Below are 72,089 nucleotides of genomic sequence, written 5' to 3'. Positions count from 1 at the left end.
TGTTCCAGGCCACTATTCAGCATACGGAGCTGTTCTAATTCTGCCCCACTGCGGGTCCTTCCATCAGCTGATCAGCAGGAGTGCTCATTCACATGACCGTACGGCTGTTGTGCCCGTGTTGCGGGCCGCAAACAGGGGGTCCACAATAAACAGGCACCAGCCAAGTGAACCTTGACTTGAATGGGTTGGCGACATGTCCTATCTTTTGCGAGCAGAGGCACGGATCAGAAGCCCACAAAAACACTCAGAAGCGCATCCGTGGACTTTCAGGTCCATGCCTCTGCACTGCAAAAGATCTTTTGCCGTATCTTGTGGACCCATTCTAGTCAATGGGTTGCACCACAGTATGGAGTTCACACAGCCAGCGCCCATGTTTTGCGGACCGCTATTTGCAGTCCACAACAGGGGCACGGCATCGGTGACCATACGATCCTGTGAATGAACCAATATCTGTCCAGGGAATGCGCCATGTTTAAGTGTATGGGTATCTTAAGCAATAACCTAATAACAAGCATTCTTATGTTGTTTTAGGTGTTTCTTCATCCCCTTCAATGCAAGCGTGGCCGTACTTGCACACTATAGCAAAAAGCACCAGCCTAATGTGCGGTCCCACTGTCCTAGCCACCAGAGAGGCATACACTTTTTCCTATAGAGTGCAAGCACGGCCACCACTGCTGGGTTACAGGGTGGTCGAACTTTCTCTGCATGGTAAATGCCACTTGCCGAAGTGACAGAACCCCTTTAATGTGTAACCATACTAATGGCAAATGCACATGAGCTTGTGTGTCCCCTGCCTGTACAGGCAAAAGCCATGTGCACTCCATATCATGGATGCGGACCCATTGACTTGAAGGGGTCTGCAATCTGCAAGATATGCAACAGCGTGGAGGCACGGATCGGAAGCCCACAGAAGCAATACGAAGCGCTTCCCTGGGATTTTGGTCCATGCCTCCGCACCACAAAAATATAAACCATGCTCTATTTAAATTTTTTGGGTGTGGAACATATCTTGCAGATCGCAAACCCATTTCAAGTGAATGTGTCCGCATCCGCCGTGCACGCGGACGGGGCCCGTGCATTGCAGACCGCTCTTTGTGGTCCGCAGCATATGCACGGGGCACACATGCTCGGGCATGGGCCCTAAGGCTGTGTTCACATGGCTAAATCCACAGTAGGGAAGAAAAAGGAAAAAAAAACACAAAAAAACTTAGTCTTGCCGGTAATTCCGTTTCCTTGAATCCACCATGACGGCCACAATGAGAGATGACCCTTGACCTCTGTAGGGGCAGGAATACACAGAGAGAGTTTAAAATGCCCCCACCCCTCCTCCCCTCAGTGCTTTTACAAATTACCCAAGTAGGTGAGCAATTTTGTGTGTGTCCCCATTGAGTATTACTTCATATAAATAAAGACCTATATTAGTTTAATGTATAATAAAAAAATATATATAATATATAAATATATATTTTTTATTTTGTATTTTTTTTTTGTAAGGGAAGGGAAATATATGGGCAGTCATGGTGGAATCAAGGAAACGGAATTACTGTTAAGACTAATTACGGTTTTCCATTCCATCCACCATGACGGCCACAATGAGAACTAACAAATATTTAAATAGGGTGGGAAGCCGCCTGCAGAATCTTTTGGCCAAAAGCTAAATCTGCGGAGGCGGAAAGATTAAGGCGATAGTGTTTTACAAAAGTGTTGAGACTTGACCAGGTACCAGCTTTGCAAATTTGGTCTAATAAAACACCAGCTCTTTCTGCCCAAGAAGAGGCTGTAGCCCTGGAAGAATGGGCTTTTATACCCTCCGGACAAGGTTTGTACTGAAGGGAGTAGCAGCATTCTATAATGGATCTGATCCACCTAGCTATCGAAGTTTCGGAAAGCTTTTTTCCCTTATTTCGGCCGCCAAACTGAATTAGGAGGTTGTCGTCTTTCCTGAAATTATTAGCTGCATCTAGATACTGTAGTATGGTGTTTCTAACATCCAGGAGTTGCATCTTCTCTTCTACCTCCTTTTCTGGGTAGCTGGTGACAGATGGTAATACTATCTCTTGTTCACAATGAAAATTTGAAACCACTTTGGGGAGAAACCCAGGATCTAGTCTTAGCACAATTCGATCCTCAAAAACCCTAAGATATGGGTCTCTATAGGAGAGGGCCTGGATCTCATTTAGTCTTCTGAAGTAATGGCTATCAGAAAAGCAGTCTTGAAGGACAAATGTTTAATAGACATCTCAGATAAGGGAGAAAAGGGGGTCTAGTTAACTATCTAATACTGTATTAAGGTCCCACTGAGGAATCCTAGATCTTAAGGTTGGTCTTAACCTAGAGGCCGCCCTAATAAATCTCCTTATCCATCTGTGTTCTGCGAGACTAGTATCGTAAAAGGTGCTTAAGGCCGATATATGGACCTTAAGAGTACTAGGCCTCGGGCCCAATTCTAGTCCATTTTGCAAGAAGTGTAGTATTTTATTAACCGGCAGAGAAGAAGTGTTTGGATGATCTTCTCCCAGCCAACTGCAAAATCTTTTCCAGGCTTTAAGATAAATGGCTGATGCGATTCTCTTCCTGCTTGCCTTAGGCTACATTCACACCTGCGTTCGGTGCGGATCCGTCTTGTATCTGCATAGATGGATCTGCACCAATAATGCAAAGGCTTGTATCTGTTCAGAACGGATCAGTTTGCATTATTCTTTAAAAAAAAAGTCTAAGTCAAAACGGATACGTCTTGACTTACAATATGGTGCAATTGAAAACAGATCTGTCCCCCATTGACTTTCAATGTGTCAGTGAAAACGGATCCGTCCCCATTGACTTACATTGTAAGTCAGGACGGATCCGTTTGGCTCCGCATCGTCAGGCGGACACCAAAACGCTGTAAGCAGCGTTTTGTTGTCCGCCTTCAGAGCGGAATGGAGGCTGAACGGAGCCAAACTGATGCATTCTGAACGGATCCTTATCCATTCAGAATGCATTGGGGCTGAACTTTTCCGATTTGGGCCGCTTGTGAGAGCCCTGAAACAGATCTCACAAGCGGACCCAGAAACGCCAGTGTGAAAGTAGCCTTAAGGGTAAGGATTACTCTGTCTGAAAGACCTTGTCTTCTGAGTGATTCACTCTCAGGATCCAGACTGCCAAATTGTAGATCTGGGGGATAGGTGGTTTATTGGGCCCTTAGAAAGCATGTTCTCCCGGAAGGGTATTTTCCAAGGCTCTTCTAGTGCCAACTGTCTAAGGATTGAGAACCAGCTTTGGCCAGTGGGGAGCTACTAAGATTACTGTTGTTGTTTCCTTCTGTAATTTCTGAAGTAAGCGAGGAATCAGCGGAAAGGGTAGAAAAGCATAGACTAGGTCCCACTCCCATCTTATTGATAGGGCATCTATTGCCCATTGTCTGTCTCTTGGATTTATTGAACAGAACTGTCAGACCTGGGCATTTTTCCTGGAGGCAAACAGGTCTATCTCTGGTAGTCCCCACCTGGAGGTGTTCTTGTGAAATATGTTGCGGTTTAATGTCCATTCTCCTGGATCTATTTTTCTTCGGCTTAGGAAGTCCGCCTCCAGGTTCTCTGACCCTTTTAGGCGGACCGCTGTTAAGGAGAGAACAATTGCTTCTACCCAGGAAAATATTCTTTTTGCTACTTCCGCCAGCGCATGGGACTTCGTGCCCCCCTGGGGTTTCAGGTACGCCACTGATATTGTCAGAGAGGACCTTCAGGAGGCCTGTTTTTAATAGGTCTTCTGCTTCTGTGAGCATCATAAGAACTGTATTTAGCTCTCTGAAATTTGAGGATCTTTCTTTTATACCATTTGGCCAGTCTCCCTGGAAAAACTGGATGCCTACCTTTGTATCCCAACCTGAAGTGCTGGCATCGGTTATGACCTGGGCTTCTGAGCTATTCTATACCCTAGAGCAGATTTTCCTCTTCCTTCCACCAGTCTAGGTCTATTTTGACTGTTGAAGGCACCTGTATCATCCTGTCTAAGGATGACTGTTTCCTGTCCCATTTCTTCAAGATCCATGACTGCATGATTCTTGTGTGGGCCTGACTCCATGGAACTGAGTTTATGCATGAGGTTAAGTTCCCTAACAGGCTCATTGCCCTCCGAATAGAACACCTGTGGGATTTTTGAAAGCGACTTATCTTGTCTCTGAGAGTTCTTACTTTTTCCCAGGTAGATAGGTTCTCTGGGAAACAGAATCTAACTCTATGCCCGGCAACCTTATTTTTGTAGATGGGGCGAGTATTGATTTCTTTTAGATTCATCACCCATCCTAAACCTGAAAGGGTACTTATAACTTCTTCTGTAGTCCTGGAGGTTTCTTCTTTTGAATTGGTAATTATTAAGAAGGTAAGGGATGATATTGGATCCCTTCCTGCGTAGAAAGGCGATAATTTCCACCACCAGCTTGGTTAATGTTCTTGGGGCTGATGCGATACCAAAGGGGAGGGCTACATACTGGAAATGATGGCGGAGTCCCCCAGGATCTCTTATTGCAAACCTTAAATATTTCTGGGAGGCCTAATTAATTGGTATGTGATAGTAGGCGTTTTTTTTAGATCCACTGACGACATAAAGGCACCTTTTGGAATCAGCGGAACCGTAGATGCAATTGACTCCATCTTGAACCTCCTGTATACTATAGATCTGTTCAAAGGTTTTAGATTTATTATTGTGTTGTCAGGGTTTTTGACTAGAAAGAGGCCTGAGTAGAACCCCTTCCCCTTTTTCGGAGTCTGGTACCTCTAGAACTACCCCAATCTGATTAAGTCCTGAATTCCCTGCCAAATTTTTCCCGTATACCTCTGTTATGGGTGGTAACTGAGAATTTTTCTGGAGACGTTGAAGAAAATTCTATTCTGTATCCCTGGGCTATGATGTTTAGTGCCCATGGATTTGACGTAACCAGATTCCACTGGTTTAGAAAATTCTTCAACCTGCCTCCCACTCTGGCATCATTGTTTGTTGCTCTGTTTATTTTGGGGATTAAGGATAAAACCTCTACCCCTTCCACCTTTTGGTAGCTCCAGGGCCTGTTTTACCCTTACCTCTGTAGGGCTTAGATTGTGAAGGGAAATGACGAAAGGGCCTTTTTTTTTTGTTTCTTTCTCCTCCGGAAACCCTTTCTTTTTGTCAGCCGCTTTCTCCAATATCTTATCCAACACTGGGCCAAAAACAAACTCCCCTGAGAAGGCAATAGAGCATAGTTTAGATTTGGAGGTTTTATCCCCAGACCATGCTTTCATCCATAAAGCTCTTTTGGCTGCATTGGAAAGGGCTGCATCTTTCGCTGCAAAACATACAGACTCTGCCGAGGCATCTGCCAAAAAAGCAGTTGCTGATTTTAATAGCGGTATGGATTTTATGATATCCTCCCTGGGAGTTTTGTTCTTAAGGTGATCCTCTAACTGACAACCAGAAGTACATAGCTCATGTCACGGATGTAGCCGCAATGTTGGTTTTTACACCAAACATAGATGCTTCCCACGCTTTCCTTAATAAAGAATCTGCTTTGTGATCCATTGGATCGCTTAGTTGTGACGAATCCTCAAATGGTAAGGCCGTCTTTTTGACTACCTTTGCCACCTGAATATCATTTTGGGTCTCATCAAAAATTTTACATTCAGCCTGATCAAATACTAATCTGTTCCTGAACTCTTTGGACACCCCTATTTTTTTTTTCAGGTTCAATCCACTAATCCAATATCATATATCTTTGATATTCTCATTAATGGGGAAAACTTTGGTTCTTTTAGTACGTAAACCCATGAACATCTCATCCTGTACCGTACGAGGTTTGGGAGTATCCTCTATGCCCATGGTAGATCTAACTGCTTTCAGTAACTCTTCCATTTCATCCGAGGAAAAAAAGTACTTTTTATCATCCTCTACAATTTCACCCTCTGAGAAAAGTTCTTCCTCAAGCACTCGTCTAGAGGTAGAGGTATCCTCATCAATGTCCTCAGCATCAGAGGAAGATTGAACGGAGGTCTCGGTTTTTTGGCAGGCGGGATAGGCATACTAGTAGTCAGAGATGCTACTGAAGACTTAATCTCATCTTGGATAAAAGACTTCATTTCGGACAGGATAGATGGTTGCTCCTCTTTTAAGACATCAGAAATGCAACCATATATCAGCTTTTAAGCATTATATCTAAACAAAAAGATAACCATACTCCCCTTAGGGGAACTCACAGTAGGTGCAGCCGGAGAGGAGTCAGAACCATACTGACGGGATGCAGGAGCCTCAGGAGTAGACATAGTGACGGTGATGCACAGCTCCATGCTGCATGAGCGCCACTTTTTAAACACTTCCTGGCGTCTAAGGTTATGCAGGAGCACTTCCCAGTACTATGCGTCCTGGTTCCGCCTCCTCCCACCTGCCATAAGATCAAAGTGGCGCCACGCTCCTAGCTCATGTGTCCCACATGGATCCGGCATCAGAGATCTGCTTCCAACACGCAGTGGAAGGGAGACCGTGATATAAGTGGGAGCGCAGGTCCCAGCATGAGCCGGGGCGAGCGTCCATGTTGCCCACCAGTGATGGCCAGTTCGCATTACTCGCCCGGGAACACATGCAGGCTGCCATCTTTTCTCACAAGTCCAGCAAGGCACAGGTAAGCCCTTACCTGTGCCGTGAGCCGGTCTGAAAACAAATGCGGTCACCGGGAGCAGGCAGTTCCGAGAACAGCCCGATGAAGGCCCCCGGTGGCTGTTCTCGGAACTGCCTGCTCCCGCTGACCGCACTTGTTTTCAGACCGGCTATCGCACAGGTAAGGGCTTACCTGTGCCTCGCCGGACTTGTGAAAAAAAGATGGCAGCCCGCATATGTTCGCGGGTGAACAATGCGAACTGGCCATCACTGTTGCCCACCCTTAGACCCTGCCGCGGAAAGACAGCAGGGGATGAAGGTAACTTCTTTGCCGATCTTCACCTCCCCACAGGGAGGACTCTCCCTGCGTGCTAAAACCGTAGGGGCAGGAAAAACAGGGGGAGGGGCAATTTAAACTGTGTATTCCTGCCCCTACAGAGGTCAAGGGTCATCTCTCATTGTGGCAGTCATGGTGGATGGAATGGAAAAACTGTGGCAGATAAATAGCAGAATCAGGTGGTCTTTGGTTGTAGTTTTGTAATTTGTTGCCATTTTTACCAGTGAGTTTAGAAGAGTTATTGGGGGTCATTTGGTATCCCCCTGCGCTGCTAGAAGATGCTCTGGCAATCTGTGTACCTGAAGTAAAAACTGCTCCAGCCCCTGACTGAAGTAGTTATAAGCCAACATTTAAGCCTGTTTCCAGGCATAAATGTTGGTAAATTTGCCGGGGCCAATGTCCCAACCCCCGCCACTCAAATGACAGTGACGAGCAGAGTGTAGAAACAACTGTGCAACAAAACATTGTCACAAGGACATTTAAAAAAATAAAAAAAAAATCGCATAAAAGCTGGCATAATGTTGAAATGTTGCTCCCCATTAAATCAGGATTCTCTGCTTCCCCCATTGACTTAAATACTCATAATAATAAATCTGCTTCAAAGAATCAATGTCAGATTGGTAGGGAACACCCTGCACCCCTGCTGATCAGCTGTTTAGGACTAGCTCTGGCGCGGAAACAGCACAGCTCTATCAACTGTATAGTGGACGGAGGTTCACCTGAACAGATGCAGTGCTACATCCACGAAACAGATGGTGAAGTAATCAATACAAAAATTTTACAAAAACCGTAATGAAGGGAGAATGCAAGAACCAGGCCAGCTGCAAAAAAAAAAAAAAAACTACATCTGTCCCGAGTTTAGTATTTCCCAAACTGGTGCTGACTCCCACGCGCCCAACCCCCCCCAATAAAACACAGCAAAAACAACCATTTTTGGGGGGGTTGGAGAAAGCCATAATTTCTGTAGAGCCAAAGCCAGTAGTGGATTCAAAAGCAATGGGAAATATAAATTAAGGACTTGGGGCTTATGCACATGTCAATGAAACACAGAAGTTGTTAAAATGTGTAATGCCCGTATAAAGGTCTGTGGTGGCGACCAAGCCACTGAAGTCTATGGGTCAGTGAAAACAGACATGGCATCCATCTCCTGTCAGTAGATTTTTCTGGTCATTGGTAGGTAGTACCCTTTTCTGCCTAGCAGTGCACGTGGGACACAGACGACACATGGACCCTTCACAGATGAAGAGACCTCCCGGACCACAATGTCTGTTTCTCTTTCCTTCTGGCTTTAACTCCTAAGCTTGCTTCAAAGCCTGCCAAAAAAAGCTGCATGTGAAATTACCCTAATGGAAAAAATTTTGCCTCTTCCATGTTTTGGACCCACCCCTGGTTTTGACCATGTGAAATTGGCCTTATGACCCTGACTTTATGACAGCCCCAACCATCTAATTTTCCAAGGCCCATGACAAACGATCCATTAAAATAGACGACTGGCAATACAGGTAATATTTAATTACTTTATTAAGCTTTTTGGAACAGTAGATACCCTTTAAGTTATTTAAAGTGCTCCTTACAGTGACTTTATAAAAGGTGACTCATTCTCCCAAATCTTTTCCTTTCTACCTCACATCTGCAGAGCAGCCCTTTATTGGCTTACTACCCACCATAATCTGTAGAAATAAAATCTGTACATTAAAAGCAGGATAGGGGTTATTTGTAGGCTGTAGGGAAATTATCATCTTTAGGCTGGTTTCACACGAGTGAGTTCAATGTGTTGCACTCGCTGCGTGTGTCTGTGAGAGCTCCCGTCCTGACCTAAGTAGCAATGATATATGCATAGCATTATATTAATTTATGATACTATGTTAGGCTACTTTCACACTAGCGTTATTCTTTTCCGGCATTGAGTTCCGTCTTAGGGGCTCAATACCGGAAAAGAACTGATCAGAACTAAAGCATTCTGAATGGAGAGCAATCCGATCAGGATGCATCAGGATGTCTTCAGTTCATTCTTTTTGCCTTTTCAGGACAGAGATGATACCGCAGAATGCCGGATCCAGCATTTTTTCCCATTTAAATGCATTAAATGCCGAATCCGGCCCCCAGTGTTTCGGCAAAACGGATCCGGCATTGCGGTCTGTGCATGCTGAGACCTTAAAAAATGCCAGATCCGTTTTTCCGGCTGTTTTTTGACGGAACTGCCTATCCTCTGCCGCGAGTGTGAAAGTACCCTTAGGCACTTTTCACACGGGCAAGAATTCCACGCGGGTGCAATGCGTGAGGTGAATGCATTGCACCCGCACTGAATCCGCACCCATTCACTTCAATGGGGCTGTTCACATGAGCGGTGATTTTCACGCATCACTTGTGCGTTGCGTGAAAATCGCAGCAACCTCTATATTGTGCGTTTTTCACACAGCGCAGGCCCCATAGAAGTGAATAGGGCTGCGTGAAAATCGCAAGCATCCACAAGCAAATGTGGATGCGGTGCGATTTTCACGCATGGTTGCTAGGAGACAATCGGGATGGGGACCCGATCATTATTATTTTCCCTTATAACATGGTTATAGGGGAAAATACTAGCATTCTTAATACAGAATGCTTAGTAAAATGTCCATTCAGGGGTTAAAAATAATAAACAAATTTAACTCCTCCTATCCACTTGGTCGCGTGATGGACCATGTGATGAGCGCAGTTAAGTCATGAAAAGGTCCTTTAGCCAGGTCCTGAAGAAAAGTAGAAAAAAAAAGGGGAGATCCGCTACGCGACCAAGTGGATGGGATGAGTTAAATTTGTTTATTATTTTTAACCCCTCAATGGACATTTTACTAAGCATTCTGTATTAAGAATGCTATTATTTTCCCTTATAACCATGTTATAATGAAAATAATAAAATCTACACAACACCTAACCCAAACCCAAACTTCTGTGAAGAAGTCTGGGTTCGGGTCTGGGTACCAAACATGCAGATTTTTTTCACACGCGTGCAAAACGCATTAAAACGGTTTGCACTCACGCGGAAAAATCGCGCATTTTCCCGCAACGCACCTGCATCTTGTCCGGCCCTCACACGCGACGCCCATGTGAAAGAAGCCTTAGAGTTCTGGAATGTACTAAATAGAACGGACAGCATTATGTCAGTGTTATACAATACATTCCAGAACTCTAAGGATTACATAGTATCATAAATCAATATAATGCTATGCAATCCTATGTAGGTCAGGACAGGAGCTCTCACAGACACGCTGCAAGTTCAACACACTGAACTCACTCGTGTGAAACCAGCCTTAGTGTTCATGCACACAGCTGTTGTTCGGCCGTGCCTGTATTGGCACCGGCCGTGTTCAGCCCGCATTACGGACACTGATCCTTTCACTTGAATGGGTCCGCAATCCGGAAGGTTGGTGCGGAACGGAAGATTGGAACTCCATGGAAGCACTATGGAGTGTTCTATTCTTTTGCTGTGTGGACGGATCACGGACCCATCAGAGTTGAATGGACCTGGATCCGTCGTGGCAGCCGCACGGATGATGCCTGTGCATTGGGGACCGCAAATTGTGGCCCACAATGCACGGAACAGCCGACCAACTGCCGTGTGAATGAGCCCTTACAGTGGGAAGATTTTTAACAAAATGCCAATTTCCTGCTGAAGCACCCTAATGCTGGGGGCCCACTGACTCCCTAGCATGGCCTATATGTGCAGAGTTATTCTTCCCTACAAATAAGGCTCCATTGACACGTCAGTAATAATGGGTCCGCATCTTACGGAACGGGTGCGGACTAGAGTTGTTGCGATACCAAATTTTTGATTCGGTTTCGATACCATGAAAAAGTATTGCGATACTCGATACCATTCGATACCACGCGAAAAAAATAAACAAAAAAAGCCACGTGCATTCCTCATTTTTAAAAATGGCGAATTGCGCAGTTTTTATTTTATTTTTTCTGTTCCGGCATTCACCACCTAGATTTTTTTTTTATATTTTAATAGTTTGGACTTTTCTGACGTGGCGATGTAATATGTTTATATATTTTATATGTGAAATTGGGAAAAGGGGGGTGATTTATACTTCATATTTTAGTGTTTTTTTTTTTTTCACTTTTTATTTAATAACTATTTCCCCCCTTAGGGGCTAGAACCTGGGATCTTTCATCCCTTTTCCTATTCACCCTGATAGATCTCTATCAGGGTGAATAGGACTCCACACTGTCCCTGCTGCTCTGTGCTTTGTGCACACAGCATCAGGGATGTTACCATGGCAACCAGGGCTTCTGTAGCGTCCTGGCTGCCATGGTAACCGATCGGAGCCCCAGGCTTACACAGCTGGGGCTCCGATCAGAAGCTGCCACTGCACCACCAATGAGGGGGAGTGGAGAGGTCCCTGTGGCCACTGCCACCAATGATTTTAATACTGGAGGGTTGAGAGGGGCCGGCGCACTGTGCCACCAATGATTTTAATGGGATGGGGGGATTGAGGGGGGGGGCACACTGCACCACCAATGATTTTACCCCTTTATACAGGAGGCGGGTACTAGCAGATCAGCGGCAGTTAACTGCCGCTGATCGCAGCTCCCTGTCAGGGGCAGGGTGCCGGCAATGCGATTCTGCTGCCGGCACCCGCCTCCTGTATGTGTTAAAGACTGACTACTGTATATGAGTCCAGACTTTCACTATTAGGCCACACAGAGCGGCGCCCAGCGATGTCTCAGCACTCACCATTTAGTCCTGGGCGCCGCTCCGTTCGCCTGCAGTGCTCCATTACTGTCTCCTCTCCTGCTCCACATGCTGCTGATTACTATCGGAGCGATGGGAGGAGACATCAGCTTCACTAGTGGGCGTTCCTTCTCCCTGGCTGTAGCGCTGTCCAATCGCAGCGCAGGGAAAAGGAACGCCCACTAGTGAAGCTGATGTCTCCTCCCATCGCTCCGATAGTAATCCTATCATTGGGGGCGCAGTGCGCCCGCCCCTCCTCCGCCCCTCTCTTCTCATTGCCGCCCCTCCTCCACCCCCTCTCTTCTCATTGCCGCCCCTCCTCCACCCCCTCTCTTCTCATTGCCGCCCCTCCTCCACCCCCTCTCTTCTCATTGCCGCCCCTCCTCCGCCCCTCTCTTCTCATTGCCGCCCCTCCTCCGCCCCTCTCTTCTCATTGGTGGCAGCGGCAGCAGCACAGGGGGAGGGAGGACAGCTTCCTTCTCCCCGTGCTGCTGAGAGAGAACATGAGCGCGCCGATAGCAGCGCGCTCATGTTCAGAGATACTAGACTGCGCAGAAGCGCAGCCCAGTATCGAAAAAACGGAAATCCCGGTATCGTATCGATACCGGGACAAAAGTATCGATTGGGTATCGAAATTTCGATACCCGCAACAACCCTAGTGCGGACCCATTCATTCTCTATGGGGACGGAATGGATGCGGACAGCACACAGTGTGCTGTCCACATCCGCATTTCCGGAGCGCGCCGTCGATCTTTCGGTCCGCAGCTCCGGAAAAAAATTGAATATGTCCTATTCTTGTCTGCAATTGTGGACAAGAATATGCAGTTCTATAAGGGTGCCGGCCGGGTGTATTTCGGATCCGCAACTTGCAGATCCGCAATGCACTACGGACGTGTGAAAGGACCCTAATACAAGTGTGCATGAGGCCTTACACTGGTCTACAAACCAGTCAGTCAGTGATTACAGGAGCCAATGTTTGTCTGACGAATTATTCAGAAGCACAAATTCTAAATAGTAACAGAGGTCACATCCAGTAAAATTACATAAGAATAACCAACATAAATTCTGGGTATGAACTTGCAACATAAAAGGTGCAGTAAAAGTAAAATACTGAAATACCAGGGACATTAGATTTCCAATGCTGTTGCACCAGGGGCTGGAGGAGCAGCATTGTGGTACATAACAGTGCACTTTAAAATACTGAACTGGTCACAAAACACAACACGTATTACAGCTCTGACAAATATCTCCCAGCAGACACTTAGGTTGCCCTCCAAATTAGTCGGTGCGGTTAATTTCAGAATTAGGATTTAATGAAGTAGTGACGGGTCCCAACGTAGCAGCCTGATCGTGTGTTGTGTTATATGGCATCTGCTCCAAATCGGCCATAGTCCGGGGAGCTTTCCCCACTGCACTGACAATTACAGAGGAAATGGCGACTGAACGATAACTTGCTGCACAACGTTGCGGTTATCAACTCCTCTCTTGTTCAGTTGTTGCACCCGAGAAGCTCCGTCCGCAGCGTGATCCGCTCGTGCCAGGACTGGGGAAGAATACGCACGTAGCGGGCAGAGAAGGGGGGACTGAAGAGGTTCCTTTTGTGAGAGTAGTTGTCAGTGTTCCCAAGAAACACCTGTTAAAAGCCAAACAATAAAATCAGGAACTTGTGTTATTATATGAAAGGGGGTCATAGATTACACCAGAAACATTCAGGTACTCCTAAAATGGCCACCAGCAACCTGTCCTAGAGGGGCTTGAGAAGGACTTGATTGCTCCACTTTCAGAGCTGACGAGGAGAGGAATGAGGGTACTTGGTGAACTATCCTATCAGGCTGCTGATCCATGGTGGCATATCATAGGCAGGATCACATCATTACCTGTGTAGTGTGCCCCCCACACTCCCCAGGCAAGTCGGTGAATCCAGTCCTGTTCACATTCTAGGGCAGGTTGCTGGGCGCCATTTTAAATCACTCAGAGAACCCCTTTAAGAACCACTCTGGGTACTTGCTTAGTCCATTTGTCTGTCCATATGCTTGTGAAGATATTACTGCATTACAGAATTGCTTAAAGCGGTATTTGAAAAAAATGGTGGGGTTCTTCCCAAAACAGCACCCCCTGTCTACAGGTTGTGTGCAGTACTGCAACTCTGACCCATTAACATTGAAGGAGCTCAGCTGCAATACCAAACACAACCCACAGACAGGAGTTGTGCTTTTGGAAGATTGTATAAATGTAGCCATGTACAGTTGTGTTCAAAATAATAGCAGTGTGTTTAATAAAGTGAATAAAGCTCAAAATCCTTCTAATCGCTGTTATTTCCATACACACAAATGCATTGGGAACACTACACATTCTATTCCAAATCAAAACATGAAGAAAAATATCAAATTTTTTTTTTTTTTTTTAGAAAAGTGAATAAATAGCAGTGTTTGTATTCTTCTTTACAAGCTCAAACATTCACTATATAAACTGATTTTTTTTTGAAGATTTTGCTTTCCCTTGAATCACTTAACTAATATTTAGTTGTATAACCGCTGTTTCTGAGAACTGCTGTACATCTGTGTTGCATGGAGACAACCAACTTCTGGCCCCTGTGACAGGTATTCCAGCCCAGGATGATTGGACTACATTCCACAGTTCTTCTCTATTTCTTGGTTTTGTCTCAAACTGCGTTTTTGATGTCACCTCACAAATTTTCTATTGGATTAAGATCCAAGGATTGGGATGGCGACTCCATAACGTCAATCTTGTTGGTCTGGAACCAAGATGTTGCACGTTTACTGGTGTGTTTGGGGTCGTTGTCTTGTTGGAACACCCATTTCCAGGGCATTTCCTCTTCAGCATAAGGCAGCATGACCTCTTTAAGTATTCTGATGTATTCAAACTGATCCATGATCCCTGGTATGCGATAAATAGGCCCAACACCGTAGTATGAGAAACATCCCCATATCATGATGCTTGCGCCACCATGCTTCACTGTCTTCACAGTGTACTGTGAATTCAGTGTTTGGGGGTCATCTGACAAACTGTCTCCAGCCACTAGACCCAAAAAGAACAATCTTACTTTCATCAGTGCACAAAATGTTGAGCCATTTCTCTTTAGGCCGGTCAATGTGCTCTTTGGCAAATTGTAACCTCTTCAGCACATGTCTTTTTTTCAACAGTGGGACTTTGCTGGGGCTTCTTGCAGATAGCTTGGCTTCACATAGGCGTCTTCTAATTGTAACAGTACTCACAGGTAACTTTAGACCTTCTTTGATCTTTCTGGAGCTGATTGTTGGTCGAGTCCTTGCCATTTTGGCTATTCTTCTATCCATTCGAATGGTAGTTTTTCAGGTTTACTCACCCTGTATTCCGCCCCGCTCATCTCCTCTAGATTGCCAGCCACCATCTCATCAATCGGCCAAATTCTCGCGCCTGCGCCGTGCGAGTCTGTATTCGGCGCAGTCACTGTCTGACCGGCGTCTGTTCCTCTGAGCACTCTGACGCAATCGGCGCAGTCGAGATGCCGGCGCAGGGAGCGGTCAGACAGTCACTGCACCTGCGCCGAATACAGACGCACACGGTGCAGGCGCGAGAATTCGGCCGATGGATGAGATGGAGGCTGGCAATCTAGAGGAGATGGGCGGGCTTGACGGGTGAGCGGGATGGAATACAGAGCGAGTAGACGGAGCCTCTAGGTGCTGAAAAGATGCCCCCATAGCACCTAGAGGCTCATTTGCATAGCAATAAAAGTTGTTTTTTTAGTGTAACGGCTGTGTCACAGTCGTTACCTCTGGCTGTGACCTTCTGTCTATGCTCTTGCTGCAGCTCAGTTTCTGTGTGCTATTTGTGGTTCTGTATGGGTTAACTCCCCTGTGTTCATATTAGGAGTTAATCCTCTGTCTGCTTCATGGGTGTGGTCTCTCTGCTGCACCCATGGAACCTGTATATAAGGCCTCTTTCACACTACCGTTTTGTTTTTCCGTTTTGCGGTCCGTTTTTTGCGTTCCGTATACGGAACCATTCATTTCAATGGTTCCGCAAAAAAACGGAATGTGTTCCATATTCATAACGGTTCCGTATTTCCGTTCCGTTGAAAGATAGAACATGTCCTATTATTGCCCGCAAATCACGGTCCGTAGCTCCATTCAAGTCAATGGGTCCGCAAAAAAAACGGAACACATAAGGAAATGCATCCGTATGTCTTCCGTTTCGTTCCGTTTTTTCTGAACCATCTATTGAAAATGTTATGGCCAGCCCAATTTTTCCAATGTAATTACTGTATACTGTATATGCCATACGGAAAAACGGAACGGAACGACGGAACGGAAACGGAAACACAACGGAACAAAAAAAAACGGAAGAACGGATCCGTTAAAAACGGAACGCAAAACACTGAAATGGACATACTGTAGTGTGAAAGAGGCCTAAGGCTGAGGTTTCCTCAGTTCTGTGTCAGCTCTCCTGGTGTGTGTTGTCTTGTCCTGCTCCTGGTTTGTACTCTCTCTCCCATGCTGCTGACCCATGGGATCCGTGTCTGTCTGTCTGTGCTCTGTGGGTTTCCCTACTTGTTCATTAACGTCGTCTGTCTGTTATCTGTTCTGCCTGTTATGTTTTAGTTACTTTGTGTTTATTCTGATGTCTGTGTTCAGCAAGCCTTTGTAGCAGAGTGGCATGACAAGGCCATGCAGTTTACCACTGGTGGAGCAAGTCCTTCTCTGCTCATTGCCACTCCTGCTCCCTTGCGTGAACTCCTGCTCGTATTATTAGTTCCCCTGTTTTGTATTCATATGTCTGTGTTCAGCAAGCCTTTGCAGCAGAGTGGCATGACAAGGCCATGCAGTTTACTACTGGTGGAGCAAGTCCTTCTCTGCTCATTGCCACTCCTGCTCCCTTGCGTGAACTCCTGCTCGTATTATTAGTTCCCCTGTTTTGTATTCATATGTCTGTGTTCAGCAAGCCTTTGCAGCAGAGTGGCATGACAAGGCCATGCAGTTTACTACTGGTGGAGCAAGTCCTTCTCTGCTCATTGCCACTCCTGCTCCCTTGCATGAACTCCTGCTTGTGTTATTATTTGCCCTGTTTTGTATTTACCTGTCTGTTATGTTTGCCTATGTGCCGTCGGTACCTTCTGGTACCTGTTGTCCTTTCGCTCCTGCTGTCACTGTCTAGTTCACGCTCCAGAGTGGACCCTGGCAACTTCCTGCGGCAAAGTCTAACCCTCACCATCTAGGGCTCTAGTGAATACCAGGAGTTGCTTAGTCACGCCCCTCTGGAGTATTACTAGACAGTGGCGCAGTGGGGGTTTTCTCCCACTGTGCTGACGGTACATAGAGCTCTTGTTTTGTCTGTGCTGCCTTCCCATATTTTTGTTTGTGCAATAAACTCTTATGTGTCTGTACCTGATTTCCGTTTATTGCTTGACGACGCGGTGGTCTCTCCTGGGACCTCCAACTCGTGACAGGCTGCACACACAGGTCTGAGAATAGCATGGTTAGGTAGAGCAGACACTATCAGATCGCTAGTGTCTGACAGCTAATTAGGTCCAAATGAGGTGGTAGAAACCCTTTAAAGCATTTGCGATCATTTTAGCTGAGAAGCCTATCATTTTCTGCACTTCTTTATATGTTTTCCCCGCTCCAATCAACTAGTTAATCAAGATACGCTGTTCTTTTGAACAATGTCTGGAACGACCCATTTTCCTCAGAATTTCAGAGAGAAATGCACTGTAACCAGCATGTACAACATTTGCTGCCATCCTTCCTTAAATAAGGGCAATACTGATGACTCCCTCAGCTAATCTAACTATGTAATTACTTGCAACTTGTATAAAAGACATCTCCACCACAGCGGCGTGTAAAGTGGGTTAACGTAAGGGACTGCAAGAAGAAAATACCTTGTCTGTTTTGGTCCTGCTGTCCTGATATACAATCCATGTCGAGCCATTGTTACTGTAGGCTATTTTATATGCTTCCACATACTGAATATTTCCAAAGTCTTTTGCGCCCTGTGTGATAATTCCAGTGATCTTCTTAGGAACTCCAAGGTCAATCTAGTTAGGGGTAGCAAACAGAGATATCAGGAGACATACGTATTAAGTGCTCATTATCATGATAATGATAATCCAAAAACAGAAAAATAGAGGCGGCATTCCAAAGTTAAAGGGGTTATCCCACGAAAAATATTCGACAGTTTTCAATAAAATGCATCTGTATAGCGCCACTTAATTTCTTTGACCTGTTCATTAACCCCTTAACGCTGTTCATGCATGGCAGGGGATGCATTGCCAGAATCCATTCCGCCGTACATGCACGTAGGGCTGATCGGGCAGGAGCTGAGCCCGCCTGATCACTGCAGCGGTCCGGCAGTCCCTGGTAGCCGGGCCCCTGCTGTATCCGCCGACATCGCCGTTTACAGCGATGCCGGCGGATTAACCCCTTCTATGCCGCGGTCAGCGCTGTCCGCGACATAGAAGTGGTTTGCGGCGTGTGAAGGAGCGCATTGGTTCCCCGCGCTGCTGTGGCGGGGACCCAATGTGTGACAAGACAGCCCGATGGACCTGCCTTCTACGGGTGCCCAGGAGATCCAGCCTCAGGCTGCGTCTCCTAGGCAACCTGTTAGTGTATTACACAGAGTAATACACTAACAAGCAATGCATTACAATACAGATGTATTGGAATGCATTGCAGAGGGGATCAGACCCACGAAAGTTGAAGTGAAGTGGGACAGAAATAAAGTTTAAAGTAAAAAAAAAATTTAAGGTTAAAGTGTCAAAAAAAGCCATTTTTGTCACCTCACATCACTAAAAGTGCAACACCAAGCGATCAAAAAAAGGTGTATGTCCCCCAAAATAGTACCAATCTAACAGTCACCTGATCCAACAAAAAATGAGCCCCTAAGACAATTGCCCAAAAATAAAAATAAACTATGGCTCTCAAAATATGGAAACACAAAAAAAAAATTTTTTTCTCAAAAATGCTTTATGTAAAACTGAAAAAAAAAAAAAAAAAAAAAAAAAAAAAGTAGTCATATTTGGTATTGTCGCGTCCGTAACAACCTGCTCTATAGAAATAGCTCATGATCTAACCTGTCAGATGAATGTTGTAAATAACAGAAATTAAAAAATAGTGCAAAAACAGCTATTTTTTTGTTACCTTGCCTCACAAAGAGTGTAATATAGAGCAACCAAAAATCATCTGTACCCTAAAATAGTACCAACAAAACTGCCACCTTATCCCGTAGTTTCCAAAATGGGGTAACTTTTTTGGCGTTTCTACTCTAGGGGTGCATCAGGGGGGTCTTCAAATGTGACATGGCAAGTTAAAATTATCCCAGTGAAATCTGCCCTCCAAAAACCATATGGTGTTCCTTTCCTTCTGCGCCCTGCCGTGTGCCCGTACAGCAGTTTACGACCACATATGGGGCGTTTCTCTAAAATACAGAATAATGGCAATAAATATTAAGTTTAGTTTGGCTGTTAATCCTGGCCATGTTAGCGGAAAAAAAATGATTAAAATAGAAAATCTGCCAAAAAAGTGAAATTCTGAAATGTAATATCCATTGTCAATTATTTTTTGTGGAACACCTAAAAGGTTAACAAAGTTAGTAAAATCAGTTTTGAATACCTTGAGGGGTGTAGTTTCTAAAATAGTCCTTAAAAAGTGGGTTTTGGAAATTTTCTAAAAAATATCAAGATTTGCTTCTAAAGTTCTAAGCCTTCTAGCGTCCCCAAAAAATAAAATGGCATTCCCAAAATGATCCAAACATGAAGTAGATATATGGGAAATGTAAAGTAATAACCATTATATGAGGTATCACTATCTGTTTTAAAAGCAGAGAAATTGAAATTTGGAAAGTTGCGAATTTTTCAAAATGTTTGGTAAATTTGGTATTTTTTTATAAATAAAAATGAAATAATATTTTGATTAAAATTTACCACTGTCATGAAGTACAATATGTGACAAGAAAACAATCTCAGAGTGGCCTGGATAAGTAAAAGCCTTTTAAAGTTATCACCACATAAAGTGACATGCCAGATTTGCAAAAATCAGTCTGTCCTTAAGGTGAAAAATGACCCGGTCCTTAAGGGGTTAAGGCGGCCGCACATGCTCAGTTTCATCCTTCCACTGCCTCCTGAGCTGTGATAGGGAGAGCCGAGACACGCCCCTTTAGCTGCAGCAGAAAAGACACTCCCCTGAGCTGTCAGCTTAATATAAATCTAGCAGAGCAATGAATGTGGAGATCTCTGGATCCATGTGAGGTCCAGGGCTGGTTCTGGCTTTGTTAGAAAGTTATTGTCATGAACTATATGATGTCTGATTTTCATTTTCTACATTATTCATGGGATAGCCCCTTTAAAGGGGTTTTCCGAGACTTAAATACTGATGACCTATCCTCAGGATAGGTCATCAGTACCTAATCGATGGGGGTCTGACACCCGGGAACCCTGCTGATCAGCTGTTTGACAAGATAGCGGTAGCTCTGCAGCCTTCTTGCCACTTTCCCTAGGTCAGCAACGACACGTCTGTGTGTCAAGTGGCCTAGGCGCAGCTCAGCCCCATAAAAGTGAATGGGGCTGAGCTGCAATACCAAGATCAGCCGCTATACATACAATGTACGGCGCTGTGCTTGGCGAGCAGCAAGAAGGCAGCGGCACTCACAGGAGCACCTGTGCCTTCTCAAACAGGTCCTGGGTGTCAGACCCCACTGATCAGATACCGATTACCTATCTATTAGTATTTAAGTCTCAGAAAACCCTTTTATGTGGAGATGGGTGGCAGACCCACCCTATTCAACATTTCAGTCTCTCTCTTAATAAAATCACAGAAAAAAATGCAAAATGGCAATAACTACCAGGTTAGAAAAAAATATATATGGAGTCTCATAAAAAGAGCATGGAGAGATCCAGTTATTCCAGAAAGCCGAGAAAATAGCAAGGCCCCAGACTGTATCACAACCACCCGAATGGCACAGAGATAACATCTGTTTTCAAGCTGAAACAGCACTTGGAACATCAGAGTGCTCACTTATTTACCCAAGACCGCCGTCAGCCACGGAAAGGATATCAAAGGCTCGCTCCATCATCACTTTTATTTCTCACCGACTTCAGTTACGTCCCCCCCCATATAAACGCCATTATTTATGGTCACGCTGGTGGCGGTGCCTGACTTCTCAGCAATAATCGGCTCTCTTGATGTTCTTAAACTAAAATAACAAACTTTCCTCTTCCATTGGACTGGAACGCTCATGTATGGGGTGAACACTTGAAGCTTCACAGGGCTGCAGAGAGCGACAACAGCTTACAGCTGGCGTGATGTAACCCTTGTCTGCAGCAGACAGTGTCAGTGTAAACTGCCTGGTGCTGACAGCTGCTCTAACGTATGTAATGTGTAATACATAGACTGATTAGACAATATGCATCCTGTTTAGACAGGACGGCCAGAGGTACAGACTGTTCCCATGGACATAGTAAGAAACAACCGCTCTACAGCGAGACAGGAGCGGCTCTAGCCAGGACTATGCTCCCAATTAGAGATGAGCGAATTTCCGCTTACGAAATTCGTTCACACTTCATTTGGTGGAAAAGGTGAATTGTATTATGGATTCCGTTACCACGCACCATAACGCAATTCTATAACGGAATGCCTTTAGAGGGATAGACTACTATTATGACGGAATGAATATACATTCCGTCATAGAATTGCGTTATGGTCTGTGGTAACGGAATCCATAACGCAATTCACCTTTTACCACCAAACGAAGTGTGAACGAATTTCAAAATATGAAATTCGCCCATCTCTACTCCCAATGGTAGAACTGGAAGAGGTGTCTTGGTTGTGCAATATCTGAACCTAAACTTTACGATTTTCAAGTAGTATTCTGCAATTCGGCCAGTGTGGCTGTACGGTATATGCCACTTCTAGAGAAAATGGAAGGCGAACCAAAGGAAAGCGAATGAATTTCACTAGGATATTCCATCACTTAATAATTAATGGAGGTCTGACCTTTGGGTCCCCACTAATTCGGTGTACGACGGGGTCACAACGTGTAGTGGAATGGCAGCACATGTCCATGTAACTGAATGGGGCCAGCTGCAGTGCCCTGGTTCACGGTGCGCTTTCTGCATTTCTGGCGACCGCATTGAAATGAATGGGTCCATATCTGATCCGCAAAAAAATGCAGACCAAAAATACAGTCATGTGAATGGGGCCTTATACAGACAACTTATTGAAGAACATATTACAGAGACAAAATACTAGAACAAGTCACATAACCAGCATAATGGTCAACAGCGGCGGAACATACCTGGAGCCACTCTGACTGATTATTCTCGGCAGCAGTCCAGGCATTGGTTTTCCCAATCTTGTCCAGGCGAGCATAGTGTGGGTGCCAGGTAAACGCATCAATCCCCCAAGTCTTGAAGACACTGGATGCTGTTATTTGCTTATCAGAAATCAGATGGGATTTCAATCCGAGTGGGTCTGAGCAACCTACCATGTTGAAATACACTGTAACACAACGGTTTATAAAAGGGTGGGAAAAGAGGGGTGCTCAGAATTACAAGCTCAGTGCAAGCGTGACGTCTGAAGCAACAGCATTGCGATCCGTGGTTTGTAGTCACATGTTGCCGTCATGTCGAGTCTTTGTCGTCATGTCTTATGGAAAGACTGCGGCAAAAGACGAGTGAATAAAACCCAACACAAACGGTGAAACAGATATAGTGCACTCAGAGTTATGTATATAGCTAGTGGGAACATAAACACCCTAAAACGACCATAATTCCAGGATCCTGAGATGGATATAAGCCATTTCTTCATAGGTCCCACGGATGCCAAGTAATAAACGGGTCCTACACGGCATCATCATGCACAGCCCCGGAACTGGCAGCCATCTGGTCCTCAATCAGATGGTGATGACCCCAGATGACCGATGTCACATATGGCAATCACCAAAGAAGGCAAGAACCCATCACCCAGCTGGCGAGCTCTGTACTCCAATCTACAAGAGTATTAGAGCCTCCCTGTCCACAGACACGAGAGGACAGCTATGTGGTGGTGGCAAAGACGAGCTGCCTTCAGACATCTCCAATGGTACATATCTTGGGGGAAGAGGAGGAGAGCTCATCTGCATACAGATCATTTAGTACACTACTCTACAGCCTCATTCACACGTCAGAGTTTTGGTCAGTGAGTTCCATCAGCGATTGTGAGCCAAAACCAGGATTGGAGCCTCCACAGACATAAGGGAAAGATCTGCTCCTGTTCTGTGTTTAGAGCCGCACCTGGTTTTGGCTCACAGTCACTGATGGAAATCACTGACCGAACACTGACTGTGTGAATGAGGCATAAGAGGCTCCTACGTGAACACAGCTTCCATCCAAGAACAGGACCAAGTCTCCACCCTCTCTGAATCACCAAACCATAGGCTAGAAATAGCAGTGCGATTTCTCAATACGTTTGCCCGTAACAACATAACACTGAGATGACTCATCATCCACCGGCTTCTAGGAGAAACTCCCTGCGCTGCAGTGCCACTATATGCCATTAGGCGGAGACACTGATAACGCACTCATGGCTGATGCTCTGTCCTAGAGAAGACACTTAGAGGATTCTATACATACATGTATTACTACTTTAAAAGGGGCTCTATGAAGATGACACTTTTTGTATGGACTTCAGTTGATCACCTTGGGTCCAGATTTTCTAACCCCCAGTGATCAGGCGCCTGGATTTAGTCTTACATACATATGAGGGTCTCTCCTTTCTGGCTTATAGAAGGGGGTCCTATCCAGGGGTCCCCTCTATCATATCAGCAGCTATTCTGGATGATCTGACGTCTGTTTTCACTAAGTACATATGGTCACACAGACATATTAAGCAAGCAAAAGGTTTTTAGCACTTTCTACAACATTTCTAACAGTCCAAATCTACATAAAATACTGAAGGATTGAAGAAATAATAATAATAATAATAATAATAATAATAATAAATCATGGCATTATAAAACATTAGCTATGTCAGCCAGTGGACCTGCACCTATCAGACAATGGGGGCATATCCTAGCGTTATGCCCCCATGGTCTGAGATGGGAAAATCCCTTTAAATAGGACCTGTCACCTCTCCTGATTTTTTTTTTGTAATTACTTGCATGTCCCATGTAACAACAATTCTGGAGCATCTATTCTTAGGTCTATGCTGTGCCATTCCATCAATATTCCTACTAGAAGTTGTGAATGAATTACTAGTCGTTTGCAGTGAAGGTCCGGATGGTTGTTACCAGTTTGTGGGTGCTGCAGTCTGATTGGATAGTGTCAAACATCTGGACCATCACTGCAAAGTCAGAACTTCTAGCAGGAATAAGTAAGGGATGACACATCATAAGAATAGATGCTCCAGAGTTATTATATGGCACAATGCAAGCAGTCAGGAAAGGTAACGTGCTCTTATATCAAGAAATAAAAATACATGTATAGATTCAGTGTTTGATGTAGATTTAAAAATATTAAAGTTATAGAAAATGTTTAAATGTGCAGTTTCCCCTCAATATCTGTACATGTGCTCAGTTATCAGCCACGGTGACAGAAGGTTAGAGAAGCAGAAAACGTGAAAAACGGTCAACTAAAAAAAAATAAACAAAATTACCACTCATTTCACAGCCAAAAAGTTCAAAACGCAGGGTGCAGGCTCTGTGACAGGTCACGGGGTAGACCCGGACGTACTGTGCGGTGATTGGGGGACTGAATATATTGGCCTTTCTGCCATCATTGTCAAGGTTTCCATGGAAAATCTGAAGGGATAACACAAAGTATGGCGTTAGCGAATATTCCAAGTCAGGTTTCAGAGTATTTCCACCCAATGAGAACAAGACGCTTGGTGGCTTTTTGTTTCTGGAAATAATTTTAGACACATCTAATAGAGTGTTGTTTTTTTTGTACTTTTAGTGGCACCATTTTGGAGTACATATTACATTTTATTAAAACTTGTTTGACAGTGATTTAGGTATAGTTTACATTTCTGCCATTGTTTTGTGCACTCAAAATTCAGCCAATCAGCTATAAGAAGAGAAAGTGGTGAGCGCTGCAGCCTCTTCCTAGGACAGCGATGTCATGTGAAAAGGCCTGACCTGCAATACCAAGCACAGCCTCTATACAATAGATGGCACTGTGCTTGGTAAGCTCACCATAGAATAGGCCATCAGTATTAAACACCTTGAAAATCTCTAACATCTATATTTTTGAGATTTCTTAGGTTGTTCTTGGGGACAAATTAAAAGAATATCTTTATTATATAGGTTCTGGCTAATAGTGATGGTAACTTTTTTTTTTTTTTTTTAAACCATTAACTTTAACTGTTTTTAAACTTTCATTATTACCACTAGGGGACATGGCTTTTATAATGCTGGAACACTTTGCATACCAATGCATTATAGCTTATCACAGTACCAAGCAACAACTATTAGGCTCTCCCCCTAACTGCATAGATACTGCAGTAACTATTGCCCGCAGCATCCAGGGAGCGAAGCGGCCGGCATCAGAGTTATCTCCGGTCCAGGCCATTACAGCAAGCACCAGTGCAGGGCCCCGCAGCACACCATGTGAGGTCTGTTCAGTTCCTGCCACCACGGTAGTAACTAATGGTGTGGCAGACACCGAAACACACATGAGACTTTTTGTAAAGCATAAAATTGCCTGTACAGGAGTCTATGACGCTTGTACAGGACTTATTGCGGCCTCTGGTGACCCCCTTTCACTCACAGAAGATAAACTTCTATTACTTGAATTTGCAGTTTTATGCTGCAGACATTAATCTGATTCAGCAAATCCTACTATGTATTCACATAAGGCCTCATGCACACGACAGTTTTTCTCGGCCTCTGTTCCGTTTTTGTTTTTTTTTTGCGGATAGGATGGGGAACCATTAATTTCAATGGGTCAGCAAAAAAAATGCTGATAGTTCATCCGTTTGTGTTCCGCGTCAGTTTCCCTTCAGCAAAAAAAATAGTGCATGTCCTACTTTTTTCACATTTGCGGACAAGGATAGGCATTTATTACAAGGGATCTGTGGAAAAAAAAAACGGATCCTCCAAAAAAAATGGATGCCGCATCAGTTTTTTTTGGCGGACGCAAAAAACAACTGTCGTGTGCATGAGGCCTAAGGCAACAGAAAAAAACTGACATTTTCAAGGGAAAGCTAGAAACTGCAAGCATCCGATAGAAAGCAACAATATTCACAGTTCCCACCTTGTCTTTGTTCTGTCCTTCAGCTTTGTAAAAGGTGAAGTCATGTCCATCCACACTGTATGCCACCTTAAATTCCTTGAGGTACTCTGCCTTACCCACGCGACTGGCACCTTGAGTGATGATCCCAGATACCCTCAGCTGCCTTAAGAGGTTAACCTGTAGAAGGGTGGTAATACAAGCATGTGCATACATTATATGGGAGCACCCCTCGTGAAAAGTATAGCTGGCTACAATTTTATATACAGTAACATGAAAAGGTATACTGATGTACAACAGCATGACAGAACAATGACCTATGTTAGGTTAGGGCGTTTTGAGGAGTGGTGTTCAAGTAGCAGGAGGCGGCACGCCTATATAAACACCGGGACATTTGGCGGTATAGCTCAGTTAAGGGTGGAGGCATTTTCTTTGGGATGTAATGGAGATGTAGTATATGAAATAAGTCTATCGGTCAGCATAGTTGTTCTTGGACAGAAAAAGGTCTTAAAGAAGGATTGGCAAGCCTTTTCATCACTGTGTGCTCAAATTTGTGATTATTTTTCACAGAAATTCTCTTGGCAAGTGTCGAGAAAAAGAAAAAGAAAGAGAAAAAAAAAAAAAAGGGAAAAAGAAAAAATGATTTAAAAAAAAAAAAAAAAAAAAGTCTGCGTCCGGACGCCTGTGCACATTGCCTGCCTGTTCTCACTGCAACCGTCCCCTCCTCGTTCCTACTTTGCCAATTCTCAGGTCGGTGGGTGGAGTCCAGGCACTCATAAGCCACGCTATGGACACCCTGAAGGCCCAAACTTTAGCAGCCAATGAGAAAGGAGAAAAGACAACGGCATCCTCACAGGCCAGCTGCGTGCCAGGCCTGTACCATTGTCCACAGCGGGGGGAAAACACATGCGGACTAGGGTAATGAATAAACATGTCTCCTAGGTAATACCAGCTCCTATCTTACCATCTATTGGCAGGCTCATTGGTTTTTTGCAGTAGCCCCTGCATATGGCTGTGCCAGCTCTAGCGTTGAGAAATAGCACCCAAAACAAAAATATACCACTTTACCATTTACTGCTCCCCATATACAGTATACAGCACATGGCCACCCCTGTATACAGTGTACATAGATGGAGATGTACTAGACCCAAGGGGAATATACAGGTTATGAGTCCCACCAGTATAAGCCCCATACAGTATAACGTCCCCTTGTGGCTGCCCCCATACAGTATAACGTCTCCTTGTGGCTGCCCCCATACAGTATAACGTCTCCTTGTGGCTGCCCCCATACAGTATAACGTCTCCTTGTGGCTGCCCCCATACAGTGTAACGTCTCATTGTGGCCGCCCCATACAGTATAACGTCTCATTGTGGCCGCCCTCATACAGTATAACGTCTCCTTGTGGCCGCCCCATACAGTATAACGTCTCCTTGTGGCTGCCCCCATACAGTATAACGTCCCCTTGTGGCTGCCCCCATCCAGTATAACGTCCCCTTGTGGCTGCCCCCATACAGTATAACGTCCCCTTGTGTTTTTTTCTTCTAAACTGGTATTTATCGCAATATATAATCGCTGTCACGATAAATTTCTTAATATCGTTACTCTAAGCTTGTTTTTTTTTTTTTTTTTTTTTAAGAGGTTGTTCATCCTTTAGTAAGTGATGACCTATCCTCCTCAGCATAGGCCATCACTAACTGATGGTCGGCAGTCTAACACCGTGCGCCCCCGCCAATCAACTGTTCAGTGCAGCTCTGTCGCCAATGCTAAACATCCATGTCAACATCGTAGTGGATGGACCGCTCTACTACAGCACCGCTCCCATTGAAGGCAATGGCAGCAGTACCGGAGTAGCGATCTTCCTCCACTTTGTAGCTCCGGCACACTGAACGGCTGTTGATCAGTGAGTGATGGCCTATGCGAAGGATAGGGCATCACTAAAGGCAGGACAACCCCTTTAACTCTATGCAATGTTATACTGCAGAACTCTTAAAAGGAAGTAATCCACAGCTATGCCAATGTCTGCTTGGACTAAAAGAGTCCCTTCATCTTTTTAGGTTACTTTGGCTTTCCTGGCTTTGCATATATGTTTGGTGCAGCGAGTGGGATCTTCCAGTAGAACTGCTTTGCATCCCTGGTCCCGTCTCTGCAATGTGAGAAGCACTGTATTTCGGTGTAGTCTTTACTCATGTACATGTGCACACACTGAAGCAAAACAAGGATTATACAAGATTTGCATTTTACAACCATTTAAAGAAATACAGAGATGATCAGCAGATACCTGGATCCAGGGGTGCTTGTCATAGCTACTTGCAGTCCATGCATTAACTAGTCCTTTATTGTTCAACCGGGCAAGGTTAGGGCCCCAGCGTTGTAGGCCAAGAAAACCATGGTATAGGGAGGAAGAGGTAATCTGGGCATCGGATATGGCTCCACCTTCCATTCCTAAAGGGTTTGCACAACCTAGACGTATGGGATTAGAGCAAAATGACAGACCCCATTATATAACACACGACACAAGCACTCATGAAATAGCTTTCCAGTGTATTTTTGAAAAGACTTTATAAAGGGGTTGTCTAGGATCCCGAGGATAGAACATAAACATCCGCTCGTACGAACGCTCGTTAGCGATCATCTTGCAGTATAAAACTGCCGACGATTGCCCTATGAACGAGCCGGTTTGTCAGGCAATGCAGATGTTTCAGCAATGTGAAAGATCAGAATTTGCAGGTGGCAGATTGCGATTTCTAATAACGATCCGGCAAACCACTATACAGCATGGCGACGAGCGATGGCATTCGTGATTGCTCCTCCCCATACTGCGGAGGAGATCGCTGCATGTAATAGCAACGGTCTCCACCGCTAGCGAGCAGGTGATTGCCGGGAAGGAACGCTTCCTTCCTGACAAATCGCCTGACTGATCGGGGTGTCTAAGACAGCCTTTACAGACCTAACACTCATTCCAGGTGACAATCTGTTACGGTATCCAGTCTAGACAACCTTCTGTCATCTGAACCGCTTGAACTCCATGACACTTTATTTCCGGTCTTGATAGCTTGCTACAATGAAGGAGATTTACTTTGCTGATGCACGGAGCGCAGTATTGTCTAGACTGGATGTAAGTCTCTTAGCTGTGCAAAGTATTATTCTTCAGCCCCTACAGGAACTAAGTATATCACAAAGCTGCATGACACGGAGTAAAACTGCAAACCCCTGGAATATCATGCATATAAATCAGCAATGTATAAAATTGTTCAGCAATTTTCCCAGCATGAAAAGTATTTTTGTACATTTTATTCCTCTCTGTAGTCTGAAACCTGCGGATCTCCACCCGCTGTATACTGCAGGGATGCTGGAAGTTGTAGTTTCACATTTTTCAAGACAAACTTGAACTTTATCGCATTTTATACCAAGGTGACCCTGAGGCTTCCAATTCTTCTCCGCTACGTTCTCAGCACTACCATTATAAAGTGTCTAATGGCACCACATATGACAGACTCATGTGTCAAGTAACACTGATCCCACTGACTTAATGGGGTTATCCGATGAATAAGGTACAAAATGAAAATCATACATAATATAGTACGACAACCTCTTTCTAAACAAAGAACCAGCCCTGTACCTCAAATGGATCCAGAGATATCCAATCCATTGCTCTAATAATTGTGTTGTCAGCTTAGGGGACAAGTCCTTTCTCAGGCATGTGGTTCCATCTCAGTGAGCAGGACGGAGAAATTAGAAACAGAGCGAACAGCAGGTGGCGCTATACAGATAGACTTCATTGAATAACTCAGTAGCTATAATATAATTTTTAATTACAAGCAATTACAGAAGGATTCACATCCAGGTGGTGGTTTGAAAAATGTAGAATATTTTTCATGGCTGTGACCCTGAACTAATGAGGCAGGGGCTGACAGCGACATTACAGATTAGAAAACGCTTGTATAATAACATTTCCACCATGAGGTTGAGTTGGTGGATAACAAATAAAAGAATGAAAATAATAAATAAAATAAATAAATAAAATAAATCAATATCACTTACGAATTTGGCAGCCCTTTCCAATAAGTGGCGATACGCATTTACAGCTGTAATCATTGACAAGATTTTGGCAGACGCCTCCATTTTTACAAGGATATGAAGAACAATGATTCTCACCTAGGACAAAGAATTAAAAAATTACATTTTCCAACAGGACATAACATATGCATCAGACCTAGGCTGACGATACATGGGCCAAAACTGCTGATTAACAGGACATTGGGGCAGATTTACCGTCCACAGATCAGACAGTGTAAACAGGGCGGTTTTAGGGCAGTGTGAGTGCCGATTGATGATAATCGTCCATCAGCGCTCGTTTGCACTGGCCTGATTACACAGGCTGAAGCAAACTTTGAATGAGGGGGGGAACAATTGCTACCGTTTTTAAGTGCAAGTCATGCAAATCTTACTCACTGTGCCTAGAAATGCAAGAAACTATAAAAAAGTAAAGACATAACCACTAGTTAATCCGGAAGACATTCTGTGATATACTGACACAATTAGGGCCCTTTAACCTGCACCATCGACCATACATCCTGCAAGGGAACAATCATTGTAAATGTGGAAAGAATGATCCCAAAAAACATTCACCACTCAATCTGCGTTTGTTGGCAGCGCACCAGTTGTTTAAAGAGTATTTTATGTTCGTATAGAAGATGTGAGCAGCCGACAAACAAGCACAGACTCATCCGTCGGCTGACCGGCGGGACGTAAAGAAGGGCAAGAGTCACAAACAACCGGTCAGTGAAACATCCATTCACTAGCCCACATAAATGTTCCTTTAGTCTTAGAGAAATATTTCAGACAAAATAGGCATGTATTGCATCTTAAACCCCTCCAATTTCGTTGCAGATTTAGGAGATGAGGTTTAAAGGGGTTCTCCAGGCCCATGTTGAAATTCTACCTTTATGTGAACACATGGAAGATGCATTATACAGTACGTAGTCGTACCCTTCCACTACACCGCTAAGGTCTCCTTTTTGTGCCGTGGTCACGTGACTGCCTCAGCCAGGATTTGGCATCTTTTGGATTCTCTCTTCTGTCTTCCAATCCACTGCAATGCCCAGAGGACAGAAGAGGAGCCAGAACAGCCCTTGCTTTTCCCTGATGCCTGTGTAGCTTTGTTTAACTATAGTGACCCCCAGAGAACCTCTTTAATAATAGGGTTGAGTTTGGCTTATTTGGTCTGCAATTGCTCACAGAGCAGTAGAAAAAGGATCCTGCTACAGCATAGTTGCAGAAAATGACTTGGGGGCACAGAGGCAGGTCCATCAACATCTCTAAAATTCCTGGAAGTTCAGGGGTGGATCCATAACTACCAATGACTTATGGATTTTTAAAATAACTTTAGAGTCCAAGGTCATAGTTAATTACATCTGATTATAACCAAGTAGCACTGCACCTCTTTTAGACTGAGCAACGCCATCTGCCTGGGGCTTCTGAGCTACAAATGTAGCTGGTTCCTACACTGCCCTGAAAATGTAGGCTTGGGCAAGTCCAAGAGAGGTGGTATACTAGTGTTAGGTACCCGTCTGCGGAAGCCACCTTGACGCCTGGTAGATGGGCCTGACACACGCTTGATCAGAGCTTCCATTTTTCCCATTTATAGTAGGTATAATACCACTTTAATTTAAATTGATCCCCATTTCTCAGCTCTATTGTTTGTATGTGTAAAGTTGTGCAGCCATTTTGTCATCAACCATGTTTGCTTGATGGATATGCACCTGTGACTATGTATATGAATGTGCTGGTCTAGATTTTCTTGTAGTAGATTTTAGGTTATACATGCAAAGCCTATTCAGTTAGAATATTAATACATTATATTGGAAATATTCCAATGGACATGTCCAGACCTGTTCGGACGCACTCAGGCTGATGTCAGCTGTAAGTATATAAGGCAAGCTGGACAGATTTTGATAATGTGATCTGTTATAGTGCTATCAGTTTTGAAACTTAAAGGGAGTCTGTCATCAAAGTTTCACCTTTTTAACCCTTCCCATAGCTTTCTAGCAGCCTTACAGTTAATAAAAACGTTACCTTTATGAGCAATCCTGGACTTATAAAACCGGCGAAAAACATCTTCGTAGCATATGCAAATGAGGGCTCGCAAGTGCCCAGGGGCGGCGTTACCCTCATAGGTGCCCAGCTAGCTCATCCTTATCGTCGCTTCCCCCGCCCATTCTTTCCCTCTGCCCGCCCATTCTTTCCCTCTGCCCGCCCATCTACTTACTTCTTGTTTCTCAGAGATCCTGCGCACTCAGTCCGTCAGCCGGCGTATGCGCACTGTGATGGACCGCCTCCTTTGTGGTGTTTTCGCGCCGTTAGCCGGCGCATGCACATTAATTACTGTGATGCCGTACAAGGAATGGGCATCGCAGTGCGCATGCGCCGGCTGACTGAGTGCGCAGGCGCGGGATCTCAGCGAAACAAGAAGTAAGTAGATGGGCGGTCAGAGGGAAAGGATGGGCGGGGGGAAGCGACAATAAGGCTGAGCTAGCTGGGCACCTACGAGGGTAACGCCGCCCCTGGGCACTTGCGAGCCCTCATTTGCATATGCTACTAAGATGTTTTTCGCCGGTTTTATAAGTCCAGGATTGCTCATAAAAGGTAACGTTTTTATTAACTGTAAGGCTGCTAGAAAGCTATGGGAAGGGTTAAAAAGGTGAAACTTTGATGGGCCAGTATTCTGCGCGGATGCGATGCGTGAGTTGAACGCATTGCACCCGCACTGAATCCTGACCCATTCATTTCTATGGGGCTGTGCACACGAGCGGTGATTTTCACGCATCACTTGTGCGTTGCGTGAAAATCGCAGCATGCTCCTCTTTGTGCGTTTTGCACGTAACGCAGGCCCCATAGAAGTGAATGGGGTTGCGTGAAAATCGCAAGCATCCGCAAGCAAGTGCAGATGTGGTGCGATTTTCACGCACTGTTGCTAGGAGACGATCGGGATGGAGACCTGAACCTTATTATTTTCCCTTATAACATGGTTATAAGGGAAAATAATAGCATTCTGAATACAGACTGCATAGTAAAATAGCGCTGGAGGGGTTAAAAAAAAAATTAATTAAATTTAACTCACCTTAATCCACTTGTTCGCGCAGCCGGCATCTCTTCTGTCTTCATCTGTGCTGTGAGCAATAGGACCTTTGATGACGTCACTACGCAAATCACATGATCCATTACGGAGAGCGGACGTTAGAGAGGCGGCGATGAACTGAGGTAGGCGGCTCTAATGAAAGGGAGGGCGCTGGGCACCGAAAGGAGATGGCTGCAGCCCGGCACCCTGCATCATGAGACGACCCCACGGACACATTTCTGATGTGAGTGACAGGTTATATAAACCTGTTTTATATGATTATAGAGCCACAGGCACATTTGATAAGGTCACTTTAGGATTCAGTGTATTAGTAGGGACCTCGCCATATGTTTAGGTTATAGGCCTAAATTCTGATGACAGAATCCCTTTAAGTTGGGAGACAGATGAGCCATAGCAACGATCTTTTAAAGGGAGCAGTGGAAAGGGACAGGAGATATTAAAGGGTTTCTACCACCACATTTTGACCTAATAAGCTGTCAGACATTAGCGATCTGCTAGTGTCTGCTGTACCTAACCATGCTATTGTAATACCTTTCTCTGCAGCGGTTACCCTAAAAAACGTAGTTTTATTGGTATGCTAATGAGCCTCTAGGTGCTATGGGGGCGTCTTTTCAGCACCTAGAGGCTCCGTCCACTCACTATTTCTGCCGCCCAGCGCGCTCCAGCCCGCCCCTCTCCTCTAGATTGACAGCCTACTCGCGCCTGCGGGCGCAGTGACTGTTGGACTGCTCCCTGCACCGTAATCAGCGCAGGCAAGATGCCGGCGCAGGGAGACAGTCACTGCGCCTGCGCCGAATACAGAAGCACACGGCGCAGGCGCGAGAATTCTGCCGAGATGGAGAGAAGTAGGCTGTCAATCTAGAGGAGAGGGGCGGGCTGGAGCACGCTGGGCGGCAGAAATGGTGAGTGGACGGAGCCTCTAGGTGCTGAAAAGACGCCCCCATAGCACCTAGAGGCTCATTTGCATACCAATAAAACTACGTTTTTTAGGGTAACCGCTGCAGAGAAAGGAATTACAATAGCATGGTTAGGTAGAGCAGACACTAGCAGATCGCTAATGTCTGACAGCTTATTAGGTCAAAATGTGGTGGTAGAAACCCTTTAATGAAAGCGGTTATTATAAGGCAATTACAGATCTTTTGGCAATCATTGACAGACTAACTCAGGTATACATGCCTAGCTCTAATAAACTCGCAAATAATTATTATTTTTTTTAAATATGAGTTATCCTTTAACCCCTTAAGGACACAGCCTTTTTACACCTTAGGACCAGGCCATTTTTTGCAAATCTGACCAGAGTCCCTTTAAGTGCTGAAAACTTTAAAACGCTTTGACTTATCCAGGCCGTTCTGAGATTGTTTTTTCGTCACATATTGTACTTCATGACACTGGTAAAATGAAGTCAAAAAATTATTTTTTTTTGCACCAAAAAATACCTAATTTAACAAAAATTTGGAAAAATGTAGCAAATTTCAAAGTTTCAGTTTCTCTACTTCTGTAATACATAGTAATACCCCCTAAAATTGTGATGACTTTACATTCCCCATATGTCTACTTCATGTTTGAATTGTTTTGGGAATGATATTTTATTTTTTGGGGATGTTATAAGGCTTAGAAGTTTAGAAGCAAATCTTGAAATTTTTCAGAAATTTACAAAAACTAAATTTTTAGGGACCAGTTCAGGTCTGAAGTCACTTTGCGAGGCTTACATAATAGAAACCACCCAAAAATGACCCCATCTAAGAAACTACACCCCTCAAGGTATTCAAAACTGATTTTACATACGTCGTTAACCCTTTAGGTGTTGCACAAGAGTTATTGGCAAATGGGGATGAAATTTGTGAATTTCATTTTTTTGTCTAATTTTCCATTTTAACCCATTTTTTCCACTAACAAAGCAAGGGTTAACAGCCAAACAAGACTATCTTTATTGCCCTGACTTTGCCTTTTACAGAAACACCCAATATGTGGCCGTAAACTACTGTACGGCCACACAGCGGGGCGTAGAGTGAAAGGTGCGCTGTTTGGTTTTTGGAGGGCTGATTTTTATGGACTGGTTTATTTACACCATGTCCCATTTGAAGCCCCCCTGATGCACCCCTAGAGTAGAAACTCCCTAAAAGTGACCCCATCTAAGAAACTACACCCCTCAAGGTATTCAAAACTGATTTTACATACGTCGTTAACCCTTTAGGTGTTGCACAAGAGTTATTGGCAAATGGGGATGAAATTTGAGAATTTCATTTTTTTGTCTAATTTTCCATTTTAACCCATTTTTTCCACTAACAAAGCAAGGGTTAACAGCCAAACAAGACTGTATCTTTATTGCCCTGACTCTGCCGTTTACAGAAACACCCAATATGTGGCCGTAAACTAATGTACGGCCACACAGCTGGGCGTAGAGTGAAAGGTGCGCCGTTTGGTTTTTGGAGGGCTGATTTTTATGGACCGGTTTATTTACACCGTGTCCTGTTTCAACCCCTCTGATGCACCCCTGGAGTAGAAACTCCCTAAAAGTGACCCCATTTTGGAAACTACGGGATAAGGTGGCATTTTTTTGGGGACTATTTTTAGGGTAAATATGATTTTTGGTTGCTCTATATTACATTTTTGTGAGGCAAGGTTACCAAAAATTTAAATTCTGAAATTTCATCTCCATTTGCCATTAACTGTTGAGGAACACCTAAAGGGTTAATAAAGTTTGTATAATCAGTTTTGAATACCTTGAGGGGTGTAGTTTCTTAGATGGGGTCAGTTTTGGGGAGTTTTTACTCTAGAGTGCATCAGGGGGGCTTCAAAAGGGACATGGTGTCAATAAAAAAAGGCCATCAAAATCGGCCTTCCAGAAACCATGTCAGTCCTTTCCTTTTGCGGCCTCCCTTTTACTGATACAGCAGTTTACGACCACAAATGTGGTTTTTCTGTAAACTGCAGTATCAGGGTAATAAATATTAAGTTTTGTTTGGTTGTTAACCCTTGTTTTGTTACCGGAAAAAACGGATTGAAATGGAAAAGTGCCAAAAATAGCGGTTTTGGCACAGTTTATTTTTTTTTTTTTAACCGTGTTAATCTGGGGGGTTAGGTAATGGGATATTTTTATAGAGGAGATTCTTACGGACGCGGCAATACCTAATAAGTCTACTTTTTTTTTACAATTATTTAGGTTTTTGACTATATTATCTTTTTTGATACAAATCTTTTTTTTGGGTATCTCTAAAGTCTAAGGGTCATTTTTAAAAAAAATTTTTTATCCAATTATCTCATGTGGGGGCTCATTTTTTGCGGGATAAGCGGACGGTTTTATTTTGGGGGCTATATGACTTTTTGATCGCTTGCTATTAAACTTTTTATTAGGTAAGGTGACAAAAAAAAACTTTTTTTGCACCTTTTTTTTTTTTTTTTCTTGACCGTGTTAATCTGGGGGGGTTGGTCATGGGGTAGTTTTATAGAGGAGATGATTACCGACGCGGCGATACCTAATATGTCTACTTTTAATAAATTATTTTAGTTTTTTTGGGTGTCTCAGGTCTGAGAACCATTTTTTTTTATCCGATGTCAGTGCTAAATTGCGATATAAATTTAGTACTCCATGGAAGTGTGATACTCCCTGAAGCAACCGTCAATGCAGAGGCCCGGATGATCGGGGCACGTGTCGCACTGAGTAGTCGTGTCCTTCCGTATCCCCCTCCTGCGACACACTCTGCACTTTTTTGGGGTTCGTCCCTTCTTTCCAGTATGGGGGACCACACCTGGAAAGTGTTGGCCAGGGACGATCCGGGCACCTACAGTTCCCGAGGTACTCCGGCCTGCTCTTTCCCGGTCCGAAAAGATCAGGGCCTTGAGGACTGCCTCATAGAACTGGAGGAATGTCCCTGTGCTGCCAGCGCTTCGGGATAGTACAAAAGAGTTGTACATGGCAACCTGCACCAAGTAGACCGCAACTTTTTTGTACCATGCCTGGGTTTTGCGCATGGCATTATATGGCTTGAGGACTTGATCAGAGAGATCAACTCCTCCCATATACCGATTGTAGGCGACGATACAATCGGGCTTGAGGACCGTTGCCGCGGTACCTCGCACAGGGACAGGGGTGATGCCGTTACCATGAATTGTGGACAGCATAAGGACATCCCTCTTGTCCTTATACCTGACCAGCAACAGGTTTCCAGTGGTAAGGGCACGGGTCTCACCCCTGGGGATAGGTACCTGGAGGGGGTGGGCAGGGAGGCCGCGTTGATTTTTCCGCACGGTCCCACAAGCGGACGTGGATCTGGCGGCAAGGGACTGGAACAAGGGGATACTGGTATAAAAGTTATCCACGTAAAGGTGGTAACCCTTATCCAGCAGTGGGTACATAAGGTCCCACACAAGTTTCCCGGTAACACCCAGAGTGGGGGGACATTCTGGGGGTTGAATCCGGGAATCTCGCCCCTCGTACACACGAAATTTGTAAGTGTACCCTGAGGTACTCTCACAAATTTTGTATAGCTTTACGCCATACCTCGCCCGCTTGGAGGGCACATACTGGCGGAAAATGAGTCTCCCCTTGAACGCAATGAGAGACTCATCAACCGCGACCTCCCTTCCAGGTACATAGGCCTCCATGAATTTGGCCCCAAAGTGATCGATGACCGGCCGTATCTTATACAGACGGTCATGGGCAGGATCACCTCGGGGGGGGACATGCTGCATTATCCGAATAATGCAGACATTTCCGGATGGCCTCAAACCGGGAGCGTGTCATGGCTGTACTGTAAAGTGGGGCCTGGTATAGGACGTCCCCACTCCAGTACAGCCTGACACTGGGTTTTTTGACCAGGCCCATATGCAGCACGAGGCCCCAAAATGTCCTCATTTCGGCTGCACTGACCGGCGTCCAGCCACCGGGCCTGGCCAAAAAGGAGCCCGGGTGTTGAGCGACGAACTGTTGGGCGTACAGATTCGTCTGCTCCACCATCAGATTTACCAGTGGGTCACTGAAAAAATGACAAAAAAAGTCATATTCAGTGTAGCCCACTGTGGAAATCTGGATTCCTGATTGGCCTACAAAATCAGTAATCACAGGCTCGTATCGCTCTGGGCTACACCAGACAAGTTCACCGGCAGGGGGCTCCGGTGGATTTAACTGGTGGGCCGGGAAACCAGTACGAGCCCCAGAGCTGCTCGTACTAGTGTGGGCCACAGGGTCCCTAACATGGCGGTCCCCTTGCTCCGCCTGGCGGCGTCTCCGCCGCCTTGGGGGCTCATCATCATCGCTAGATGATGAGGAGGATGCGGATGACAACAGGAATGTGGGGTCATCCTCATCCTCACTGGGACTCTCGGAGTCGGAGGCAAGCTGGGCGTATGCCTCCTCGGCCGAGAACGTCCGGCGGGCCATAGGGAAGTGTGTGTCTGCGTGTATATGTGCGTGTGTGTAACTCTTTATTTTGTGTGCGTGTGTGTGGGGGCACGGGTGTTCACGAACTCACCCTAAAACTAACAGAAAAAAAATAAAATAAACTAACTAAAAAAAATGCAAAAAATGTGGGGAAAAAAAATCAAAACCGCTGATCAACCGTCCGAAGTTGATCAGCGGTGGGGTGTGCGATGCGCTAACAGTGGCCGGACACTAAGTGCCGGCCACAATCAGCGTACACAAAAAAAAAAAAAAAATGCACCCCAAAAAAGGTGGGGGGGGGGGGGCAGGGGGAAGGTGGGGCAAGTGGCAGCACCCCTGGGGGGTCTAGGGTCACACAGCTGTGCTGTGGACCCCAGACACCCTAACTTAGGGTGATGCAATAAAAGTTCGAAAAGTTCAAAAACTAACTTTCCCTTTTTTTTCCCTGCCTAAACCAAACTTTCCCTATGCTGTCCCTATGTACCTGATGGGGGGTGCTGGGGCACAGATCGGGTCCTGGGGGCACAGATCGGGTCCTGGGGGTGCTGGCAGACACACGTGCAGGCAGCTCCTCTCTCCTCCGGCTCCGGAACACAAAAGGAGGAAGAGAGGAGCGCCTGCCTCTTTTGAATTTGCCGCCGGACCGCCCACAGACCAATCAGGAAGCGATCCTGAGTGGTGATGTCACCATCACCACTCAGGATCGCTGGATGGTGATTGGTGGGGTGAAATCACACCACCATCACCATCCTGTTCCGGGTTATCGGGTCTTCAGAGACCCGAACAACCCGGAAACGCAGAAAACCGCAGGTCTGAATTGACCTGCGGTTTTCTGCGATCGCATACATGGGGGGGTCACCGGACCCCCCGGCGCATTTGCCCCAAGTGCCTGCTCAATGATTTGAGCAGGCACGGGGTTCCGATCACCGCCCGCCGCGCGGCCGTGATCGAAAATACACAGGGCGTACATGTACGCCCTGTGTCCTTAAGTACCAGGGCACAAGGGCGTACCTGTACGCCCTATGTCCTTAAGAGGTTAAGAAGGATAAAACACAAATGTGTTAACGATCCAGACAATTTCTGCTACATATGTGGCAAATACACTACTTATGATCAGCGCAAGAATCTGACAAAGCGAGTGAGTGTATTACTTTGACTGTAAAATTGGAGATCAAGATAAAATCTGGGCACCTCATGTTTGTTGCACTGTGTGTTACTCTGGGCTAACGCAGTGGTTAAATGGTAAAAGGAAAGGAATGGCTTTTGCAGTGCCTATGGTTTGGCGTGAGCAGAAAAATCACCATTCAGACGGTTACTTTTGCACGACTAAAATCGCCGGATATTCAAAGAGAAACAAGTCACAAATTGTGTATCCTGACTGAGTCTGCTCTTAAACCAGTACCACACAATGTAGAGAATCCAGTGCCTGCCCCTCACACAGCAGGAACGGCAATTGAAACAGACGGTTCTGATCCTTAAGAAGATGTTGATTGTCACAATGTATTTCCTGATCCAGAACAACTGGAGGGTCAGCCGCACTTGCTGAGCCAATCAGATTTAGATGATCTGGTAAGAGATCTGTCCTTATCTAAAGAAAAAGGCAGATACCGATAATCTGAACTTTCAGGCACTGCGCCACCAATGAAGATAACTCCCGACCTCTATGAGCGTTAGCTGCGATCCGCGGCAGTTAACCCCTCAGGTGCCGCACATGAGGGGTTAACTACCGCAGATCGCAGCTACTTGTCATAGGAGGTCGGGAGCCGGCTAGGTGATTCTGCAGCCAGCTCCCGCCTCCTGTATATGAATAAGAGAGTCATAGTCATTGGTGGCGCAGTGGCCACAGCCCCTCCCCTCCTCTTGTCCTCTCTCCTCTCATTGGTGGCAGCAGCGGCACAGGAGGGAGGGAGACACTGCTTCCTTCTCCCCTGTGCTGCGGAGGGAACACGGAGAGCGCTGACAGCAGCGCAATCCGTGTTCCCAATTAGTTATCGGAATATCGGCAAAATAGATGCCGATAACTTTCAAAATCCTGAATATCGGCCGATAATATCGGTAAAACCGATAATCGGTCGATCCCTAATCGACACACCAAGTTAGTTGCATACTATGCAATGGCAAGTGATGTCCGTTTCTGTACTGATGTAAATGGTCTTATGATGGTACACATGTTCCCGATGAATGGAGGCTATTCATAGACTCAGGCAAAACAAGTTTGAAATCTGCCTTGTTGCACAATGGTAACGAAAAACCATCTGTTCCATTGGCTCATGCGGTTGGAATGACCCATGCTTCTATGGAGTTAATTTTAAAAATGATCACATATTCAGAACAAAACTCAGCCCTCTGGAACTTGCATCTTGGGATGCATTTGTGCTAGTAGTGCAGAACTTCCTAGGGAACAGACGAGCGGCAAACTATGCTGAACTAGTAGACAACATGCTTACAGCATATGAACAACTTGGCTGCCGAATGGCATTGAAAGTGCATTTCTTATATTCCCATCCTGACTTTTTTGAACATGGAGAGCGGTTCCATAAAGATATTTCTACAATTGAGAATAGGCATCAAGCCCGCTGGAATCCCAACATGATGGGGGACTACTGCTGGTTGTTGCAACGGGAAAATATGACCGGTCACAAACGCAAAAGCAGATGCCTGAAGCACTTTTAACAGTACTGGGCCTTGCTCAAGTAAGACTTCTAAACTGAAAAACTAGACTTTTTGAAATTGTTATTCCATTACATTTTCATACATTGTTTACTACGCAAACTTTGATGTAGATCAGGTAATTGTAAACTCGTTCTGTTCAAAATTATTTAAATGCTTTCCAAGGGCAAAATTCATTTAGGCATACTTATGTATAGCAAAATTTCGTGACGTGTTACAATTTGGACTTCGGATTTGTAATCTGCGCACTCGATTTAGTATTGGACAAATGTTTTTTGCCCAGTAGTAGACGAAAATTTAAATTTTTTTGTTGCGTGGTGTTAGGGTACTTTCACACTTGCGGCAGAGGATTCCGGCAGGCAGTACCGTCGCCGGAACTGCCTGCCGGATCCGTCAAAACGTATGTAAACTGATGGTATTTGTCATACAGATCCGTCTCTCCGGTGTCATATGGAAAAACGGATCCGGCATTTATTTTCTTTCACATTTTTTGCGGTCTGAGCATGTGCAGACCGCAATGCCGGATTCTGCATTCTGGTAAGTGTTCTGGAATTTGGGACGGAAATAAAACCGTAGCATGCTGCGGTATTATCTCCATCCTGAAAAGGCAAAAAGACTGAAATGAAGACATCCTGATGCATCTTGAACGAATTGCTCACCATTCAGAATGCATTAGGATAAAACTGATCAGTTCTTTTCCGGTATTGAGCCCCTAGAACGGAACTCCGTGCCGGAAAAGAATAACGCTAGTGTGAAAGTACCCTTATCCGGTAAGTGCCTGCAAAGCCAACATGAGACTATCTTTATAGCATGTCGAAATTAGCAGAGTTTCTGTACCAGCATGTGATGGAATCTTATTAAATATCCACTTAATGAACTATACACGTGTAAACTAGGAAATGCTTTAAAATGCTCAAAGTGAAGTTTTCCTTTAAGCAAAGCCAACTGGGAATGCTTCAGGAGAAAACTCAGAATCCCTCAGCGTTACACTTTGCCTAAGGTAAAACAATCAAGGACCGGGAAATGCTAAATACAAAGGTTTGAAGGTCTTTAGAAAAAGAAAAAAAAAGGTTTATTTTTCAGGACTCTAATCTCCAGCGGATCGTTGGAGTCCTAGGTTTAGCTCAATCAGATTGTCCTCTCGTGGCCCTCGGCACATACTGTAATCATTTCACATCATTACCGGCCCCAGGAAGAGCTTCAGAAAGTTTACGTTAGGAGGGATTTTTCTCCGCACATTCCTTCGCTAAAGCCCTCTGGAGGGAAGAAACTTAAACTAAGAAAACACGGTGTGCTCAGCGGTGCTACTTTTCAAGTGTCATTTTGCCAATTACCACCGATTCTCAGATTCATTTTGAAATGATAGAGAGAGGAACCTGTCGACACTCCCTCAGAACAGTTACCCACCTCTTATACTGCACGAAGATCATTCATTTGACAAGTAGATCTGCAATTGTAAAGCGCTTTAACGCCATTCAATAATACTGTTCAGGAAACGGTCATTGCATCTCATGGACTTCCCATTTGCTCTACAGTATATGATGCAATGTCATTTCAGTAAATGAACCAGTAATTATTCTCCAATTATTGAGGTGGATACATTTTTCTAAACTATTTTAAAAATTGTTCTAGGTGCATAAGTGTATAGAAAAGAAGATATGGCACAATATTTCCAAGAAAGGTACATGTAACAGCACGTCGGTCAGCATTACAATGAGTGTTCATTAGAAAGTTGCACCCCATCCTGACTGTAGCCTATGAGGCATTATTTTATTAAAAGGGAATGTGTCATTACTAAATTACCCACTAACCTACATAAAGTTTTTATGATAAATCATTTTTGGTGGTTATTTTGAATTTTACATTTCACCATCAATATTTAAACAAAAAATAAATAAATAATCCTGCTGTTTTTTCACTGGCAGCTACTTTCACACTAGCGTTTTTCTTTTCCGGCATAGGCCTCTTTCACACTTGCGTTGTTGGGATCCGGCGTGCACTTCCGTTGCCGGAGGTGACCGCCGGATCCGGAAAAACGCACGTGTACTGAAAGCATTTGAAGACGGAACCGTCTTCCAAATGCTTTCAGTGTTACTATGGCACCCAGGACGCTATTAAAGTCCTGGTTGCCATAGTAGTAGTGGGGAGCGGTATACTTACAGTCCGTGCGGCTCCCTCCAGAATGACGTCAGAGCGCCCCATGCGCATGGATGACATGGATGACGTGTCACATGGAACACGTCATCCATGCGCGTGGGGCGCCCTGACGTCACTCTGAAGCGCCCCGGGAGCCGCACGGACAGTAAGTATACTGCTCCCCCGCTCCCCACTACACTTTACCATGGCTGCCAGGACTTTAGCGTCCCGGCAGCCATGGTAACCACTCTGAAAAAGCTAAATGTCGGCTCCGGCAATGCGCCGAAACAACGTTTAGCTTAAGGCCGGATCCAGATCAATGCCTACCAATGGGCATTAATTCCGGATCCAGCCTTGCGGCAAGTGTTCCGGATTTTTGGCCGAAGCAAAAAGCGCAGCATGCTGCGGTATTTTCTCCGGCTAAAAAACGTTCCGTTCCGGAACTGAAGACATCCTGAACGGATTTCTCTCCATTCAGAATGCATTAGGATAATCCTGATCAGGATTCTTCCGGCATAGAGCCCCGACGACGGAACTCTATGCCGGAACACAACAACGCAGGTGTGAAAGAGCCCTTAGGCCTCTTTCACACTTGCGTTGTCCGGATCCGGCGTGCACTCCACTTGCCGGAATTACACGCCGGATCCGGAAAAACGCAAGTGTACTGAAAGCATTTGAAGACGGAACCGTCTTCAAAATGCTTTCAGTGTTACTATGGCACCCAGGACGCTATTAAAGTCCTGGTTGCCATAGTAGGACCGGGGAGCGGGGGAGCAGTGTACTTACCGTCCGTGCGGCTCCCCGGGCGCTCCAGAGTGACGTCAGAGCGCCCCATGCGCATGGATGACGTGATCCATGCGATCATGTGATCCATGCGCTTGGGGCGCCCTGACGTCACTCTGGAGCGCCCGGGGAGCCGCACGGACGGTAAGTACACTGCTCCCCCGCTCCCCGCTACACTTTACCATGGCTGCCGGGACGCTAAAGTCCTGGCAGCCATGGTAACCATTCAGAAAAAGCTAAACGTCGGATGCGGCAATGCGCCGAAACGACGTTTAGCTTAAGGCCGGATCCGGATCAATGCCTTTCAATGGGCATTAATTCCGGATCCGGCCTTGCGGCAAGTGTTCAGGATTTTTGGCCGGAGCAAAAAGCGCAGCATGCTGCGGTATTTTCTCCGGCCAAAAAACGTTCCGTTCCGGAACTGAAGACATCCTGATGCATCCTGAACGGATTTCACTCCATTCAGAATGCATGGGGATAATCCTGATCAGGATTCTTCCGGCATAGAGCCCCGACGACGGAACTCTATGCCGGAAGAAAAGAACGCAGGTGTGAAAGAGCCCTTAGAGTTCCGTCACAGGGGCTCTATACCGGAAAAGAACTGATCAGTTTTATCCCCATGCATTCTGAATGGAGAGTAATCCGTTCAGTTTGCATCAGGATGTCTTCAGTTCAGTCGTTTTGACTGATCAGGCAAAAGATAAAACCGCAGCATGCTACGGTTTTATCTCCGGCGAAAAAAACTGAAGACATGACGGATCCGTCGGTCCGCATGACAAGCGGAGAGACGGATCCGTCCTTGCAATGCATTTGTGAGACGGATCCGCACCCGTCATCCACAGATCCCCCCCCCATAACAGTGCGTCATCCACAGATCCCCCCATGATAGTGTCATCACAGACCACCATTAGTTCAAAACCCACCAAAAGCACACCTTTTGGTTCAAAATATATATTTTTCCTTATTTTCTTCCTCAAAAATCTAGGTGTGGCTTATGGGCAGGTGCGTCTTATAGAGCAAAAAATATGGCATCTCTTTTCACCCAAGCAGCCCCCCTGATATGAGCATCGGAGCATTTCACGTTCCGATGCTCTCCCTTGCCCTGCACTGGATCTCGCAGGGCAAGGGCTTTTTTGCTTATATTTTTACACTGCTAGGTAGAGGCTTCCTCCTAGCAGTGTATTCAGTGACGTCACGTTCTGATGGGTGGGGCTTTAGAGCTGCCCTAGCCGATTTACATGCTAGGGAAGCTCTAAAGCCCGCCCATTCGTACCGGTGAGGTCACTGGGCTTAGTGCTTATTGAATGTCACCGGATCTCCCAAAAAAAAAAAAAAAAAAAGAAGCATCCGAGAGCATCAGAGCTGCCGGTGTGAAAATAGGGATATGTCCGGGTTCAGAGCTGAACCCATTTAAAAGGAAATATGGCACCAAAACTTTTATCTGCCATTTAAAACCAGATAGCAACACATATCACTTTCCCTTTAAAGTCAGTGAGACATCTCCTGTCCACTGTGTGTATGGCCCATGGTGGCTGCTGTAAAGCATCTCTCTAAATGCTGTTAAGAACACCTCAGGCAAGATGGCAGCCCCCATAGTCACATTCAGGAAATAGGATAAGGAAAAAATAAAAAAATATATAATAATATATCTCTACAATTAAACTATCCGGTTTTAATGATAGGCGACACATACACTTTAGAAGGGATGTCCTATAAGATCAACCCCTGCCCCGGTGCTCTGTCCTCTGTATAGGTCACAGCAGACTCGGCATGATCGTGTACTATGTGGCACAGCAGTATCCAGCAGCTGGGTCCTGCCTACTAATCCTTCGGAGGATGAAGTTGAAAATATAGGAGAGAAAAAAAAAAGGGGGATTTGTTTCTAATAAAGACATTTGTAGTTCAAAATCTACTCTAACTAAAAAAAAAACTAAAAACTGGTGGCATTAAAGAGTCTTCCAGTTCCCCAGAAAAGGGCACAAGGAGCTGTAAATCCAGACTGGCGATATTTCCGGAAAGCTTTAGGTCATGAGTCATACAGCCAGAGAATTGCTGCAGATTCTATTTCCCAGCCTCTTTATATCTGAAATCCCAAAATACTTCCAAACCACATGTAACACAAAAATCGGCTTGACAGGAGAGGCGCTGTGCTCTGCTGCTTTATTAGGGTTACATCGGGGGTATAGGGCGTCCCCTGCTTTACAATAACCAAGAAAACCTGCAAAGCTCATGTCCGCATTAACACTGCATGTACTGCTGAGAGTTTACCATGTGGGGAAATCATTCCAGAACACAATAGGTTATTACTAAAATACATGCAGTAATGATACAACCGCACGGCGCAGTCATGTCACAGTTGTAACGCGGCAGTATATTGCAGCAGGCCCCAATTAAACTAATTAGGAACAAACTGTTTAGTCCGTTTGCATTGTTAATGGCCACGTGGGATTGCAGGTGTTGGGCAAGCCCTTCTCCCAGTTTCCCTCAGGCCTAGTGACGTCACGACTAGTATCATTGGCCTGGGCGGGGCTAAACCCCATTCAAATGAATGGAGCTTAGCCCCACCCAGGCCAGTTATACTAGTCATGATGTCACTAGGCCTGAGGGAAACAGAGAGAAGGCCCCCTGTAGGACCCTTGCCGATCAGATGCGGATGACCAATCCAGAGGACAAATCATCAATTAAAAAGAACAGCAGAACCCCTTTAATTATGATTATATCTAAGCACTACATCACAACAAAGTCTTCATACTCACTGTTTTCACAGTTCTCTCCAAAGTAGCCAGGAAGACATTTGCAGGAATATTGGGCAAAGGTATCTCCTCTGCGAGTATGGGACAGTTCCTGGCACTCCCCATTGTTGTGGCAAGGATTTGGTTGACAGGGACCTAAAAGAAGTACAGTAATTAGAGGCCAATTCTGACCAGAGCTTTTCCCAGACTGAATAGTTAAAGGGAACCTGACAGCACAAAATGGTCTCCAAGCTGCCTGGAGCACCCCAACAGTCGACTTATGTTGTCCCAGAGAGTTGATTTATAGGGTTCTTCCGTAATCAGCGAAAATCATCTTTATTCGCTCTCCCGCTGTATACTAATCGGCGGTTTCGAGTCAAGAACGCTGGCCCCTTCCTGGCTGAAGTCAAGGTTACTGCCCACAATTCCTGCCATTTCTGCCCTGCCCACAAACTATGATTTTTATGTGGGTTGATCACCAGCAAATGAGCGCTTTGCTTGTTTGTTGGGTGATCAGTGTCACATTTACACTGGGCAATTATCGGGAATGAACATTTGTACATCTGCGAACACAATCTTTGTGCTGATAATTGGCGTATGTAAATGGTCCTTAGTGATCCAGTACTAGACATCTTAAAAGGGGCTCTCAATATTGACGACCTATCCTAATTTAGGTAATCAACATCAGATCGGCGGAGGTCCGACACACAGCACCCCTGCCGATCAGCTGTGTGAAACTAGCCGGAACTCACCACTCCTTGCTCTTTGGTCATCTCCTGCTCTTGTACTTTTCAACATCAGGACACAGCAGCACACTTGGTGTCAGGACCCAGTGTGCAGCGCTACCGGAGTATAAGGACTCATCTCATCTGGGATTCGAATTTAGTCTGAATTTAAAGGTCTGACTACTTTATAGGTGTGATTTATTTAGGGCGTCGGACACATTCCAAAGTCTTGTCTGGCGTCTCAATTTAGTGGTCTGATTAATTGTAAGTTTCAGGTTAGGTCTAAATTCTGAATTTATATAAAGGATCAGCTGTGTGTGTGTGTGTGTGTGCGGCATGTGTCCCCTGTGCGTGCAGTAAATAGAGTTCTACGAGGAGGTATTATTTCCCTACTCTTTAGCATTATCATTTTGGAATTATAGGTTTCTTTTGAGAAGAGTGCGTTTGTACTTTTCAGGTTCCAATATGGAAACATTCTGTACGTGCTTCAGTTTTCTTACCCAAGTGCACCAAATAAGAAAAATCCCGCAGATGCTTCTGGACAGAACAGAGAGGCTACAAGTATCAGACCTTTAGGCACTTTGAACATGTCAGCTATAAAATGGTTTTCATAAACTTATGTCTAGTAAAGGCCATCATAACCCACAAAATAATCTACGTCCACGCCAGATTTCTCCTTCCCAGACACTGGAAAGCGTATTTGGACAAAAAAAAAAGAGAGAAGGCGCTCATAGGGTAAATAAGTAAAATACTGTTTTCCCTTGTCTAGGGGAGGTAATGTGCTCACCTGTCACAGTTGCACCTAATTGGGTGCAACTACAATGGAGGATGAACAATAGTGGTGATTGGTTGGTGCTGCCGGTCTTGGCCAAACCGCCAATCGGGGGAGTGTAAGAGCTGAAGGTTTGCTGGACCAAGGAAGTCCAGGAGGAACGGACAAATAGAAGGGCGCAGGATCACAACCAATGGTCAAAAAAATGATTTATTCAGAGACAATGCGTTTCGGGGTGCATGACCCCTTTATCAAGTCTGGTGGATCACAAAAGAGGCCGTTCACTCCCCAGCACGTGGGGCGTCTGGTACGCTGTGAGGAACTCACAGCGTACCAGACGCCCCACGTGCTGGGGAGCGAACGGCCTCTTTTGTGATCCACCAGACTTGATAAAGGGGTCATGCACCCCGAAACGCATTGTCTCTGAATAAATCATTTTTTTGACCATTGGTTGTGATCCTGCGCCCTTCTATTTGTCCGTTCCTCCTGGACTTCCTTGGTCCAGCAAACCTTCAGCTCAGACACTGGAAAGGCGGCTCCAGGTGCTGACAGTCAGATAAGCAGCAATGACAATACGTCATTTCTTATAATAAGGATGTAGCGCTCCGCTTCCAAGTAGCGGCACTCTTTACAATGGTGGTTTTACCTTTCTCCGTCATGTTGCAGTCTGTACCCGTGAAGCCATCAGCGCAGATGCAGAAGGGCTCTTTACTCGAACTGACAAAACAGGTTCCTCCATTTAGGCATATGTTTGTTTCACAGAGCTCACCTAAAAATGCAAATGATAAGCAGATGTCTGACCGTGTTCACATTAGGTTTTACATTATATCTACATTTATCTCATTTTCATATATTGTTCTAACAAAGTAAAAAAAAAAAATAATTAACTGCATCTATATACAGTATATAATAAATACAATGTAATATCTATCTACCAACCTATCTTCCTATGTAAGCGATTCATGGGGGGTGGGGGATATCAAGAAGGTACGGACAAAATATAGAGTGGTCCCTCAAGATACAATATTAATTGGTTCCAGGAAAACCATTGTATGTTGAAACCATTGTAACCTGAGTAACTGATTCCAAAGCCCAAAAAATGTCATCCAAGATAATAGAAATGAAGATTTAAGAAAAATAAGCAGATAACTAAGACAGATAAAACAAGTCCTTACATATAACAGTCAGGAACAGCTGTTTTACCAGAGTAATGGCCTGGATTGGTTGTGTCTGTGTCTGAGACATTGTATGTTCAGTCTGGTTTCAACTTACGATGGGTCAGAAAAGGCCATTGAATCCTGAATGATCACGGTACAGATGAAGCAAAGTTAACAGTCACAGTCAGAATGCGTTACGTTTGTGGGTTAGGCTAGTTTCACACTAGCGGCAGGGGACTACGGCAGGCTGTTCCGGCAGGCGAACAGCCTGTCAGATCCGACCTGCCGCTAGTTCACATGTGGCCCCGGACTGCCGCTCGGTCCTCATTGGCTATAATGGGGGCGGAGTTCTGGTGGCGGCAGGGCAGCGCACGGAGAGAGGCAGCCGCACTAAAAGTACTGCATGCAGTACACTTAACACTGCTACATCTGTAGCAACAAGAGCTAAATGAGATTTCATTCATAGATTTTATTTTTAGTTGGCTGGCAGAGAAATCCTTCATAGAAAATCGATGGAAAACCGTGCATAAAATTTCAGCGCTAGTAGTCAATATCCAGGTACAATTCATTGGTTCATTTTTGAAATAGAACAACTCAGGTTTACCTGGAAGCGAGCACAAAGGACCACTGTGGCCGGATCAGTCGACAATGTCTGATCCTTATGGCGGCCACCAGAGGTATCCATATTTTATTTTGCTCATGAAGGCAACACTTCCCACTAGCTGTTACTCATATGCCCCAGAAGTAATTTGTCCTCAGGATAGATCATCATTATCACATTGGTGGGGCTCCGAGTCTCAGCACCCCTGCCGATCAGCTGTTTCAGGGAGCCGCGGCACTCACCGAAGTGTGGTGAAGGCAACAGGCTCCCGGCAGCTTACCAGCATAGAGCGGCTGTGCTTGGTATCGCAGCTCAGCCCCATTCACTTCTAGACCATGGCATGTTCTCTGTGTACCCAAAAAAAGAGGCACAGTGGGCGCCTGTTAAGTACGTCATGAAAAGTATCCAATGGTTGAGAGAGTACTCTTTATGCCTGATCGCCACCATCAGACAGGAATCCAAGCCTTACAGTCATCTTGTTTTTCAGGGTAATGCCCTGTACAACAGGTCTTGAAGTTGCAGGACTTCAAATGAACCCCCAAATTGGCATTCCTGGGTAAGGGCATTGTGGCACTGTAGGAAGGAAGCCAGCCTGGGCTTTCTGGATCAGTTCTAAAAGTAAAGAGCTTGCTAAAGATTTCTCAGTTAAGGGGATTTCATACGGACCACATGGCATGGAATCTTGTTAACACGTCACAGTATGCCCAGGCATCGGTTTAGGTAAAGGGCACAAGTAAAAGCACAACATAAGCTATACACACACTGTGTAAAACAAGCTAGACGAACAGTATCCATAGCCTTCAGAGGGAGTTTGTCACCACCTCATTTTCAGAGTAAGCAAGCTGACAAGTAGGGCAGAGTCCCCGAAATATAACAGGGCCAGACCTCCACATGCACAATGCAATGCCGTGGTAGAGGAACACATCCGCTCAGTACCTCCAATTCATTCATATGGTGAATACGGCATTAGTAATATTTAGACTCCAACGTCGGCTGAACCCGGCAGGTTGCTCCTCTCCCCCACAATACATGCACACTTGGTATGTGAGGATGAGGACAGACAGCTGGTGGCCCAACTCTCCAGCCATCTACAAATGTAGGGCGCCTTTCTACTCCGAATGCATGTGAAGCCACATGTGAATAGCACACACATAAGGGAGCGGCCCTGCCATCGTTCCTATGCTGCTTACAGCTACTAGGTGGAACAGGAAGGACCTGTAACGAGCCACTGCCTAAAGCTATTCTCAAAGAGGTCCCAATTCACAGCAGCTGCTGGCAAACAGTTTTTTTGTCCCTTGCAGGTGACAAAAGGGACAAGGTGGTCACAGCTCCACCCTGTCCTGTATTCATGCTGATCAGTCACTTTCATCTATTGTGGCCTGAGGAGGAAAACACAGCATTGTGCCGCGATACGTCCTAAACAAGCCAGTTCACAGCTCCGGTCATAGCTCCTCAAGTTCCTGTGACTAGGTCCACCACCCTCTGTGCCATTACTAATACAGCTTGTAGAGTAGGCTCTGGCTGTGGGTGCGTCCGATCAGACTCAGACTTAGTAGATATTTACAGGCTCCTTTACATGACGGCAGAGTTATTGCCAAACTTATCAACAAGGGCAAGCAGCAGTTGTAAAGAGTTATATACTTTTCAGAAGAATCACTTAACCCCTTCAGTACCGGGCCACTTTTCACCTTAAATCGCAGGTCGATTTTTGCAAATCTGACATGTGTCACTTTATGTGGTAAATAACTTTGGAACGCTTTAACTTATCCAAGCCATTCTGAGAATGTTTTCTGGTGACACATTGTACTTCATGATCGTGGTAAATTTGAGTCAAAATATTTCACCTTTATTTATAGAATCCAAAATTTAGCCCCAAATTTCTCATTTTCACAAGGGGTAACAGGAGAAAAAAAGCACCCCATAATTTGTTACCCATTTTCTCCTGAATACGGCAACACCCCATATGTGGTGGTAAACTGCTGTGGGGCACATGGCAGGACTCAGAATGGAAGGAGCGCCATATTGCTTTTCCAGCGCAGATTTTGATGGATTTGTTTGCGGGTGCCACTGGTTTTTATTTTTTAAGTGATTGTCTTATGTGGGGGCTCAGTTTTTGCAGGATGAGGTGACTGATTGGTACCATTTTGGGGTACATAAGACTTTTTGATCACTTGGTATTACACTTTTTAGGGCCAGGCAGAAAAAACATTATCACGCCTGGTCCCGTCAATCAAAGTGCAGAGGGCTCGGCAGTGGCAGAGAGTACACAGTTTCTAGGTGTAATGGCAATGCCCCCGTTGCTCCTAGAGGCTCATTTACATATATTAAACATCATTTTTCTTAGCAATACGAGGACATATGAACATTGGACAACACAGATGCCTCCAGCTGCCAAGCGCACATGTAACAGGTCTGCCAGTATCATAGGTACAAATCTGCTGACAGATGGTCTTTAATGACGTCTCTAAATCTTCACACTAGGAACCCTTTCGTCACATTTCATGCTATAAATTGGAGAACCAACACTGACCTATTGCTCGTTCCATATCCAAATATTGTCTTCAGACATTTTTGCAGTAATGAATAAAAACTACTGTAATGTACCTTTATGTTACTTTTTAGTGCTCTGTTGAGAATTTTGCTGATAAGTGAAGGGGTCTACGGAAGCTTGTAAACATCTAGCGGACGTAAGCACGGCGGTCGTCATACTAATGTATTTTTATAACTGCTCACAAATATTTGCAACCATATATATGGAGGGACAGAACACTTACGACGTCTGATCAGGTTATGGTTGATTACTCGACAAAAGCACTTTAAGGCTACATTCAGACAACTGTGTTTTGCCGTCTGCAAATTGCGGCTCCACAAAACACAGATACCAACTGTGTGCGTTCCTATACAGAAGTGTCCATTCTTGTCCGAGATTGCGGACAAGAATAGGACATGCTCTATCTTTTCTTGTGGGGGGCCGCGGAATGGAAGTACAGATGCGGAGTGCTGTCCGCATCTTTTCTGGCCCCTTTGAAATGAATGGGTCCGCACCCATTTCGCAAAATTGCGGAATGGATGCGTACCCAGAAATACGGCAGTCTGAAAGCACCCTAAAAAGGACCTGTCGCCTCTCCTGACAGATCTGTTTAGTAGCTACTTCCATCCCTCATGTAACAACAGTTCCGGAGCATCTATTCTTATGAGTTGGGGGGTGCGTGCATGCACAGTCTGACACCGGCGGCACTTATTGAATAGTGTGCAGGGACACAATGCCAACTGGTAACACCCATCTGGACCTAGATTGCAAACTACTAGTAATTGATTCATAACTTATAGCAGGAATAATAGAGCAATCGCACAACATAGAGTCAGAAGAATAGATGCCCAAGAATTTATTACATAGGGGATGCATGTAGTTACTACAACAGACAGTTCAGGAGAGGCGACAGGTCCTCCTTAAGGCTGGGTTCAGACCTGAGCGTTTTACAGCGCGTCCTACGCGCTGTAAAACGCTCAACAGGCAAAAAACAAATGTTTCCCTATGGGCATGGTTCTCACCTGAGCGTTTTACAGCGCGTACGAACGCCCTACGCCTCAAGAAGTACAGGAGCTTCTTTGGGGCGTATTGTCGCGCGTTCCCACCCATAGACTTCAGCGGGAACGCGCCTAAATGGGCGTTGGCTTGTTTCTGCCCATTAAAAATGCCCGATACAAATGCCTGTAAAAAGCGCATATCGAATATGCTCAGGTCTGAACCAAGCCTAAAGAGATGATCAGAAAAAGGTAAGAAGCTGTCACACCACAGATTTGACATTTCACCATCTACTGCATATGTGGTGATGCGGCCACCATTTATCATTTTGGGTATCCATTAGTGAGCAGAACTGAACATCTAAAAAGTTCGTATAATTTGGTGAACTTTAAGGAAAGCTTGTCATAGCAAAAACTGTGGAGGCCACATATAAGATGTGACATGTGAACATGGCCTGAATACGTTCTGGATGGTGAAACTAGGGTGTCTAAAGGACAGCGAGAATTAATCATGCAAAGACGAGGCTTCTTTAGCAAGTGAATAAAGGGGGCACTGTCCGTCATAGCCGGACAATTGTTTACAGCAATTTCAAGGTCCAGCTGTGCTCTCACGTTCAATGCCAGAGAACATTTACATTTTCTTGGGAAACGTTATCTGTGCTCGTTTCTTCAGTGTCCTTCAATTTGTGTTACATATCCTGGCTGGAAGACAGGGGATAGCATGAAGAGATTGTGCTACGTATCCTGGCTGGTAGATCAGTGATAGTATGAAAATAGAGAAGTCTTTAAAATACACATTTATTGCTAACCCTTCCCTTATATATTGGGGCAACACCACTGATTATTGGAATTGCTCTCTTTGTAATTGGGAAAGATCTGATACTAGAGAATGGCAGGCATGTTCTAACAGCATGGATCACACTTGTAAAGTGAGCCACTGAAAAAGCAGTTTAAAGGGGTTGTGATGGTCAGTATCTGGTTCCATCTCCCCAGCAGAGGTGGCCACGGGTGTCATATGGTGACGGCCACCACTGTTGTATGGACCTCTGCTATGAAACATTGATCCACGATTAGCAAGTACTGGTGGTGGTGTAGACCACTGGAAAGTAGGGGGAATTCTCTACCAGAGGTGTAACTTGAAGCTCCTGGGGCCCAACAGAAAATCTGAAACAGGGCCCTCATCTATTCAGTATTGAGAATCCACCAGGGCCTGGGTGTGACAGCTACCTTGGCACCCCTATAGCTAAGCTTCCGTTCTCTACTGCGACTACTAGTGACTGCTAAAACCAAAAAGCGAAAGCCGGGGTCCCTGCTGTAACTACTGGTGGAAAGGGAAAGCACAGCTGTATCCATGGAGTGAAGAATTATTTCATATAGATGGAGATACCCAGGAGAGAGCAATAACACCACGCAAAAACAAAAAAATAAAAATAAACTTTTCGTCTGCTACTGGGCAAAAACCATTTGTCCTATATTAAATCGAGTGTGCGGATTACAAATCCGAAGTCAGAATTGTTGTAACACGTCACAAAATTTTGCTATGCATAAGTATGCCTAAATAAATGAAGCACTTGGAAAGCATTGAATAATTTTGAACCGAACGAGTTTTACTCCAACAATTACCTGATCTACATCAGTTTGCCTAGTAAACAGCGTACTGTATGAAAATGGAATGGAATAACAAAATTTCAAAAAGTCTTGTTTTTCAGTTTAGAAGTCTTACTTGAGCAAAGCCCAGTACTGTTAAAAGTGCTTCAGGTATCTGCTTTTCAAGATGGGAATATAAGAAATGCACTTTCAATGCCATTCGGCAGCCAAGTTGTTCATATGCTGTAAGCATGTGGTCTACTAGTTCAGCATAGTTTGCCGTTCGTCTGTTCCCAAGGAAGTTCTGCACTACTAGCACAAATGCAGGCTGATCGCATAAACTTTCCGTTTTAGATGCCTTGGTCAAATGTGACCACGGCATCTGCGCAGTCCGGAAGCGAAAGTCGCGCACTTCGGCTCCGGTAACAGCGTTCCCTGGCTGAGATCGGGGAACCTGTTACATTGATCTAATAGGCTGAAGCCTCAAGCAGGCTTCGGTGCCTATTAGATGACTATACCAATACAGCATTGTATTGGTATAGTGCAACTGATGTGTTCAATAGTGTCTATATAGACATCAATAGACACAATTGGCAATCTAATGATTGCCAGTTATTGTCACCCAAGGTGACTTAAAAAAAAAAGTAAAAAAAAACAAAGTTCAAATCATGGGCATCGCCGCGTGCAAAAATGGCCATTAAAATATAAATATTATTGGCATACGGCAAAAGTACCCAATAATTTTTTTACAAAAAGTTGTACACACATCAAATTGGTATCACTGAAAAGAACAGATTGTCCCGCAAAAAAATGAGACCTCACTCAGCCCCGTACATATAACTAAAAAAAAAAAAAAAAAAAAAAAAGTTATAGGGGTTGGAATATGGCTATAAAAAAAAAAGTTATAGGGGTTGGAATATGGCTATAAAAAAAAAAAAAAAAAAGAAGGGTTTTTCCCCTCAAAAGGTTAAAAAAATAAATAAATACAAGCAGCGGGAAGTGAAAAACCAAAACGCAAAAATCCCAGGGTCCTTAAGGGGTTAAAATCTAGACGTTTCAGGCAAATTCCGAGTTCATATTTGGAATCAGCGCGCTCATTTTAGTATAAATCACATGTTTTTCTCTCAGTAGCAGTGTAATCAGTAGATAAAGCATCTCTAACAGCTATCATCTTTCACGAGACCCGGCTGGCCTGGGGTGCTGTGAGGGCCACATTTTCCAGAAGCGTGGAAGATATATTGCAGTGTTTATTGTCAGACTAGTTCCCATGGATGTTCTTATAGTACACACGCAACTGGAAATTCCCCACAGTAAGTTATTACTGCAGGATCTTCTGGGTCGGAGAATAGCTATTGCCTAATATCCACATACAACACATCGGGATGACAGCCAGTGAGCCCCACAGACTATTAAGGCTATGCCTATTCTGGCTTTAAGAATACCTTCCTAAATTTATATTACCATTTTTTGTCACTCTGCGATTAACCACCACCTTTTTGCTCTTAGTAATTTTGGAAACACTGGTGTTGGTGGAGGGAGGGGGTCATTTAACCTCTCTCTGTTCCTGCCGCTACAGAGGTCAGGGGTCAATCTCCTTGTCATGCCGTCGTGGTGATCTCATAGAAACCGAATTTTTCATACAGTCCTAGCCCCTAGATGCGAATGGGGCTTGTGTGAGAAACGGAAGACATCCGGACACAATGCCCTTATCACTGATGGAAGTTAGGGAGATGAAGTTTATCTTCACGAGTGTGAAACACATACAATCTGGACGGAAAAAATGCACACACTGAAGGCAGTTGCAGAAAAAAAAACATTGAACTTGCAAGCAAAACCCATCAGTTTCGCTCTGAACAGGTCCTGCCACCATGTCTTCTTGATCACTGAGGAGGAAGGGGGGAAGGGGCGCCCTTCAGACCCCCAGAAATAAAAACACGTATTACCTATCCAGTGAAGACAATAAGTGCTGATTATGTCACAACCCCATTAACGGGTACAGAGAGCTAAAAGCTCTGTGACTTAACTATACCCCTTCTTTTTTAGAGATTTTACATATCCATCAATTTCATGGGCAAGATGGGAATAACCAGAATAAGCGTCGGCCAGGGACAGAGTTACATAAATGGCGGAGTTGGCTGTGCCACGCTGTTTCCATAACTGACACTTCAGTAATTGGATGCTGCTCAGATAGCATCCACTGCTATGGGAGTCACGGATGTTCTGTAACTCCGGCCAGCACAGGCCAAGATGGCAATAGAGTACCACTTTAACCTTCTGCTCTCAGGGATTTTCATTTTTTTCACTTTACATGTAGACAGTGACAACTATTTCCTGTGTATTGGGGGGGGGGGGGGGATGAGGATTTGCAGAGTCCAGGGAACTAGCAGTAAACAGTCCGTGGTGACTCTTCACTGTAGACTGAAATTAAAGAAACATTTAGGGCAGGTTCACATGGACGTTTTTGGAGGAGGTTTTAATAAAGTATAAGTTCTCCCTTTAAATTTCCATTCCTTTCAAATCCTCTTTTGGACTTTGCCTGAAAAATCTGCAGGAAAATCTGGTTTAAAACCTCCTTTTAAAAAAAAAAAAACAACAAAAAAAACACCTTAGTGTAAACCTACCCGTAAAGGAAACTTTCCCAAGTTTTGTTCTGCTCTATTTGAAGGCATCATAAATTGATGACAGAGAGACTAATTGAAATGCTGGGTCACTTACGTTTTAAACCCTCTTGATCCTCAGGCTAGATCCTCAATACAAGATTGGCAGGGGTGCCAGGGAGCAGACCACTACCAATCAGCTGTGGCACTTGTGCGACGCCTGTGCTCGTCATTGTTTACCTGCTCGCTGTCTACATTGTGGAGGCAGTGCAGGGTAATTACGGCTTTCTGTACCATTCATTTGAACGGAAGTGGAAGCTGTAATTACCCAACCATGAGATACCGGAATTCGTAGACCAAAAGCCCAGGAGAGGCAAGACTGTTAAGGTAGCTTCTAACAGACAGGACCCTACTCTGTTTCTGGTAGATGGGCCCGACATATTCTTGATCAAAAAGTGCAAAGAGCTTCTACTTTTCATATAGTTAGTATAGCAGATAGCAGTCATGCAGTTTAGGGTCCATTCACACATCCGCATCCATTCTGCAATAATCAGGAACGGGCGCGGACTCATTCATTCTCTATCGGGCCGGAAGAGATGCGGAGAGTACACTATGTGCTCTCAGCATCCGCATTTCCGGAGCGCGGCAATGCAAAAAAATAGAAATAAAAAAAATGGAACATGTCCTATTCTTGTCCGCAATTACGAACAAGAATAGGCAGTTCTATGGGGGGTGCCGGTCGGGTGTATTGCGGATCCGTGTGAATGGACCCTTACCGTTATTCATGTTTTCAATGTTTGCATGTGTCTTTGTGCAGGGAGCAGTGTGCTGCTACTTGTAGTTCTTGTTTGCTTTTGCATTGCAGCCAAGGTAGCTTGCACCTGAACTCCCTTTATATAATAGTATGGAGGTGCTGGTCTGACTCTTTTGCATCCCATTGTTTTTAATGGGAGGCCACGCTGCAGCAGTTTGTCCCGTGGTATACGCGGACAAAACCTCCCATCATCTCCACAAAAAGAAGAGAAAAATAAAATGGGAGGGATTAATGTGCCGTCGTGGTGATCTCATGGAAAACGAATTACCGGTAAGACTAATTCCGAATTTCCATATCATCACCACGACAAGGAGATATACCAAATTATAACATTAAGGGGGGCGACTGCCTGAAGGACTTTTCGTACAAACCACAGCTCGGAAGTATTGGAAAAATCAATCTAACTGATAGCGTTTCATAAATGTATGTACACTAGACCAGGTTGCGGCCCTACAAATGTCTTCTAAGGATGCTTCTGCTTTTTCTGCCTGAGAGGTGGACCATGAGTTTCATAGCAAAAGGCAAATAGGGTCTTTAATCCATCTAGCTATAGAAGATTTTGAAACTCTCTGGCCTTTATTCTTCCCTGAAAACTGAATAAGAAGACTATCAGACTTCCTGAACCCTTTGGCAGACTCAAGATAACTTAGAAATGTACGTCTAACATCGAGAGAATGAAAAACAGATTCTTCATGGTTTGTAGGATTATTAGAAAGAGATGGTAAGATAATTTCCTGATCCCTATGGAAATGCGACACTACTTTAGGAAGGTACCCCGGATCTAATCTGAGGACTATTCTGTCCTCTAGAATTCCGAGATAAGGTTCCCTGATGAAAATGGCCTGGTCTCACCCAGTCTTCTTGCAGACGTGATTGTGATAAAAAGAAGCTGTCTTGAAAGAAAGACTTGATTGAATAGTCATTTAGGGGCTCAAACAGAGATAATGTTAGACTCAGGACTGTGTTAAGGTCCCAGGAGGGTACATGTGATCTGAATGTGGGTCTTAGCCTAGAAGCTGCTCTCATGAATCTCTTTATCCACCTGTGATTTGCAAGATCTGAGTCAAAGAAGCAACTGAGAGACGACACCTGGACTTTTAAAATGGATGGTCTAAGACCCAGACCTAGTCCCTGTTGCGGGAATTCTAAGATTGTCCGAATCCTCGGCTTCTCAGAATTCGGAGATGGTTTCCCAGACCAGGAAAAGAACCTTTTCCAGGTTTTAAGTAGATGGCGGAGCTCACTTTCTTCCTACATGATCTAAGCATGGCCATCACCTTATCTGAAAGACCTTGACGCCTCAATATCTGGACCTCAGGATCCAAGCTGTTAATTTCAAGAATTCTGAATGGGGATGCAGAATGGGTCCTTGATGAAGAAGGTCCTTCCTGAACGGAAGAGTCCAAGGATTCGAGATGGAAAGTCTCCTGAGAGAGGAGAACCAGCTCCTTTTTGGCCAAAATGGGGTTATTAGGCTAACTGTAGAATTCTCTTGTTGGATTTTCTGAATCACCCTTGTAAAAGAGCGGGATCTTGACATAGGGGCCACTTAAGATGGTGGATTTGGTGATCTCTGTAATGGGGACACCCCTTTGCTCGGTTTTCCTTCCTTTGAGGGATATCTGGCTTTCACTGTGTTGAAGACCCATAACTGGGGCTCCACAGTTATTTTGCAGATCACTGTTTCCCAGGGAGCTTTGCACTTTGGATTGCTGTGTCGAGACTCTTAAATGAGACTCCACAGTGTTTTCTGTAGCTGGTCTCCCTAAGATTAGCTATTGTTTTGTTTTCCCTGGAATAAGAGGAAGTGGTGGAAAGGCGTAACTCCGACTCCAATCCCATGTTGATGCGAACACGTCTATCACCCAGGGATTGCCCCGGGGGTCTAGGGAACCGAATTTTTCCACCTTCGCATTCTCCCTTGAAGCAAACAAGTCTACGTCTGGGTCTCCCCATCTGTCGACGATCATTTTGAAGACCTCTGAGTTTAGAGACCACTCTGTTTGGTCTAGCTTCCTTCGACTTAGGTAGTCCGCCTCTAGATTCAGTGACCCTTTGAGATGGATTTTACGTTCTTCTGTGGAAGATCCTGGGAGAGGTCAACAATTGTTGTCTGAGAGAATCCTCAGGTGGTAACCCCACACATTCTCTTCCGTCACCTTCAAGGATTCCCACACAGCACTCTGAAATTTGAGGATGGATTACTGACCAACTGGGGCCAGGAGTCCTGGTAATAATAGTCTCCAACCTTTGCTCCCCATCCTAACAGACTTGCATCTGTTTTGATCTGGACAAAGGGAGTTTTCCTCCAGACTACATCTTTGGAGAGGTTCCTTGGGACTGTCCAACACAGGGACGTTTTTACCGTGTATGGGATGAGCACTTTTCGATCTAGAGTATTTTGCTGTTTGTTCCAAATCCTGAGAATCCAGGTTTGTATGGTACAAAAATGTAACTGACTCCATGTTACCGAAGGAGTGTATGATGTTAGCAGGCCCAGCAGACTCATCGCCTCCCTTATGGAACAAACCTTTTCCTGAAATATTCTGACTTTCTCCGTTAGAGATTGGATCTGCTCTCGGGGAAGAAAGGTGGTTTGAATCTGAGAGTCCAAGATCCCCCCCAGGAACCCTGTTCTTGTTGACGGTTGTAGAGAAGATTTGTCGACATTCACTATCCAGCCCAGTTCTTTCAGTCTGGATAGAAAGGAGTTTAGGTCGGATAAGAGATGGTCTACTTTATCACCTATTAGAAGAAAATAGTCTAGATATGGTACTAAGTAGGGATGTCCCGATACCGATACCAGTATCGGTATCGATACCGGACATTTGCACGAGTACATGGACCTCGCACAGCTGATACAGCTTCAGAGGCAGCAGCAGGCAGTGTAATAGGAGCCTACAATGGAAGCTAGCTCCGCCCCTCCCCGCCCTCCAACCAATCAGGCAACCAGCACTGACCCACCGCACAGGGAACGTAGTGCAGGGACTCAGAGAATCGTCTGAGAGTTTATTAGTTATGAGTCAGAGACCGTGTCACCGAGTCCCTGCCAGACTTCCTGCTCTGCGACTCCCTGTAAGTCCGTCCGGGGGGAAGGGGGGGCATTATTAGCATAGCATGTAGTGGGGCTGTGTGTGTACAGGGTGCATGTAGCAGAGCAGGAAGCCAGGCACGGACTCGGTGACTCATTCGATTCTTTTAACTAATAAACTCTCAGACGATTCTCTGAGTCCCTGCAATTACATCACCGTCTGCTCCACTGCATTCACTGCAGCAGAGCTGTGTTTGCCAGGAGCGAGTCCCTCTAAAGGAGATAGTGTCTGTCTTCTATGGCCCTGGTCCTTCCCTTCCTGCCTGCAAGCTGCACATTGATCTCTAAAAGCAGGCATTAGGGCAAGAAGAAATATACATTACTGTATGATGGCCACAAGACTATTAGGGTCCATTCACACGTCCGTTTTTTCTTTCCTGATCTGTTCCGTTTTTTCAGGAACAGATCTGGACCAGATCTGGACCCATTCATTTTCAATGGGTCCTGGAAAAAAACGGACAGCTCAATGTCAGATTTTTTCCAGGACCCATTGAAAATGAATGGGTCCAGATCTGGTCCAGATCTGTTCCTGAAAAAACGGAACAGATCAGGAAAGAAAAAAACGGACGTGTGAATGGACCCTTATACTGAGGAGGGGCTTCAAAAATTGTTGTCCTGACTCCTTACAGTATGTCTCCTTGTGGCCGCCCCCATACAGTGTAACGTCTCCTTGTGGCCGCCCCCATACAGTGTAACGTCTCCTTGTGGCCGCCCCCATACAGTGTAACGTCTCCTTGTGGCCGCCCCCATACAGTGTAACGTCTCCTTGTGGCCGCCCCCATACAGTATAACGTCTCTTTGTGGCCCCCATACAGTATAATGTCTCTTTGTGGCCCCCATACAGTATAATGTCTCTTTGTGGCCCCCATACAGTATAATGTCTCTTTGGAATGTTATAGTTCTGTTTTTGGGCCATTTGGTTGGTCAGTGGTCAGAAAATACATGTGTGTGTATTTTATTGTTAAAATTTGTATCGGTAATTGGTATCTGTGAGTACTTAGATAAAAGTATCGGTACTCGTACTCAGTCTTAAAAAAAATTGTATCGGGACATCCCTAGTACTAAGAATAACTCTTTGTCTCAGATACGCTCCTATATCGACTACAAGCTTGGTGAACCCTGGGTGCGGAGGAAATCCCAAATGGAAGCGCCGTAAATTGATAATGGTGAACACTGCCTTTCTGATCTATGATGGCAAACCAAAGATATTTCTGAGAGTTGTTATGAATCGGGATGTGGTAGTAAGTCCACCGTGCACATTAAAGTGTCCTTTCGTATTAGAGGCATTATAGACCACAGGGATTCCATCCAGAACTTCCTGCAAGATATACACTTGTTCAGGAATTTTAGAATCATTATAGTTCGGCATGACCCTTCCATCTTTTTACTAGAAAAGAACTGGAATAGAATCCCCTTCATTGGTCTGAAAATGGGACCTTGACCACCACTCCCATCTTTATAAGGTCCTGAACTCCCTGCCAAACTTTGTTCTGAACACTCAAAGATCCAAGGTTTGACACTAAAAACCTGTTTGGGGAGACTCAAGAAAACTTGTAGCCCCAACTGACTACCTCCCGGGCCCAGGGATTTGAGGATATTTCCCAGGATTAAAGAAAATTCTTTAGTCTCCCCCCTACGCTAGCGTCATTGCTTGTCACTGGTTTTATTCTGTGGATTGAGGAGAAATCCCCTTCTCTGCCTCCTTTGGGGTAGCTCCAGCATCCCGATTTTCCCTTTCTCCTATAGGATCTATCCTGGCTCGAAAAATGGCCTGTCTTCGGGAAAACCCTTTTTCTTATCTGAGGCTTTTTCCAAGATCTTCCTACAGTGCAGATGGTGACCAAAATGGTCGCCAATGCGACTTAGAATTTACAAATGGCGACAAGACTTTTTAGTCTCGTCGCCATTTGCAACTAGACCCGCCACTGCAGCTCAGCAGTTAAATACTGCGGCAGGGCACAGGAGATGATGGTTCTCTGCCGATCACCCTCAGGCTTCAGGCTTAGAAGGCCTGAAGCCTATGAGGTAGTAAATATCCACGCAGGCATGCGTGATGACGTCATCACGGCCAGCGCATGTGTGATGACATAATCACGCCTGCCTGCCCCGGGACACAGTGAAGCGATGTGGTCGTAGACCAGAAGAGGTTGTGGCCTGCATTGTGAACACCGGCGAACGTGGGATACAGGTGAGTATTAGTTGTTTTTTTTCACTGCCAACTTGGGAGCCTTTACTAACAGGCAGGGGGCATTGGGCACATAATACTGAAGGGACACTTTGGGGCATTACTCAATGGGAGCACTGTGGGGGATGTTACTACTGGAGGGGTGCTGTGGAGGACGTTACTACTGGAGGGGCGCTGTGGGGGGCTTTAGTGTTGAAAGGGCACTGTTGGTGACATAACTGGCAGCATATTTGGGCCCTCTAGAGGAATTTTTATACAGGGGACAGTATAAGGGCCATTACTGGTGGCACTGGGGACTTTTAACACTGAGGCCCTATAGGGGGCATTACCAGGGCATTTTTTTTATGAGGGCACTATATGGGGCATTACTGGATGCACTGGGGGGCATTATATCAGGATTTTTTTTGTACATGGGCATTACTACTAGGGGCACTATAGTGTCATTTTTACCTAGGGTAAAATAGGAGATATTAATGTAGGGGCATTTCTATTACAGGGACATAATGGGGGACACTATACAGGTCAGGCATTACTACTGAGGGCACAATATATGGTTTTATTATTACTGGGGGCATTTTAGCAGACATTATTATTACTGGGGAGGGCACTCTAGGGGGCATTATAATTGCTGGAGGCACCATAGGGACATTATGTCTACTGGGGGTCACTATTTTTTAAGCAGGAGTATTGGGGAGCACAGTGGGCACAGGGCTGGGAGGGACAGCAGGGTGACATTGTTGGGAAACCAGGGTTTGGAGGTTGTGTTGAAAATGTGGGGAGGCTTATAGAAAAATTAAGAAATCTAACATGATGCGCCATCCATTCCACCCTGTACGCTGCCGAAAGCCCGGCTGGACACCATACAGCATGTGAAAACGGAGGGCCTCCCTTTGTGGGGTGGAATGGACGGCGACTTCCAGACTATACCTCTGCATCCAATTGAGCCTTCATCTCCACTCTGAAGCTAAGTTGAACTTCTAGTTTGTTTATAAACTGCTGATATATTGTTGAGTCCCCTGATGAGTTGTCCCAAGGCCAACGAAATGTGTTAGGAAAGTTATCTTTATCCATACCAGGGCCCTTGTGGTTGCTTCCTTCCCTCTGACGAAGCTGGGCAGTCAACTGGCACGAAGTAGGGACATCTAAGGAGTCAGGAGTGACACAGGGGGGCGCCCTTTTGAGGGTGAGCGTTTTTCACCCCCTGTGTAGGGATAGATAGAGTATGGTAATTGAAGTAGGGACTTGTAGGGAAAGACACCCAGCACGTGGATTCCCTCCTATCCCAACCTATATCTTATCAAGGGTCAATTACCTTTGATAATACTTTTGATATGGTTCAGCAATTTTGAGGTTGCACTATTGTGTGTTATGTGTGTCTGCGATTGTTTGTTTGTCTTTAATGGGCTATTATTTTAATTGTACATTAACAGTTAAGTATTAATTAAGGTCACCCACCATTTTGTTTTGTTTTTTATTTCTTCTGTGCCTCTTTAGATACCTATGAGACGAGATATAAAAATGGCAGCACCGGGAAGAAGAAGAAAAAAAATAATAATTATAAAGAAAAAAATTTAAAAACTCCACTCGGGTGCAAAACCCAATGGGAATAAGGTTACACAATGTTTAGAGATCAAAAAACGTTTTTTGGTGTAAAATATATCTCTGCAACCTGGTGCCAAATAACCACTGTGCACGAAAGAAACGAGAGGGAGATCGGATCTATGACTCCCTGACCTAAGCTAAGAGTGAACCCATTATGCATAGTGAGCATATAGATATAAAAGTAAAAGTAAATCACCCTGCAGGGAACTTACGGAGGTCGACGCAGGAACATCCGGCTCTGGACCAGACATGCTGATCATCAGACCTCAGATCAGTCATGACTTATGGTTCCCCGCTATACGCAGTCATCCGGAACACTGCACGCCGCCTCCTGGATCACAAAACCGGAAGTGACGGAACAGTGAAGGCAAGACGCGCCGGGCACTCACTCCCAGCTTAACCCACCAGGGGCAAGGAGGAAGACGCCGCCCCAGGAGCAGGCTCCGGATCAACCAGAGCCCTCCTGAACCCCCCCCCCCCCCTCCCCTCCAGCATTAGTATAAGACCGCTGGCAAGCAGGGGGGACCTCTGGAATCAGATAAGTGCCACAACTGACACACATAGCGCAATAAAAGTTCTTCTTTCTTTATCTCCCTTCATGCAGGGAGACCTTCCTCTGCCCTGGCCTCTGTAGGGACAGGAAAAGACTGATGGTGGGAGGGGGCGATTTAACCTCTCTCTGTTTCTGCCCCTACAGAAGTCAGGGGTCAATCTCCTTGTCATGCAGATGATATGGAAATGTAGAATATAGAACATGCTGCAATTTTTCCTGTACGCACAGATGATGAAAAAACAATGTTCATGTACACAGACCGAGAGCGGACATCTGGCAGCACGGTGGGCGTGTGTTAGCACGGATCCGGCAAGCTGCCGCAAGTGTGAAAGTAGCCTAAGGCTGACCATAAACATTAGACAGCCAAAGATCCCATTCAAATTACTGTATGGTTGGCTGAACCCGCCGGGAATGACAGGTTCAGCCGACAATCTAGTGTGTATAGGCCGCTCCCAAGTTGATGCAAACTTTTTTGTTTTCCCAAGAGATGTGCCACTGCTAGAGGCGTCTGGCAGCAGCTTTCTCCTCTCTCCCCAATGAATATACATATGTGTATGGGGAAGATGGAAAGGAGTCAGGAGAGATGCCTGACAGCTACCGAACATGTATGACCAGCTTAACTCATTATAAAGGCTGATTCACATCTCCGTTAAAGAGGACCCGTCACCACTCCAGACATGTCTGTTTTAATAGCTACTTGCATTCCCCATGTAATAACAATTCTGGAGCATCTATTCTTATGTCTTTATGTTCTGCCATTCCTTTATTATTTCTACTAGAAGTTAAGAATGAATTGCTAGCAGTCTGCAGTAAGGATACAGAGGGTGGTAACCAGTTGGCGGGGGTGTACCTGCACAGTACTGATTGGATAGAGTGAGTCTGTGCAGGTACACCCCCGCCAACTGGTTACCATCCCTCTGTACCCTTACTGCAGACTGCTAGCAATTCATTCTTTTTTTTTTTTAAGAATTTTTTATTTTTCAAATCATAATATTAATACATAAACCAATATTAGTCACAATGGTGTACCCAGTATGACAATCATAAACATCATTTTGAAGAAGTTCTACACATCATCCTAAGTTCACCCCTGCAATAATAAGAGAAATGACTATATCAACCCCCCCCCCCACCCCTCATTGGCTGTCGTCCACTCCATTCATTCAAGTATAGAATATTATCAGTATTAAATATAGCTATGTAGTTCTACGTGCAACTCTCCGTTTCCTTTCAATATCCTCATATATTCTAATTTGTTGAAGATATGAACCCCACTCCCTTGTCGAGGGCGGAGAGACAGAGCCCCAATACTTTATCAATATAACTTTAGCCACCATCAATCCCCTCATCCAAATCCGTCTGACCTCGGGCGGGACTTCCACTTCTGACCCATAATCTCCAAAGATCACTATCAAAATCCCCGGGTTATAGTTCATTGAAGACTCCTCCTGTAGGGCAGAGAAAACCTCATCCCAATATTTTCTTATTTTACTGCAGCTCCAAAGCAAATGGACGTAGTTTGCATTAACATATCCACACTTAGAGCAGCAACAATCCCGGTTTTTATTTTGAGGCAATTTTCCTTGGATTTTGGGCGTATAATACAATCTATGGAGAATCTTAAATTGAATTAACCTGTGCGCACTGGAAACTGTCGCCTTTCTCACGCTCCTGTAAATAGTGGGCCACTGTAGTGGGGGGCAATTCAATTCTTGCTCCCACTTACTTGGGCTTTTGAAAGGTGTTACAGTTGCCAGTGCCATTTGGAGTTTAGCATATAATCTAGATATCTTCACCTTTTTGAACTTCTGAGCAATTCATTCTTAACTTCTAGCAGAAATAATAAAGGAATGGCAGAACATAGAGCCATAAGAATAGATGCTCCAGAATTGTTATTACATGGGGAATGCATGAAGCTATAACAATTCTGGAGCATCTATTCTTATGTCTTTATCTTGTGCCATTCCTTTATTATTTCTAGTAGAAGTTAAAGGGAACCTGTCACCGGGATTTTGTGTATAGAGCTGAGGACATAGGTTGCTAGATGGCCGCTAGCACATCCGCAATATCCAGTCCCCATAGCTCTGTGTGCTTTAATTCTGTAAAAAAAAAAACGATTTGATACATATGCAAATTAACCTGAGATGAGTCCTGTCCCTGACTCATCTCAGGGACAGGACTCATCTCAGGTTAATTTGCATATGGATCAAATCGTTGTTTTTTTTACACAATAAAAGCACACAGAGCTATGGGGACTGGATATTGCGGATGTGCTAGCCGCCATCTAGCAACCCATGTCCTCAGCTCTATACCCAAAATCCCGGTGACAGGTTCCCTTTAAGAATGAATTGCTAGTAGTCTGCAGTAAGGGTACAGAGGGATGGTAACCAGTTGGGGGGGGGGGGGGGGTGTACCTGCACAGCACTGATTGGATAGAATGAGTCTGTGCAGGTACACACCACAACTGGTTACCTCCCCTCTCTGTATCCTTACTGCAGACTGCTAGAAATTCATTCTTAATTATAGTAGAAGTAGAAATAATAAAGGAATGGCACAACATAGAGACATAAGAATAGATGCTCCAGAATTGTTATTACATGGGGAATGCATGAAGCTATTAAAACAGGCATGTCTGGAGTGGTGAAAAGTCCTCTTTAACTGATCCAGCAGAGAAACAACCTGCTGAAGTTCACCAGATCTTACATAACCAGACACGGCCTGACTATAATGTTCGGCTATGCCAGATCCGGTGAACTTGGCAGGCTGTTCCTGTGCTGGAGATGTGAATCAGCCCTTACAGCCATCTCCACTGCCTCCTCCATGTACAGTCGGCTGACAGCTATTCATCCTGAGCCATGATGAACTCTGCCGAGTATGCGTGTGTTCTGATTGCAGAAAGCCGTTGCCAGCATTGGCTTATCTCCCCTGAGAACACAAGGATCAGGCATGTTCAAATGCATCAGCCTTATTCTCCTTCCATCCCAGGATAATGCCTCTTGCAGACAAACGTAATTTTTTTCCCGTTCCCTTTTTTGTGTTCCGTTTGCAGTCCATATGCGGAACCCTTGACTTCAAAGGATCCGCAAGAACAACGGAAGGTACTCCGTATGCATTCTGTTTCCGTATTTCTGTTCAAAGATAAAACCTGTCCCATTATTGCCCGCAAATCACGTTCCGTGGCTCCATTCAAATAAATGGTTCCACAAAAAAAAAAAAAAAAAAAACACGTAATGCATCTGTATGTCTTCCATATCTGTTCCATTTTTGCGGAACCATCTACTGAAAATGTTATGCACAGCCAAATTTTTTTATGTACTGTTTAAACATTATTGTATGCTTCCGTTTCCGATCCACAAAAAACGGATCACAAGCTGAAAACAAACGGAACGGCAAAACAGAAGTGGAAACACTACTGAAACAAAAAAAAACTGAAAAGGGGATCAGTTTAAAACGGACCGCAAAATCCATACGGTCGTGTGCAAGAGGCCTAAGGAGGTAAATCAAGGCATCAACGTACACATTGGATGATCTGCTAGTCCTGCCGACATTAATCTCATTTTTTGGCCAGCTTAGCCGTCTCCTGACCTTGTCGGGGTAGCCGCTTATCTCTCGGCTTCTATTGAAAAGCTGTGTGGTTGAGCTGCATAAGCGTGTTTATGGGGAATCAGCATGCGACCAGCCAAAAGGGGCTAAAGTGTATTTCTGACAAAGAAAACCGCAATCCCTGCTCTCTAACATAGTCCTTTATGTGGCTCCAAACACTCATTTTCTATCGCACAATAGATACCGATAACATCGGAAACGTAAAAGACAAACACACAACTTTAGGGCCATCGGTTACATAAACTAAGCACTTAAGTGAATTAGCGGTGAGTAACGCCCCCAGATGGCTCTTGTAGGCTAGACACGATTATCTGGGGTCAATAGAGGACAGATCTGGAGATCTAATCTACAGATCCAGCATATAGGACGGTATTACTAAGCAGAATCTCAGGCCCCTGCTCGCTGATCGGCTCCTATAGGCTGCTGGGCTTCTAGCATGATCTCATTCCTGCATCAGATGTCAGTGATGCCAGAAAACAAACGTGTCTGGGGCTGAAGCCTCATACCGACGGGGAATAAACTCTCCTCCTATTAATTCCGGCTTAAAGGGACTGTCCATATTATGCAGTCATTATCTGACTAATCCTGTTTAGCTCTCTATTAGCAATTCAATTCACGGCATGCTATTGTTCTCTGTTATCAGGCCAGAAGAGGAGCCTGTCTCCACCGTCATTACCTACTGACTTTTTATAACCGGGCGGTCCCACCCTAGGACAAGTCATGCCGCGAGTGGGCGGTTTAGTCACGGCGTACAGGGCGACCGGGGACAATAATAGACGTTCCGCTGAAAGACTTTGAAACAAAGTAACACCAACTCAATCTGCATCAGAGAGGTGGCGGCACTACCTAACTAGTCTAAGCCCCCTAAACAGCCAGGGGTGGGAGATGACAGAAACCACGCGCGGTTTTATTAGAGGTACCCCCATAGCACTGGACACAGTCACACCACCTGGTTGTCAGCTCCATTTAAAGGGGCAAGTCGTAGATGGACGCGGGTTCTGAGAACACAGACATACAGGTTCCCCCTCAGTGACCCCATTAACACTAAGCTGATTACAGAAAACAATAGGCTGCACAGTAAAGGGATAGAAGACGCATTCTGAGTGATTATATACATAAAGTTACAAAGGTCAATCACATGGATTGGGACAAGGAGCTTGCAATCTAGCTTTGACCACCCAGTGTTAGGTGAATGACCTGTATGTAATACTGACTGCGATCTAGACGCAGACTTACCTTCCACCTTGAGGAAGGCCCAGAAAGTGAGGAAAGTGCCGAGAAGTGACCCGCGGGGCTGCATGGCGCTAGTCTCCTGCCCGGCTGCCGCTGCTGCTCGTCTCTGCCTGGATTTTGGCTGTTCCGGGAGGATTTTACGCTGGGACTGCCTGAGATTTCAGCTGGGCGTCACGTGACCGCGGAGCTGCACCAATCAGCGCGGGTTGTGAGGCAGAGGATTCTCGGGGAGGGCGGGGGCCGGGGACTTGTTGTGTCTGTGCTGTGCCGCCCGCATGTGCCTGCTGCTGTCACCACAATGGCGGGAGCTCAGCCCGGGCTTCTCCCCAGTGGAACTGCAAGTTGTAGAGATTGCGTTTCTCCATGAGCCTGTTGACCGTCTACTGCTCTGTTCACACCATATGCACAGTGCTGAGAAGTGCAGAAACTTCCCATAAAGTACAGCCTGCGGCATTTACAGAGACAGTGAAGCGGAGGAGATATAAAAAATATACGAAATATTCACAACCATGTCCTCACATAACTCCACACCGTGCACAGGGTAAAGCGGACCTGCTCCCCCCCTGTAATAACGGTTCGTATGGCTCCATGTTGTGCCCTTCCTGTATTATTCCTGCTAGAAGTTTATGAATGACTTGTCAGCAGCTTGCAGTAAAGGTACAGATGGGTGTTACCAGTTGGGGGTGTGTCCTGCACAGTCAGACACTGGTAGCACTGATTGGACAGAGTCAGACACACCTTCTACTGGTAACACTCACTGAAGTGTGAACTCAGCCTATGGGTCCATTCACACGGCCGTATGAAATTGCGGATCCGCAAAACACGGACACCGGCAAAGAGCGTTCTGCATTTTACGGATCGCACGTCTCCTGGACTCTCATAGAAAATGCCTTTTCTTGTCCGCAATTGGGGACAAGAATAGGACATGTTTGCGGAGCGGAAGTGCGGATGCAGACAGCACATTCCAGTCCTATTGAAAATTAATGGGTCCGCACCGCACGGACATGTAAATGGACCCTAGGGCCTCTTGCACACGACTGTATGGCTTTTTCAGTATTTTGCAGTCCGCAAAAAACAGATCCGCAAAAAATACGGATGACGTCCGTGTGCATTCCGTTTTTTACGGAACAGCTGGCCCCTAATAGAACAGTCCTATCCTTGTCCGTTATGCTAACAATAATATGACATGTTCCATATTTCCATTCAAAGATAGGCATACGGACTACCTTCCGTTTTTTTTGCGGATCCATTGAAATGGAACACAAAAAACAAAAAAAAAAACGTGTGCAAGAGGGCTAAGATTTCTTCTTTACCTGCAAAACTGTGCAGCCATCGGCCCCAGCAGGGTTCTGTCTG

General features: G+C 45.1%; 1 protein-coding gene and 1 long non-coding RNA gene across 3 annotated transcripts; both read right to left on the bottom strand.

Annotated features, from left to right (window-relative positions):
• Positions 1–12,469: 12,469 nt before the first annotated feature.
• MFGE8 (milk fat globule EGF and factor V/VIII domain containing) lies at positions 12,470–70,893 on the bottom strand. Of its 2 annotated transcripts, none has more exons than XM_040414162.1 (10): positions 70,737–70,893; positions 48,832–48,954; positions 46,713–46,844; positions 29,891–30,004; positions 28,128–28,309; positions 25,873–26,028; positions 24,275–24,419; positions 21,939–22,141; positions 17,530–17,685; positions 12,470–13,284 (listed from the first exon to the last, which is right to left on the bottom strand). In XM_040414162.1, the coding sequence occupies exons 1-10, from the start codon at positions 70,798–70,800 to the stop codon at positions 13,141–13,143; spliced, it is 1,419 nt and encodes a 472-aa protein (XP_040270096.1). In that variant the 5' UTR covers positions 70,801–70,893; the 3' UTR covers positions 12,470–13,140. The 2 variants fall into 2 exon arrangements, with proteins under 2 accessions (XP_040270096.1, XP_040270097.1); XM_040414163.1 differs by having other exon boundaries at positions 12,471–13,284; positions 21,939–22,123.
• Positions 31,326–35,902, bottom strand: LOC120985938. Its single transcript, XR_005775603.1, has 3 exons — positions 35,890–35,902; positions 34,502–34,504; positions 31,326–31,463 (listed from the first exon to the last, which is right to left on the bottom strand). It is a non-coding gene; the product is annotated as an uncharacterized LOC120985938 (long non-coding RNA).
• Positions 70,894–72,089: the final 1,196 nt, after the last annotated feature.

The sequence above is a fragment of the Bufo bufo genome, chromosome 1 (genome assembly GCF_905171765.1).
Source record: "Bufo bufo chromosome 1, aBufBuf1.1, whole genome shotgun sequence".
In the NCBI taxonomy this organism is placed as follows: domain Eukaryota; kingdom Metazoa; phylum Chordata; class Amphibia; order Anura; family Bufonidae; genus Bufo; species Bufo bufo.
This window is presented reverse-complemented; position numbering and strand designations above follow the sequence as displayed.

What these genes read in the sequence shown, in the direction of transcription:
- MFGE8 (XM_040414162.1), bottom strand. Translation starts at nt 70,800, where the DNA reads ATGCAGCCCCGCGGGTCACTTCTCGGCACTTTCCTCACTTTCTGGGCC. An exon ending in GGCCTTCCTCAAGGTGGAAG is followed by an intron (nt 48,955 to 70,736) that starts GTAAGTCTGCGT and finishes TTGCATTTTTAG; the next exon opens with GTGAGCTCTGTGAAACAAAC. An exon ending in TGGAGAGAACTGTGAAAACA is followed by an intron (nt 30,005 to 46,712) that starts GTGAGTATGAAG and finishes TCTTTGTCCTAG; the next exon opens with GTGAGAATCATTGTTCTTCA.